Consider the following 61,406-nt stretch of genomic DNA (forward strand, 5'->3'; position numbering starts at 1 on the left):
AAAAGCCCTTCTGTTTCATTTGGTTTAATCCCCCTGCTTAACACTGCATTCTATTTACATAACACTGCATTCTATTTACATAACTGCTGTTAACAAGCACCACCCTCCCTCCAGGGCATTGGTGGTTCAGTGATAGAATTCTTGCCTGCTCCACCCCCTCTCCTTGTCACATCCTGATTTTCACCAGTCACTTTTCTCTCCACCTTCTCTGCGTTGCATCCTGTTCCCACCCTACTGGGCTAGTATATTTATAAGGACAAGATTGTTTGTAGTTTTTAATTTTAGTTTAGCTTAGCTTGGTATAGATTGCGCTGCATCCTGCATGAATAAAGAGATACTGCCTACAACCCAGCCATGAGTCCTCGGTCGTCTGTTACCCGCCCGTAAAACCAGCCCGGTGAAAACAACACCCACCTACACCTCAAGGACATCTTTGATGAATCAAACCCAATTGCAAGGAAGACTGTTGGTATGCATGAGACCCCTTCTATTTCATTGGTTTAATACCCCCTGCTTAACACTGTATTCTATTTACATAACCACTGTATTCAGTTTACATAACCACTGCAGGGCATTGGTTCAATCTCCACTGGTTCATGATATGTTTTTGCCCCGCCCCCTTTCCTTGACACACTCTGATTTTCACCAGTCACTTTTCTCTCCACCCTCTCTATGTCACATCCTGTTTCCACCCTACTTGGCAAGTATATATAAAGACAGCATTGTGAGTTTTACGGTACTTTAGTTTTAGCTTAGCTCAGCTGAGATTGTGCTGCATCCTTCATGAATAAAGAGATGCTGCCTACTACCCAGCCGTGAGTCCCGGGTCGTCTGTTACCCGCCCGTGAAGCCAGCCCGGCGAAAACAACATAGCCTGTCGAAAACAACATAAGACTAAAGCAGAAACAAACCAATGGGACTATATCAAATTGAAAAGCTTCTGCACATCCAAAAGAAACTATTAAACAAACAGAGAGACCCCTCACAGAATGGGAGAAGATCGTCACATGCCATGCATCAGACAAGAAAATAATCACCAAAATATACAAAGAGCTCAGCAAACTTAGCACAAAAAAGCAAATGACCCCATCGAAAAATGGGCAGAGGATATGAACAAAACATTCACCTCAGAGGAGATCCAAAAGGCTAACTAACATATGAAAAACTGCTCTAGGTCACTGATTGTCAGAGAAATGTAAATTAAGACAACACTAAGATACCATCTCACTCCTGTAAGAATGGCATACATCAAAAAGGACAGCAGCAACAAATGCTGGAGAGGTTGTGGGGACAGAGGAACCCTTTTACATTGCTGGTGGGAATGTAAATTGGTCCAGCCTGTGTGGAGAGCAGTCTGGAAAACTCTCAGAAGGCTAGACATGGACCTTCCATATGACCCAGTAATTCCTCTCCTGGCCTTATACCCCAAGGACTCCATAACACCCAACCAAAAAGAGGTGTGTACTCCTATGTACATAGCAGCACAACTCATAATAGCTAAAACCTGGAAGCAACCCAGGTGCCCAACAACAGATGAGTGGCTGAGAAAGCTGTGGTATATATACACAATGGAATACTATGCAGCTATCAAGAACAATGAACCCACCTTCTCTGACCCATCTTGGACAGATCTAGAAGGGATTATGTTAAGTGAGCTAAGTCAGAAAGATAAAGATGAGTATGGGATGATCCCACTCATCAACAGAAGTTGAGTTAGAAGATCTGAAAGGGAAACTAAAAGCAGGACCTGACCAAATTGTAAGTAATGCATGAAAGTAAAAGCCCTGTGGTGAGGGGTAGACATGCAGCTTCCTGGGCCAGTGGGGGGTAGGAGTGGGTGGGAGGGATGGTTCACAGTCTTTAGATGGTAGGAATGGTGTTTATGTACACTCCTAGCAAAATGTAGACATATAAATCACTAGTTAATTAATATGAGAGGGGGAAAATCAATAGTATGTCTCAAAGTTTTTCAAAACACAAACTGAATCTTTTTAATATATAGGCTATGTATTTGATATGCGGACTCTCTCAAAAGCCTAGACCAAGTAGATCAGAAGCAACCAATAGCACAGCTATATACAAGATACTGGGGACTGTACAGCAAACCATAACAAAAGGACTTTCCAAAGTTAACCCAATTACCAAATAATGTGATGATAACATTAACTATCAATTGTCTTTTTGAGGGGAGTCGGGCTGTAGCGCAGCAGGTTAAGCGCAGGTGGCGCAAAGCACAAGGACCGGCATAAGGATCCTGGTTCGAACCCCAGCTCCCTACCTGCAGGGGAGTTGCTTCACAGGCAGTGAAGCAGGTCTGCAGGTGTCTATCTTTCTCTCCTCCTCTCTGTCTGCCCCTCCTCTCTCCATTTCTCTCTGTCCTATCCAACAACGACAACAACAATAGTAACTACAACAATAAAACAACAAGAGCAACAAAAGGGAATAAATAAATAAAAATAAAACATATAAAAAAGAATATTTAAAAAAAAAGAAAAGAAAAATAATTGTCTTTTTGAACCCTAAGACAGCAGGAACCTCACATCTCCACTATAGTGCCCCTACTTCCCCCAGTCCTGGAACCCTTGGATAGGGCCCACTTTCCTGTATGCCTCTCCCAATCCATATCAAATAATATTGCATCTGCCGATTACAACCTAACCAACGCAACGATTGCCACCTCAATATGCTTCACTTCAGACTGTGTCCAGAGACTTCACGTGTGGAATAACAACCCTTCAGCTTCATTACTCGGGTGAGACCTTTCCTTTCATAGTATACTCTAATTCCATCTCAGGTGGTTCACTTTCTAACAAAGTCCCAAAACCTAAATATACACCAGTTTCTGTGAGAGAGAGCATATGTTCACACGTATCCATAAACTACTGCAAAATATATACCTGAAAGCAGAAGTATACTTTAGTTTGAATGAGTACCTCCCTAACACTTCCTCTCCACTATTCCAAGCTTTGGGTCCATGATTGCTCAACAACTTGTTTGGCTTTGTATGTTAACTCTCTTTTCAGTCACCAGGTTCCAGATGCCATCAGGATGCTGGCCAAGCTTCCCTGGACCGAAGACCCCACCAATGCATCCTGCAACCCACAATGTCCCTGGGTCCATGCTCCCAGAGGTATAGAGAATGGGAAAGCTATCAGGAGAGGGTGTGGGATATGGAGAATGGGTGGTGGGAATTGTGTGGAGTTGTACCTCTCCTACCCTATGGTTTTGTTAATTAATCCTTTCTTAAATAAAAAAAAATTTAAAAAAATAAAATGTTTGTTTCTTTGAAAAAGTAAACAAGTTTGGCAAACCCCTAGCAAGACTCATTTAAAAAAAGGGAGAAGACCCAAGTTAATCGAATTTTATTTTTTTATTTTTATTTTATTTTTTTTATTTAAGAAAGGATTAGTACAACTCCACACAATTCCCACCACCCAATCCCCATAACCCACCCCCTCCCATGGTAGCTTTCCCATTCTCTATCCCTCTGGGAGCATGGACCCAGGGTCGTTGAGGGCTGCAGAAGGTAGAAGGTCTGGCTTCTGTAATTGCTTCCCCGCTGAACATGGGCGTTGACTGATCGGTCCATACCCCCAGTCTGCCTCTCTCTTTCCCTAGTAGGGTGTGTCTCTGGGGAAGCTGAGCTCCAGGACATATTGGTGGGGTCTTCAATCCAGGGAAGCCTAGCCAGCATCCTGGTGGCATCTGGAACCTGGTGATTGAAAAGTGAGTTAACATATGAAGCCAAACAATTTGTTGAGTAATCATGGATCCCAAGCTTGGAATAGTGGAGAGGAAGTGTTAGGGAGGTACTCACTGCAAACTCTAGTGTAATCCTGCTTTCAGGTATATATTTTGCAGTAGTTTATGGTTACGTGTGCACATAAGCTCTCTCTCACAGAAACTGGTGTATATCTAGGTTATGGGACTTTGTTAGAAAATGAACTACCTGAGATGAAATTAGAGTATACTATTAAAGGAAAGGTCTCACCCGAGTAATGAAGCTGAAGGGTTGTCATTCCACACGTGAAGTCTCTGGATACAGTCTGAGGTGAAGCATGTTGAGGTGGCAATCATTGCTTTGGTTAGGTTGTGATCAGCAGATGCAATATTATTTGGTTTGGATTGGGAGATGCATACGGGAAAGTGGGCCCTATCCAAGGGTTCCAGGACTGGGGGAAGTAGGGGCTCTATAGTGAAGATGTGAGGTTCCTGCTGTCTTAGGGTTCAAAAAGACAATCAATAGTTAATATTATCATCACATTATTTGTTAATTGGGTTAACTTTGAAAAGTCCCTTTGTTATGGTTTGCTGTACAGTACCCAGTATCTTGTATATAGCTGTGCTATTGGAGTTAATCGAATTTTAAAGGATAGAGGAGATATCACCAGACACCACAGAAATCCAGAAAATCATGTGAAACTTCTATGAAGAACTACACTCCACCAAGCTAGAGAATCTGGAAGAAATGGAAGAATTTCTGGAAACATATACCCTTCCAAAACTGAACCAAGAAGAACTACAAAACCTAAGTGTCACAATCACAGACAAAGAAATCACAACAGTTATTAAGAATCTCCCCATCAACAAAAGTCCTGATCCAGATGGCTTCAGAAACAAATTCTACAAAACTTTCAGGAAACAGTTGATATCTACACTTCTAAAGCTCTTCCACAAGATTGAAGAAACAGGAATACTCCCTTCCACCTTTTATGAAGCCAACAACACCCTGATATCAAAAAGCAGATAGGGACACAACAAAAAAGGAAAACTACAGACCAATATCTCTGATGAACATAGATGCCAAAATATTAAACAAGATCCTGGCTAACTGGATATAGAAGTATATGAAAAAGATTGTTCATCACTACCCAGTGTGATTTATTCCAGGAATGCAAGGCTGGTTCAACATATGTAAGTCAATCAATGTCATTCCCCACATCAATAAAAGCAATACCAAACAACACATGATTATCTCAATAGATGCAGAGAAAGTCTTTGACAAAATCCAGTAATCATTCATGCTCAAAACACTACAAGAAATGGGAATAGATGGGAAATTCCTTAAGATAGTGGAGTCCATATTAGAAAACCTATAGCCAACATCATACTCAATGGACAGAAGCTAATATCTTTCTCCCTCATATCAGGGACTAGACAGGGATGGCCAATATCACCATTAATCTTCAACTTAGTATTGGAAGTTCTTGCCATAGCAATCAGGTAAGAGAACGAAAAAAAAAAATGAATTCAGATTGGAAGGGAAGAAGTCAAGCTGTCACTATTTGCAGATGATATGATAGTATACATAGAAAAACCTAAAGAATCCAGCAGAAAACTACTGGAAGGTATTAGGCAATATAGCAAGGTATCAGGCTACAAAATCAATGTACAAAAATCAGTGGCATTTTATTTATGAAAACACTAAATCTGAAGAAGAATAAGACATCCAGAAATCACTCCATTCACTGTTGCAGAAAAATCAATAAAATACCTAGGAATAATGCTTACCAAAGAAGTGAAAGACTTGTATACTGAAAACTATGAGTCACTATTCAAGGAAATAGAAACTGATACCAAGAAATGGAAAGACATCCCATGCTTATGGATTGGAAGAATATCATCAAAATGAATATTCTTCCAAGAGCCATATACAAATTTAACACAATGACCACCAAAGTTCCACCAAGCTTCTTTAAGAGAATAGAACATAAATTGCAGTCATTTATCTGGAACCATAAAACACCCAGAATTGCCAAAACAATCTTGAGGAAAAGAAATAGAAATGGAGGCTTCACACTCCCAGATATCTAACTATATAAGGCTATCATCATCAAAACAGCCTGGTACTGGAACAAAAATAGGCACAAAGACCAGTGGAACAGAATTGAAAGCCCAGAACTAAACCCCCACACCTATGGACATCTAATCTTTGATAAGGGGGCCCAAAGTATTAAATGGAAAAAGGAGGCTCTCTTCAATAAATGGTGCTGGGAAAACTGGGTTGTAACATGCAGAAGAATGAAACTGAACCACCTTATCTCACCAGAAACATAAATCAACTCCAAGTGGATCAAGGACCTGGATGTTAGACCAGAAACTATCAAATATTTAGAGGAAAACATTGGTGGAACACTTTCCCACCTAAACCTCAAGGCATCTTTGATGATACAAACCCAGTTGCAAGGAAGACTAAAGCAGAAAGAAATCAATGGGACTACATCAAATTGAAAAGCTTCTGCACAGCCAAAGAAACTATCACACCAACAAAGAGACCCCTCACAGAATGGGAGAAGATCTTCACATGCCATACATCAGACAAGAGACTAATCACCAAAATATACAAAGAGCTCAGCAAACTTAGCAGCAAAATAGCAAATGACCACATCCCAAAATGGGCAGAGGATATGAACAGGACATTCACTACAGAAGAGATCCAAAAGGCTAACAAACACGTGAAATATTGCTCCAGGTTGCTGATTGTCAGAGAAAGGCAAATAAAGACAACATTGAGATACCACCTTACCCCTGTCAGAATGACATACACCAAAAAGGAGAACAGCAACAAATGTTAGAGAGGTTGTAGGGACGATGAAACCCTTCTGCACTGTTGGTGGGAATGTAAACCTGTCCAGCCTCTGTGGAGAGTAGTCTGGAGAACTCTCATAAGGCTAGACATGGACCTTCCATATGACCCAGTAATTCCTCTCTTGGGGTATACCCCAAGGACTCCATAACACCCAACCAAAATTATATTTGTACACCTATGTTCATAGCAACACAATTCGTAATAGCTAAATCCTAGAAGCAACCCAGGAGCCCAACAACAGATGAGTGGCTGAGAAAGCTGTGGTATATATACACAATGGAATATTATACCGCTATTAAGAAATATGAACCCACCTTCTCTGGCCCATCTTGGACAGAGCTAGAAGGAATTATGTTAAGTGAGCTTAATCAGAAAGATAAAGATGAGGATAGGATGATCCCACTCATCAACAGAAGCTGAGAAAGAAGAACAGTAATGGAAACTAAAAGCAGGATTTGACTAAATCTGGAGCAGGGCACCAAAGTAAAAACCCTGGGGTGAGGGTGAGTGTGTGTATTCGGCTTCCTGTGTCAGCGGAGGATGGAGGTGGGTGGGTGCGATGGGACACAGTCTTTTGGTAGTGGGAATGGTGTTTATGTATACTCCTATTAATTTGTACTCATAAAAATCACTATTCAGCTAATATGAGGGGGAAAATTGATTGTATATCTCAAACTTTTAAAGGATAGACTGAGTCTTTTTAATGCATGGGCTGAGTCTTTTATATGCTGACTTTCTCAAAAGCCTAGACCAGGGAGAACAGAGGCAACCAGTGGCACAGCTATATACAAGATGCTGGGTATTATACCCCAAACCTTAACAAAGGGACTTTTCAAAGTTAACCCAGTTTCCAAATTATGTGATTATAACAACAACTATCTATTGTCTTCTTGAACCCTAAGACATCAAGAACCTCACATTTCCACTATAGAGCCTATAATTCCCCCAGTCCTAGAACCTTAGTGTGGGGCACAATTTCCTGCTTGTTTCTCTCAATTCATAGCAAATATTATTGCATCCGCAGATCTCAACCTAATCAATACAAGGAATACCACCTCAGCATGCTTCATCTCAGACTGTGTCCAGAGACTTCAGGTCTGGAATGACAATCCTTCAGCTTCATTACTCGGGTGAGACCTTTCCTTTCATAGTATGCTCTAATTCCATTCCTAACAAAGTCCAAAAACCTAGATATAGACCAGGTCCCCTGAGATAAAGCATATGTTCACACGTATCCATAAACTAGGGCAAAATATATACCTGAAAGCAAAAGTACACAATAGTCTGCAGTGAGTACACCCCAACACTCCATCTGCACTATTCCAGCCTTTAGGTCCATGACTGTTCAACAATTTGTTTGGCTTTGTATGTTAACTCTCTTTAGCCACTAAGTTCCAGATGTCAGCATCATGCAGATCAAATTTCCCTGGACAGATGACCATGCCAGTTTGTCCTGGAGCTCTGCTTCCCCAGAGCTCAACCCTACTTGGGAAAGAGAAAGACACACTGGGAGTGTGGATCAACCAGTCATCAACCATGTTCAGTGGGGAAGCAATTACAGAAGCCAGACCTTCCACCTTCTGCATCCCACAATGACCTTGGGTCCATTATCCTAGAGGGATAAAGAATAGGAAAGCTATCAGGGGAGGGGGATGGGATATGGAGTTCTGGTGGTGGGAACTGTGTGGAGTTGTACCCCTCTTACCCTATGGTTTTGTTAATGTCTCCATTTTTAAATAAAATAAATAAATAATTAATTAATTAAAAATAAAGCATCTTTAGCTTTATCTTGATTAGTATTAGCATGGTTTATCTTTCTCTTTTCACTTATTAAATAAATATAGGTTTCTAGTTTTCAAACACTATCTTTGCTATTTTACAAAATCTTTTTTCTAAGATATCACTTATGCACTATAGAAGGTACCCTTTTTATGTGTATAATCCAAGAACCTTAAACATATTACTAGAAGGTTCAGACAAAAACAGTCAGGTTTGTTCATCTCAGAAAAAAATCTTAAATTTCTTAGGTTTCATCTCAATCTCACATTTTACACCTAGTCCTAAGCAGCCAGTAAACAATTCTCTGTCTCATTGGATTTCTCTGAAAGTTCTGTGGATTCAGTAATAAAATACATAGTTTCCTCTGGCTGATATATTTAACATTCTGATGTAGCATGTTTTTGTACTTCAGTCTTTTATGATTGAAGATCACTCCCTTTTCTGGTGTAGTAAGTTAAAAATGACCACGTTCTATTTATGACCATTTGCATGTTGCTTATCCAAAGCTCATAGGCATGAAATTAAAATCTTTCATCACTAACTGTATCCCAAATAAGTACATTATAAGCACATACAGTCTATTTTGTATACTTTACAAAACTACACCCAACTTCCTCAGGCTAAAGGTAAGATAAACCCTGTGCTCTAAAATAATCAAATTCAGCGTTGCCTCTTTCAACTCCATGCTGCTGAAATAGATTATCAGAATATCAAGGCATGCACAACAGGTGTCCGAACTGAAGAAATCAAACAAGTCCAAGATTCTTCAATTTTCTGATTTTTGTTCTATTGAGACACTAAATTGACTGAGGTCAGTAGAAAATCCAAATGCTAATTTCACCTATAAAGACCCACACAAATACATTAAGAAATTTTTAAAGGAGTTATCACCCCACCATTCACTCCAACTGACATAATAACCTTGACCACATTAGATGGTGTGTTTTTATTAACATAAATGATGAAAACACCACAAACCTTTCCAAGTGCATCCATGAGCTTTACTAGTCTCCTGGACAACATTTCCTTTGGCCATCATCACAGTGCTGTGTGTTTATTGGAAATTTAGCTCTGTGGTATTTTTTGGGCAGGTGGAGAGAGTCACTAGTAAATAAAAGTGACTGAAGTTTGCTTCTCCTTTTAAATATCCTTCTTCACTTTATATGAGATATTTCTGCTTTCAGAAACTAAAATGGAGATGTATACTGGTACTGGTATGCTTAGGAGCGTGTAATCCAATGTAGTAGATATGAGAAGGGCAAAATTATGTATTTTGTTGTGTCAACCTCCTCTGTGATTGACCACGTGATGTTCACAATTACTGGACAGCTGGGGAGCCAGAGACCACCCGAACTGCCCCTGCGGCTACAGACAGACTATGACCCACATAGTCAACGACTGCCACCTCTCCAGATTCAAAGGAGGTCTTGAAACTTTACATCAGGCTCAACCTGATGCTGTTGACTGGCTACGGAAGAAGGGCAAATGCTAGAAGAAGAAGAAGAACTGGACAGAGGAGTATGATTTCACTAAGGAGACGTGGCTCAAAAGAGTATTTGTCCACATCCTCATCTTCTTCTTTGTTGCTGTTTGTTTTTAATAAATGTAGAGAATAAATGAGAGAGATGACAACACAGAAACCTCCTTCAATGCAGTGGAGGTCGGGCTCAAACCTGGACAGCTCACATGGTAAAGCAGAAGACTATCCAAGTGAGCTATTTTGCTGGCCCTCACAAAGTATCCTTTACCTTTTATAAAGCTGTGTTCCTTGTGTCCTACTGTTCTCTAAGGTTTCTTTTCAGGGACTTTTATTTTCCTCTGAGGATAGCCTGCTTAGCTCCGATCTCCAGGGACTATTCTAGACCACTAAGAAAGCACTGGAGAGGCATGAGAAGAGCCTATAAGTCGGATAAATTGGTGTTTCTAAACAGTGTTCTGGCCCTTGGCCACTTCTACTTCTTCACTCTGATGTGTGATCCCGTGATCCACTTAGACATTTGCTGGTAAGGTTCCCTGTATCCTGAGCTGCTGCTTCCTCTTGTAGCAGTTTAAGGAAGCATTTCTCTTATTGTCTGACTACGGTCATCTCATAATTGGAATATACACTAGCTGTGCAACCATCTAAGAGGTCCGGCAGTGACTTTAAACGTACAGATGAAAGTTCATGGGCCTGGTAATCTATGTAATTCAGGTAGGTCCTAGGTCAGAATCCTCATCTGAGCACAGATATCAATTCAGAGCTGCGTACATGCAATTGGATCTGGATCGGGGGTGACATATTTGCTGAATATAAAACTACTGCCTCACAATTTAATATTAGGTGTTTCTTGATGCAGATATGCAGGCCCACCGAATTTATAGAAGATGCCAGTCAGAAAACTGAAGGGCAATGATCCTAATTCAGTGTGTTTCTACTAGTGTAATATTGTATTTCTTCTCTTGGTAATCAAGGTAGCAATCTTAATAGCATGATCAAAATATATCTGTGAATGGTGGTGGATTATTGGAGGGTGATTTTATACAAAATCCATTTCATTATTTAATTACACAATTAAGGCTTACACCTTGATGATATACCATTTCTTACATTCAGTACATGCCAGTATATGGGATACAAAATTGGAAGAAATATCTGCATTGTTGACACCAAATGTATGTTGTATAATTACATTATTGCATTGATTATGGCCAAAATTTTATGAAATAAATTGCGTTCACTATGTAGGTAAATTAAGTCCTATATTTTCACATACAATATAATTTTAAAGAACTTCAAAGAACTCACTGCTTTCCATAGGTCACCATCCCAATTTTGGGTATCTATTGAAGTAATAATACCAAAGGAAAGTACATAAATAATGATGTCCGTGTTTAGTGACTAATCAACCTTAATATTAGCAACTGAGTTCTTCAATGGGGAATTTGTTTTTTTATTAGTGATTCAACAATGATTAATAGGATTGTAAGATAACAGGGGTACAGTCCCATACAGTTCCCACCACCAGATTTCCGTGTCCCATTCCTTCCATTGGAAGCTTCTCTAGTTTTTATCCTTCTGGGAGTATGGACCAATATTCTTGATGTGGTGCAGAAAGTGGGAGTTCTGGCTTCCATAACTGCTACTCTGTAGGATGTGGACATTGGTAGGTCAATCTAGGTTTGTTGGTTTGTTTTAAGAAACTAAAGTATATAGAAACTGATAAGCAAAGTTAAACACGACTCCTTACTCTACCTATTATATCTATTTCTTATTTAAATGGCATCATGTATTTTTACCTTTAATCACATTATTTAACTTTGATCACTTTATTAATACAAATATGATGTAAAATCAAATTTGTGGTGGCGACTGAAGTCTATATGAGGCAGTCAGCAACATATAGAAGTTTTCATTACTGTTTTATATTTTTACTTGAATTCCTTTTTCTCTAAGAAAACATATATGTTTTTTAATTTAATTTTATTTATTTATTCCCTTTTGTTGCCCTTGTTGTTTTATTGTTGTAGTCGTTGTTGGATAGGACAGAGAGAAATAGAGAGAGGAGGGGAAGACAGAGAGGAGGAGAGAAAGATAGACACCTGCAGACCTGCTTCACCGCCTGTGAAGCGACTCCCCTGAAGGTGGGGAGCCGGGGTTCGAACCGGGGTCCTTATGCCGGTCCTTGTGCTTTGCGCCACCTGCGCTTAACCCGCTGCGCTACAGCCCGACTCCCAACATATATGTTTTATAATCAAAAGTACCCAAGGATCAAGGTAAAAAAAAAATCAGAGTCCTAAAGGCTACATACTTGATACGTTCAACTCTATTTGTAGTGTGGGCTTCTTGATTTGAACAAATATTCACTTAAACATCATATGAGTTAATAAAATACATTATTCTAACAAAATATGTGCTAGAAAATCAAAGCTGAGGGAATTTCTGGTTCCTTTCTGTGTAAGATTACAGGGAAATAATTTAGAATAATTTTACCTATAGACATATATGTAGGAAAATATGCCTTAGTGATTTTCTTAGTAACCTCCTAAATGTGCTACATTTCATTTGTCAATTTTAGTTCTAAGAATTATGGCAGATGAGCTATAATCAGCTTTTCTCACTAATCAAAGACTAAACTGCACAATTAAGTAAATAAGTGTATGCAATTACAGGAAAGCTCTTCTGAGAATCAAATCCTAACACCCTCACACACAACAATGTCAATTTTTAATTCCACTGATGTGGAAATCTCCACCTTCTTCCTCATTGGGATTCCAGGAATGAAGCATATTCATATTTGGGTCTCCGTCCTCATTTGTTCAATATACCTCATCGCCATCCTAGGGAACTGCACCATTGTCTATTTCATAAAGACAGAGACCTCTCTGCATGAGCCTATGTATTATTTCCTCTCTATACTGGCCTTTTCCGACCTAGGATTGTCCATCTCTTCCCTTCCAACTATGCTGAGGATTTTCTTGTTCAATGCTACCGGAATCTCCAGTGATGCCTGTTTTGCTCAAGAGTTTTTCATTCATGGATTCTCAGCGATGGAATCATCCATTCTTCTTGTCATGTCCATTGATCGCTTAATAGCCATCTATCATCCTCTGAGATACACCTCCATCCTGACCAATGACAGAGTCATTAAAATTGGACTTGTGTTTGTTACAAAAAGTATCTCGTTGGTCTTTCCTTTCCCCTTTATACTAAAAAGACTGAAATACTGTAAGAAGTCTTTTATCCCACTCCTACTGTCTCCACCAGGATGTCATGAAACTGGCCTGTTCCGATAACAGAGTCAATATCATCTATGGAATGTTTGTGGCCCTAACAGGTATGCTAGACTTGCTGTGCATTTCTGTGTCCTACATGCTGATCCTGAAGACTGTTGTTGGCATTGCCTCACACAAGGGCCGTCTCAAAGTCTTTAACACGTGCATCTCCCACCTCTGCGCAGTACTGATCTTCTACGTGCCTGTAATCACGTTGGCTCTCATTTACCGCTTTGCCAAAAGTGTTTCTCTAGTTGTTAAGGTCTTAGTAGCTGATACTTTCCTTCTTGTCCCTCCTCTAATGAATCCCATTGTGTACTGTGTGAAGAATCAGCAGATTCGAAATCTTATCCTGTCCAAATTATGTGTGAAGCAAGGTTGATGGGAAAATTCAGCTGTCCTCTAAGTCTAGTTCACGTGTCTCTTTCTGAGCATCTGTGAGCAAAAGTGACAGTCAGATTCAATTGAGACTGAATGCAAGGAAGTGTTGCATATATCCAGTAAATCCACGAAACATTAATTTATTAGTTTAATTAAGAAGCAATGCCATATTATTGTAAAAACCTTGAGAGGTAGGATTGGTTAGATCACATTTTAATCAATATTTTCCATCTCCTTTCTTGATATTATCTACCCACAAGTTCTGTGAATATACATCTTCAGCATTTCCACAGTCTTTATGGTTATGGAGCATTTTAATGTAATTGATTTTTTAATGTTAACTGTGGAATAAGCATTCATAAGCTCTAATCTACTAACTAGTAACAATGTTGCCAAAATACTCAGTGACTGACTTTGGTATCACCTGTATATTCTTTGTGTATATCTATGTTTCCAGATTTACCAACACTTCAAATAAACTGTTAAAATTGTTTATGCCCTCCAGTACTATCAGGTATATTTGAAGATCTTAGCCTCACATGTATAAGAGAAATGAAACTACATAAAAATGAATTCTTGGTTGCATCTATTCCCAGATTCTGTGGCAGCTTGTCTGTGGGAGAACATCACCTGCCTTCTCCAGAGCTACTGAGACCTAAAAAGTCCTAGTCATGGGAAGCCTGGCCGGCATCCTGGTGGCATCTGGAGCCTGGTGATTGAGGGGAGAGTTAACATGCGAAGCCAAGCAGGTTGTTGAGCAATCATGGACCCAAAGCTTGGAGTGGTAGAGAGGAAGTGTTGGGGAGGTGCTCACTGCAGACTCTGGTGTACTTCTGCTTTCAGGTATATATTTTGCAGTATTTTATGGATACGTGTGAACATAGGCTCTCTCTCACAGAAACCCACCCTACTAGGGAAAGAGAGGCAGACTGGGAGTATGGACCGGCAGGTCAATGCCCATGTTCAGCGGGGAAGCAATTACAGAAGCCAGACCTTCTATCTTCTGCAACCCTCAATGACCCTGGGTCCATGCTCCCAGAGGGATAGAGAATGGGAAAGCTATCAGGGGCGGGGGTGGGTTATGGAGATTGGGTGGTGGGAATTGTGTGGAGTTGTACCCCTCCTACCTTATGGATTTGTTAATTAATCCTTTCTTAAATAAATTTAAAAAAAGAAAAAAAAGAATAAAAAAATAAAAAAAATAAATTTTAAAAAATGAATTCTTATTTAATTTTATTTTCAAATATTGCCAAAATATTTCAGAATATTCATGTGAGATATGCCTATTGGGTTATCTGTTCCTTATTGGGGTTTTCCTACATTTCATATCACTATGGTAGCTCTGTCAGTATTGTGTCTGATATTCCCTAAATTGATGTGCAAGTAACCTTAACAGCTGCTTTTGCTGTTTTGTTAGTTCCCTCAAAGTGGCTAGAACACAGCTATTGTTTATTGTATGGTTTTAAAAACAAAGCAGAGAGCCTATTTAGAAGTTTTGAATAAAATATTTTTTTGTATTTTATTTATTTTTTTATTTAAGAAAGGAGACACTGACAAAACCATAGGATAAGAGGGGTACAGTTCCACACAATTCCCACCTCCCAATCTCCATATCCCATCCCCTCCTCTGATAGCTTTCCCACTCTCCATCCCTCTGGGAGCATGGACCCAGGGTCGTTGTGGGTTGCAGAAGGTGGAAGGTCTGGCTTTTGTAATTGCTTTCCCACTGCTGAACATGGGTGTTAACTGGTCGATCCATACTCCCAGTCTGCCTCTCTCTTTCCTTAGTAGGGTGGGTCTCTGGGGAAGCAGAGCTCCAGGACACATTGGTAGGGTTGTCAGTCCAGGGAAGTCTGGTCAGCATCCTGATGGCATCTGGAACCTGGTGACTGAAAAGAGAGTTAACATACAAAGCCAAACAGATTGTTGAACAACCATGGACCTAAAGACTGGAATAGTGCAGATGAATTGTTGGGGGGTATTCCCTGCAGCTTCTTGTGTACTTCAGCTTTTAGGTATATATTTTTCCCTAGTTTATGGGCACGTGTGAACATATGCTCTATCTTAGGGGACCTGGACTGTATGTAGGTTTGGGGACTTTATTGGGGAGTGGACCACCTGGAATGGAATTAGAGAATGCTATGAAAGGAAAGGTCTCACCCGAGTGATGAAGCTGAAGGGTTGTCATTCCACACCTGAAGTCTCTGGACACATTCTGAGGTGAAGCATGCTGAGGTGGCACTGGTTGCGTTGATTAGGTTGGGATCGGTGGATTCAATATTATTTGCTATGAATTAAGAGAAGCATGCAGGAAAGTGAGCCTCACCCTAAGGTTCTAGCACTGGGGAAATATAGGCTCTAGTGGAAATGTGAGGTTCCTGCTGTTTTAGGGTTCAAGAAGACAATGGATAGTTATTGTTATCATCACATTATTTGGTGATTGGGTTAACTTTGAAAAGTCCCTTTGTTAGGGTTTGGGGTATAATACCCAGCATCTTGTATATAGCTGTGCTACCAGTTGCTTCTGTTCTCCCTGGTCTAGTCTTTTGAGATAGTCAACATATCAAAGACTCAGCCTATGTATTAAAAAGACTCAGTCTGTGTTTTAAGAAGTTCTAGCCCTATGATCAATTTTCCCCTCTCATATTAATTAAATAGTGATTTATATATCTACACTTTAATAGGAGTGTACATAAACACCATTCCCACCACCAAAAGTCTGTGTCCCATCCCAACCACCCACCCCCGCCCTCCCCCACCCCGCTACACCGTGAAACCCAATGGCCACCCTCCCCTTTGCCACAGGGTTTTTATTTTGGTGCCCTGCTCTCGATTTAATCAGATACTGCTTTTAGTTTCCCTTTCTGAACTTCTTTCTCAAATTCTATTGATGAGTGGGGACATCCCATACTCATCTTTATCTTTCTGGCATAGCTGACTTAACATAATTCCTTCTAGCTCTGTCCAAGATATGGTGGGTTCATATTTCTTAATAGCTGCATAGTATTCCATTGTGTATATATACCACAGCTTTCTCAGACACTCATTTGCTGTTGGGCACCTGGGTTCCTTCCAGGTTTTAGCTATTATGAATTGTGCTTCTATGAACATAGATGTACACATATCTTTGGTTGGGCATTATGGAATATTTTCTAACAAGCCAAGAATATTCAGCTTTTCCTCATGAAATATTAATATACAATATATTTGCTCTACAAATTAATTACTTAACACAGAAATCAGAATAAAAGTTAGCAAATACAATATTCAGAAATCATAAAAATGGAAAATGAAGATTCTCTAAGCTTAGACTGAGTTCATGCATGACACTTATGTCATTAACATTCAAGTTTACACAACAAAAATTATATGTAGTGAAAGTAGAACTTGGACTACAGTTGGTGTATTGTACAAATGTAAAGGAATCTTGAGTGGGGTTAGTGTTCAGGTCCTGGGACATGATTCGGAGAAGAACCTAGGTGGAGGGTTAGAGTGTTATGCTGAAAACTTAGAAATGTTACACATGTACAAAATACTGTATTTTATTGTTGAGCATAAACCATTAATCTTCCCAATAAAGGGGAAAAAAATCTGTGTAGTAAAACAGACCTCCACTACAGATGGTGAAAATTAATGATACAATTTTCAGCAAAGACAAGATATTCTGGTACAGAATATTCTGTTTCACAGCTTTGAAACAAATGCTGCAATAATATTGTCACCTTTAATACTCAAAAATGCTTGAGAGTTTCTCTATTTTTAAATTATTTATAAAAAGGAAACATTGACAAAGCCATAGGAAAAGTGGGGTACAACTCTACACATATTCCCACCATCAGAACTCCATATCCTATGCCTTCCTCTGAAAGCTTCCTATTCTTTATCCCTCTGGGAGTATGGACCCAGAGTAATTATGGGGTATAGAAGGTGGAAGGTCTGGCTTCTGTAATTTCTTCCTCCCTGAACATGGGTGTTAACAGTTCCATCCATATTCCCAGCCTGCCTCTCTCTTTCCTTAGTGAGGCGGGGCTCTGGGGAAGTGGGGCTCCAGGACACATTGGTGGGGTTATCTGTCCAGGGAAGTCTGGTTGGTATCATTCTAGCATCTGGAACCTGGTGGCTGAAAAGAGAGTTAACATACAAAGCCAAACATGCTGTTGGCTAATCATGAACATAAAGGCTGGAGTAGATTGAGTTGGGTGGGGGGGTCATCCATTTTCTAGATAGCTAGTAGGCATATTTTAGTTATATTCCAAAGGGCTGGTTACTATACTAGTTTTTTTTTTTTTCCCTGAGCCTGAAATCTGATATGCAGGTGGATCCAAGTTATTGTCAGGGGAGATGATGTCATGGCTGGAGAAAGGACCAGAAAGCTGGATCAGGAAGAGAGTAGCTCCCAAGTATGGGAAAGATATACTAATATTGTGGACTGTAAGCCCTATGGATCTGATGTGGTCTGGGGCCCATATTCAGCTTGGAGCCTATGTGACCTCTGTATTCCTGTAGATCTGAGCTCACATTCTGTGTTCATGAGTAGGAACATTCGAAGCTGCCCGATTTCAGGACCCATCTTCCTCAGGTGTAGCATAGAGTATGTTGTACAACTTCCCTTCAAACGTTGTCCAACTTCCCTTCAAACGTTGTTGATCCAAGTTGATGGCAAGGTCTTATGGGGGCTCTATCCAATAAATAAAAATTTTTTTAAAAAGAAAGAAAACAAACAGTATTTTGGTTATAAAAATTGGAGTTAGACCTCAAAATTCTCTGCCTTATTATACATTCACTAAATCTAGACTCTGCCAATCTACTGATATGGACAAAATAAGCTCCAGTGAGGAACTGGAAAGCTATCTTGGTCTTTTCCCACCCGAGGTAAAGTGTTTGGCTGTTTCAATTCCAGTTCAGAGCTATACCTCACCATGCAGGACTTCTTGAGTTCTGTGAATCTCTTACTTATATCTGTTCTACCTACTGGCACATTCAGTACTCATCAGTGGCTCAGTGAGTTTCTGAAGAAATCCTGGTTGTATTTTATTGAATATTTAGGTAATTTTTTCCCTATTTCATCAGGAGAATCATGTGAAAAGGGTCCTATTCCATAGCCATGCCTCTGTCCCACCAGAAGGGTAGATTTTCTCCTGAGTCACAGCACTTAATAAGTGCCCTTGATGTCAGTAGAGGGTCTCCCTGCTGCTGTTCCAGACTCTGAGGGGCAACAGCCAGGGATACTCAAGAAGTCACAGATGTAATCGGTAAAATTTTATTTGACTTTTTTCCTTTTTAACAGTCTTTCTGTTGCTAAAATCTCAGACTTGGAATTGTCGTGTTTTTGTTGACAGATTAATTTAGTGCCTGCTGTCTGAGCACAGGTTTTTATCCTGGAAATCACTTACACACTCACTCCCTTTCTGTCCACAAGCCAACCATGTCTATACTCATCTGTGGCTTAGGTGAATTTCTTTTCTTCTTTCTTCTTCTTCTCCTCCTCCTCCTTCTTCTTTTTTAAACAAGCATTTCATGAACTTGGACCCAGAAGTGTTGGACCTCAGCTATCAAACTCCCACTGTTCCTGGAGGCTATTTTCCCCCCTTTTGTTGCCCTCACTCTGGGACTGGGAAGCGTGAGGTAGGTAGGGCTTTAAAGATGGGGCAGGAGGGGGTGCTTGTTGGGTGGTAGCATAGCACAGAGGGTTAAGCACACATGGCAGCAAGTACAAGTGCTCCTAAGTGCTAGAAAGGTGGCAGCCTTTCCTAAATACAGCCTTTTAGTCCCAGGAAATGCTCTCTCACTCCCTTTTTGTCAATGAGCCACACGTGTCTGTACTTATATGTCAGTTGTTGAAGAGATACCAGTCCTAGTTTGTTGAGTTTTCAGGTGATTTTCATTGGTTTTCCTAGGCTATCTGGGAAAGCTGCTGCTACTCCTTTTCCACACCTCCGGAAGTGACTTATTTAGAATTCTTATCACTGTTAAAGCCTAGTGTTATTGATTCACTTGGTACTTCCTAAATTTCTATACAGGTAACTTATTATTTTTGTTTTTTTTATTATCTGAATTTATTTATTGTAATAGAAACAACCAGAAATTGAGGGGGAATGGGGAAATAAGAAGAGAGAAAGAGAGACACCTGCAGCATGGCTTCACCACCTGCAAAGCCTTCCTCCTGCAGGTGTGACTGGACACTCACACCCGGTCCTTGCATATTGTAACATGTGCTCAATCAAGTGCAACCCACCACCTGGACCCTGCTGACTTATTTTTAAAGTTTATTTGTTTTGATTTTTTTTTTTCACAGAGCACTGCTCAGATTTGGCTTATGGTGTTGCAGGGCATTGAACCTGGGACTTTGAGCCTCAGGCATGAAAGTCTTTTTACATATCCATTATGCTACCTACCCCTGCCCTGCAAGTAACGAAAAAAGCCAATTTTGCTTTATTTACTTATTTATTTTTAGTGCCCTTCAAACTGGTTAGAACACAACAACTGTTGTGAAGAAAAATTAAAATAATGCATAATTTAATAATAGTTACATTATACATATCTGATTGATTCTAAAATCAGAAAATGAAATATTTAATCATTAGAGAGTTCAGAAGAAAAAAAAATAGAGAATTGGGAATGATTGGCACCAGATGTCTCCTAGGATGAAATTAGTTCCTCATTATGCTTTATTTAAATAATATCTATTAAACTATTTTTGTGAAAAAAAGTTAAAATTAATAATAATTAACTATAATTGACTACTTGCTGTCACACTGTCCTAAGTGACTCTGAGTCTTTAATAATATCATAAATCTATCAAGTGAGCATGCCACTATGTTGACTCCCATTTTATATTTAAAAGACTAAGTCACAGACATGCTATGGCAGTAACCCAAAGCTTCACAGCAGGTATGTGATAAAGGCTGACATTACACACCAAAATTTGACAAAATTGGTATTTAGGCACTTATATTAACAGAACATTTAAAATTTGTATATATTCAACTGAGGTGGTCTGATAGTGAACACATCAATAAAGGCGTATTGAGAAAGTGTCATAGTTTTGTGTTCTTAGTGTTATTAATCAGGGAACCTCAGGGCAGTAACATAACATCAGCTATAGCTGTCAGTGAAGCTGAATAGTGAAGAAAGAAAGCAAAGGTTGACTCTTGTTTTATACAAACAGGTAGATGGTAAATAAATAAACTGAAGAAAAGGGCCACAAAATTACATTCATGTGAGGAGACATATCTTTCTTTCACATTTATAAATTAAATCAACTTTTTGCTTTAAGCAGTTTTAACCAGCTTTTGTTGCTTTATTGTTGTAATTATTAGTGTTGTCTGTCTTCGTTGTTGGATAGGACAGAGAGAAATGGAGAGAGGAGAGGAAGACAGAGAGGAGGAGAGAAAGATTGACACATACAGACCTGCTTCACCACTTGTGAAGTGACTCCCCATGCAGGTGGGGAGCCGGGGGCTCCAACCAGGATCCTTGATCCTGTCCTTGAGCTTTGTGACACTTGCACTTAAGACCCTATTCTAAGGCCCAACTCCCAACTTTAGTTTTTAACGTCTATTTATATGCTCTTGAGTTTGCTCTGCTCTCTCCTGGGGTTTTATGTTTTGTTGTTTTTTTTTGAGAAGTAGTCTGAAAAGCAAGTGGAATGCAGTACACATCAAAAACCTCAAAAGAGACATAATAAATAGACGCATATTTAAACATGACTTTTAAGAGTATACATTTTACTGACAAAAATTCCATAAAATTCCATAAGGATAGTCATTATTATTGCAATTTTCCTTTTTAATTTAAAATATTTTATTTATTTATTGGATAAAGACAGAGAGAAATTGAGAGAGAAGGGGGAGATAGAGAGGGAGAGAATAGAGGGATACCTGCTGAACTGCTTCACCGCTTGTAGGCTTTCTGCCTGGAGATATGAACTGGGGTTTGAACCTGAGTTCTCATACATTGTACCATGTGCACTCAATAAGGTATACCACCACCTGGCCCTTCTTATTCTTTGCTTTTTTTCTTTTCTCTTTTTAGTTCCCTTTTTTTTTTTTTTTTACAAGAGCACTACTCATCTATGACTAGTGGTGGGGTAGGGGATTGAACCTGGAACTTTAGAGCCTTAATCAAGAGTGTATATTTTACAAAAATGTTTTTCTACTCCCCACTAGTTATTCTTTTTCCTTTCCTGTTTTCTTTAATATTTTCTTCACACTGTCATATATCTGCTTGGTTCTCACTCCATATACGACAGGGTTGAGCATTGGAGGCACTACAACATAAAGGTTAGCTAGAAGTATGTGGATGTAACGAGGGACATTTCTGCCAAAGCGGTGTGTCATAAAAGAGAAGAGGGCTGGCATATAGAAGGCAAGGATGACACAGACGTGAGAACCACAGGTGCTCAAGGATTTCTCTCGGGCTTCCCTAGAAGGAAGACGGAAGACAGCACGGAGTATCTGGATATAAGAAAGGGTGATGGCTAGGATGTCAAATACTAGATTACAAATTGCACATAATCCATAAATAATATTTATCTTAATGCTGGCACAGGCCAGGCGAGCAAGACCCATGTGTTCACAGTAGGTATGGGGAATGATATGATTTCCACAGAAAGGCAATCGCAAAATGAGAAATACAAATGGAAGTGTAAAAATAAATGCCCTTACTGACACACCAAGCCCAATCCTATAAACAACTTTGTTGGTGAGGATGGTGTTATATAGAAGTGGATTGCAGATGGCCACATAGCGGTCATAAGCCATTGCCAAGAGGACAGCTGACTCCATTAGTGTAAAACTGTGGATGAAAAACATCTGGGTGAGGCAGGCATCAAAGAGAATCTCTCTGAAGTTGAACCAGAATATCCCCAGCATCTTAGGGATTGTAGCAGTGGAGAGACCCAAGTCGATGGTAGCCAGCATGGCCAGGAAGTAGAACATTGGCTGGTGTAAACTGCTCTCGGTCTTGATTACAAACAGAATCGTGAGGTTCCCAATGAATGCAGTCATGTACACAGCACAGAAGGGAAAGCCAATCCAGATATGAAGTGCTTCCATTCCTGGAATCCCCAGCAATAAGAAGGAGAGGAGATGAAACTGGGTGTTATTGGGGAGAGACATGCTATTTTGCAATGCATCAGTCTTCAGCAATGGATGATCACCCAATCTAAATAGTATCAGGTCACTATCTATAACATTGGAGATCTAAAGATAAAACCAAAAAATATATTCAGTTGGCCATATTGTCACATTATCACCAGCATAATTGACAGAAACCTCTTTCAAACTTAACTAATGTAGAATTCTTATGACTTCAATGCAATTAATTGTAGTAAATTGAATGCCATATAGCAAAATCACACATATTTATGAAAACATACACCTGAATATTAAGAGTTAAAGTGCTAGAAGAACTGCATTTGTATTTTGTTAATTATTACAAAAATTAGGTAAGTATGGAAAATATCTATACAGGGTATCTAGTTGCTTCAGACTTACTATGTAATTCAAAATCTAAAGAATGTTGTACTCAGTAAACTGTCTGTGCCTCTTTAACCAATGATGGAGGCCAAAGAGCAAAAAAGCTCTCATGTAGGTAAAAGCCCAAGATGTGTACATAAACACCATTCCCACCACCAAAAGACTGGTGACCCATCCCTCCCACCCACTCCCACCCCCCACTGGCCCAGGAAGCTGCATGTCTACCCCTCACCACTGAGTTTTTACTTTGGTGCCCTACTTACAATTTGATCAGGTCCTGCTTTTAGTTTCCCTTTCAGATCTTCTTACTTAACTTCTGTTGATGAGTGGGATCATCCCATACTCATCTTTATCTTTCTGACTTAGTTCACTTAACATAATTCCTTCTAGCTCTGTCCAAGATGGGTCAGAGTATGCCATTGTGTATATATACCACAGCTTTCTCAGCCACTCATCTGTTGTTGGGCACCTGGGTTGCTTCCAGGTTTTAGCTATTATGAATTGTGCTGCTATGAACATAGGAGTACTCCTAGCAAAATGTAGACATATAAATCAGTAGTCAATTAATATGAGAGGGGGAAAATCAGTTGTATGTCTCAAAGTTTCTCAAAACACAAACTGAATCTTTTTAATATATAGGCTGTGTATTTGATAGGTGGACTCTCTCAAAAGCCTAGACCAAGTAGATTAGAAGCATCCAATAGCACAGCTATATACAAGATACTGGATACTGTACAGCAAACCATAACAAAAGGACTTTTCAAAGTTAACCCAATTACCAAATAATGTGATGATAACATTAACTATCGATTGTCTTTTTGAACCCTAAGACAGCAGGAACCTCACGTCTCCACTATAGAGCCCCTACTTCCCCCAGTCCTGGAACCCTTGGATAGGGCCCACTTTCCCGTATGCGTCTCCCAATCCAAACCAAATAATATTGCATCCGCCGATCACAACCTAACCAATGCAACGATTGCCACCTCAACATGCTTCACCTCAGACTGTGTCCAGAGACTTCACGTGTGGAATGACAACCCTTCAGCTTCATTACTCGGGTGAGACCTTTCTTTTATAGTACACTCTAATTTCATCTCAGGTAGTTCACTTTCTAACAAAGTCCCATAACCTAGATATACACCAGTTTCTGTGAGAGAGAGCTTATGTTCACACGTATCTATAAACTACTGCAAAATATATACCTGAAAGCAGTAGTACACTAGAGTTTGCAGTGAGTACCTCCCTAACACTTCCTCTCCACTATTCCAAGCTTGGGATCCATGATTGCTCAACAAATTGTTTGGCTTCGTATGTTAACTCTCTTTTCAATCACCAGGTTCCAGATGCCACCAGGATGCTGGCCAGGCTTCCCTGAATTGAAGACCCCACCAATGTGTCCTGGAGCTCAGCTTCCCCAGAGACACACCCTACTAGGGAAAGAGAGAGGCAGAGTGGGAGTATGGACCGACCAGTCAACGCCCATGTTCAGCGGGGAAGCAGTTATAGAAGCCAGACCTTCTACCTTCTGCAATGACCCTCAATGACCCTGGGTCCATGCTCCCAGAGGGCTAGAGAATGGGAAAGCTATCATGGGAGGGGGTGGGTTATGGAGATTGGGTGGTGGGAATTGTGTGGAGTTGTACCCCTCCTACCTTATGTTTTTGTTCATTAATCCTTTCTTAAATAAAAAATTTTTTAAAAAAGCCCAAGATGAAGGTTATTGACTCCCTGATAGGGGAAAGGATTCACTAACATTACTGTGCACAGCAGTCTTAAAGATAGTGAGATTAGATCTGAAATGTATAGAACTGTAATTATCAGTTATCTCCAGCTCAAATTGTTTACATATTTCTCTGTTTTGTTTGTTTTGCTTTCTGCTTAAGTAAACCTTTTGGGATGTGAGGGATTTTAAAACACGTGGATAGAAGACCCAGGGCCTGAGGCTTAGTGCTTTACTACTTGTTCCCACTTTGATAGGGGTGCACATTAGTGAAATTCCTCTGGGCAATCTTAGAAAAAAATATTGTATTGTTGCATAATTTTCTGTATACTCTATCACTGCCAGAAATCCCAATGAACTCATATAATTTCTATAGACATACAAAGGTAGAAAGAATACGAAGGATAACTTTAATACATGCCGATAGTCTGTAGGAATTACAAAAGTTTAAATGGGAAAAAGTTAGTGAGAGGGATTTGCAAAAGGAAAGTTGTTAGTGACTCTGGTTTTTACTTAAATACACATAACTGTTCATCTCCTAACTTGGATGCTTTAGTCGTTGTTTTCTGGGTTGATTATAGCCCAGGGTTCTTCAGTGTTTACAGCCATAAGCTCTTCAATAATACTAAACCTGAAGCAGCTTTAAACATTATTCTAGAGGTGACGGAAAGTAAGTAACAGACACATTATTTCCACTATAGGCTTCAGTTTATTTGTCTAAAAAAATAGAAACTATAAATGGAAATAAATATTTCAAAATTTAATACTGGGATGGGGTGGTAGTGCAGTGGGTTAAGCACATATGGTGCACAGGGCAAGTACCTGCATAAGGATCATGGTTCGAGCCCTGGCTCCCCACCTGCAAGGGTGTTTCTTCACTGGCAGTGAAGCAGGTGTGCAGGAGTCTGTCTTTATTTCCCCCTCTCTGTCTTCCCCTCCTCTCTCCAGTTCTCTCTGTTCTATCCAATAACAACAACAATGACAGCAATAGCAATAATAATAACAACAACAATGATAAACAACAAGGGCAACAACATGGAAAAATTAATATTTAAGCCTAGTGCAGATGACTATTTGAACCATGTTCCAAAGATAAAAGTTATTCATCGGACTTTTTTTCCCCTGAATTAGACACTGAATGGACCCAGACTAAAATCCAAATAATTCTACTACACCTATATAGTACTTCACAAACACAATTCCATTCCTTTCTCTAAAGTTCATCACTGCTCTCCTCTTCTTCAAATATACCCTGTGTGTCTCTGCATCCTCTGTTTTTTGTTCCTCTCCTCTCTCTTTTTTCATCACCATGGGTTAAGGAACCACTGGGAACGGAGAGACAAGACCACTTACCAGACTGAGCAGCAGGATGGAGTCCTGTATGTTTTGTGTCAACCTGTGCTTGTCTTTATAAGAACATCCATGATTGTCTGGAAGTAGCTTTCAATAGAAAATTCTCTAGAGTGAATTTTGTAAATGACCTGTCCATGGGGATGTTTCCTATTATGGAAATGATATATACATAGAATACCATGACCTCTAAGGAAATTAAATGGGGAAAAGTTAGTATCTTTAAACTACCTAGTTAGTCTAGATTAACTTTTCGGTGACTTGTTAGTTGGATCCCACAATGAATGAAGTAACATTTTTTCACCCTACCAGGCCATAGTTTACGGAAACAGTATAGTTTTATATTTAAAAAGAAAGACTTTTTAGTTAGAAATCTTCTGTTTCATTAGCTCACTAAAAATATGGCTAGAGAGGACATCGGACTGGTTGTTGGGCCTTTTATATCATTGTGCTTTTTTTTTTTCCCAGGTGCTTTTTTGACCAACCTATTTCTCATTCATGGTGAACTGCAAATGTAATAATTTATTCAGTTATCTTATTGGCATTTAATATTTTTATTAAACTTTGAATTTTATCCAAAAATAAAAATTTACAAAATTACAATAGAATCCAAGGATATAACCATTAGCCATAAACAAGTGCTAATATTTGTCTCTTAGCAGGTAAACCTACTTATTCTTTAAAAATTTAAAAGAAAGTTTGATTGATACAGATATAGTTCTACCTTGCTCTCTTACCTTCTTTCTTCCTTATGAATAGTAACTAGCCAATAAATCTCAAAACCTGGACTTGAGGCAGTGTGCTGTACTACTCTGGATTACTCTCAAAGGGGGTCCCATTGCTTTGGGTACAAACAGAGGAAGCTGAGAGGTAAAGGATAGATAAAATAGGGGGAAATAAAGAGACATTCAGCACTGTTCCATTGTTTAGAAAAGTTTTCCCTTCTGTAAGTAGGGGTCTTATATCTCTCTTTTTTTTCTTTTGTTTTTCTTTTTATTAAGTTTTATTTATAAAAAGGAAACACTGCCAAAAACCATAGGATAAGAGTGGTACAACTTCACGCAATTCTCACCACCAGAACTCCATATCCCACCCCCTCCCCTGAAAGTTTTCTTATTTTTTAACCCTCTTGAGAGTATGGACCCAGGGTCATTATGGGGTGCAGAAGGTGGAAGGCTTCTGAAATTGCTTCCCTACTGAACATGGGTGTTGGCAGTTTGGTCCATACTCCCAACCTGTCTCTCTTTCCCTGGTGGGGTGGGGCTCTGGGGAAGCAGGGCTCCAGGGTACACTGGTGGGGTCATCTGCCCAGGGAAGTCTGTTTGGCATCATGTTAGCCTCTGGAACCTGGTGGCTGAAAAAGGAATTAACATATAGAGCCAAACAAATTGTTGACTAATCCTGAACCTATAGGTTTTATAGGTAGTAGTCCTATTTAATTAATTTTAGTTATATTCCAAAGGGCCCATGACTATACTAGTTTTTTTTTCTTTCCTGAGCATGACATCTGATATGCAGGTGGATCCAAGTTATTGTCTGAGGAGTTGATATGGTGCTCCATTTTAGTAACTCTTGTAAGACAAGTCTGGTAATGTTAAATTCCTTTAGTTTTTATTTATCTGGTACTGTTTTGAATGTTCCTTCACTTTTGAATGATAGTCTTGCAAGATAAAATTATATGTGACTGGTATTTGTTGTCTTTTAAAATCACTCTATTAAACCACTCTACTCTTTCCTGACCTCCGTGATTCTTGAAGAATAGTCTGACAGAAGCCTGTCTGTACTGCATTTATAAGTCATTGCCTCCTGGGCAACAGTGTCACAGATGCTCTTGGGAATCTGTCATCTATCAGAGCATACATCATCTCATGTGTTCTGTGATGTCAGTCTGTCCTAGTGTTGACTTCTCAAGATCTCTCCATGGGAAGGTTACTAATTTCCCTTTTGTCTATCAATTTTTAAAAGCAAAAATCTAAAATCTTTCAGTTAAACATCAGCCAATGTTGTTACTAGAACTTTAGGAGATACCTTTAGTCCATTAAAGGCAAAATACTTATCCTGAATCCTCCAAACACAATGGCAGCCATCTGTCAGGAAAATCAGTACTGAGAAAGTGGCCACATGGGCAGAAGGGGGAAAGGACTTATGCGTGTTAGTTTTTCTCTCTGATCAGGTTGCAGTGAGAGAGGACACACACCTATGGACTGTGAAAACATTCCCCAGGTACACCCAACTGTCTCACCAAAATGAGGAGTACCATTTCTTAGACTTGACCATAATCAAAATTTTCTGTCAGCTCATGAAAATATAGTTTTCTCGGACCACAAATGTATGATTCAGAGCAAGAGGGTCACTTCACAAGTGGTGAAGCAGGTCTGCAGGTGTCTATATTTTTCTCCTCCACTCTGTCTTCCCCTCCTCTCTCCGTTTCTCTCTGTCCTATTCAACAACAATAACATCAATAACAACAATAATAACTACAACAATAAAACAAGGGCAACAAAAGGGAATAAATAAATAAATAAATATATTTTTTAAATGATATCTTGGGGCTGGATGGTGGTGCACTTGGTTGAGTGCACATGTTTTAATGATTAAGAACCCGGGACTGAGCCCCTGGTCCCGTGGGTAGTGAAGCAGCGCTGCAGGTGTCTCTCTCTCTCTCTCTCTCGCTATCACCTCCTTCTCTCTCGATTTCTGGCTGTCTCTATCCAATGAATAAATAAAGATAATAAAAAGCATTTAATAAATTAATATTCTTGTTTCTTGAGTTGGTTTAGTGTATTGTCTCAAAGCACAGGACACTGGGAAGGAAAACAAGAAGAGGTGATGGGTGGGAGCTTTCATGTCCTGATACATCAGGACAGACTTAATTTGAAGGTGAGAGTATTTTTCAGACATCGTACCCATGTGCCAACATCTGTAATGTAAATCATTAACTTCCAAATTACAAAAAAAAAAGTTTTCATTAAGATTGATGACTGAAAGAAAAAAAAAGATTTTTCTACTGTACATATGATCATCTTAAATATAAGATTCTTGGTCTAGAATCAGAATAAGCTCTATTTGGCTTTGATATCCATTTGCTTGGAAAAAAAAATAATTCAGACCTCAGAGCTTTGCTGCCCCCCAAACCCCGCTGGGTCTTTAAATACAAGCATAGTTCTCACTCTAGAGACTCGTCACAATATAAAATATAGTCCTGCCTAAGCAGAAGGTGTGCTGAAGGCAGTTAAGGAGAAACTTCTAACTTCTTAAGGTGTCTCTACTGGTAAGATTTTAGAATCATTGATCCTTGGGAAAGAATGGTAGGTGATTGGACAAGGAGGAAAGCAGGGACTTCATCGATTAGGGGAGGAGGTAAGAAAGTGTTAGAATAATATTTATATGCATTTGAACTACAGACACCTTCTTTCTAAATCTTGGTGTAAAGTTTATACATCTGTTGGCATACTTATATTTCTTCCTGTGGACATGAACTGTGCACCGGTCTGGATTGTAATTATAGATCGATCAAACTCATTTCTCTTCATGTTTCCTTTCACTTTCTGTTGTCTGTCTTTCAACCTTTTCCAATCTAATTTAAAGTTTGTATAAATTTCACATCCTGAGTTTTTGCTTGACACAGTGAGAGAACAATAACTGAATTTAAACTGTTTAAGGAATATCTGCCACCAATCAGTACCTTGTAAAACACAAACAAATCACTTTTCTTCAAACCAGGACTTCGTCCTAATCAATTTGGAATGGTTCAGTTTCCAAGTGTGCAATACAAGTGTTTAATAATAGGGTAATAAGATTTACTTAAATGTGACCACTATAAAATTTCTCAAATAATCACATAAAATGAGTTTCCTTTGGCATATTGCACCAAAGCAAAAGACTCAGGTGGAGGGAGGGTTCAAGTTCTGGAAGACAGAGGAGGACCTAGTGGGGTTTGAATTGTTATGCAGAAAACTGAGAAATGATAGACATGTTAAAACTATTATATTTTATTTTACTGTTGACTGTAAACCAGTATTCCCCAGTAAAAAAAATAAAATGAGATTCATGATTTGAATTTATCTGACTCCTAATGCAAGGATTAACCTGTGAGTTGAGCTGTATCAGAGAAAATCTCCTAGAAATCTCCATTTTTTATCCTCTTATAATTATAATTGGCTACCTGTAGCTAAACTCTTTTGATGATCCATTTACGTCATGTAAATCTTGCCATATTCTTACTGTGTATATAGTCATTTTAGCCCTGAACTATAAGTAAAGAAATTCAAAGTTCAATATATCTTGGAGGAATCATGTTAAGTGAAATAAGTCAGAAGGAGAAGGATGAATATGGGATGGTCTCACTCATTGAGAAAAAAAGAAAATAATGGGGAAATACAAAGCAGAACTTTGACTGAGTTTGATATATTTCAAGGAAGCAAAGGATTCTGGGTGGGTGTGTAGGTGGTGGGGGTTCAATTCTTGGTGCATGATGGTGAAGGAGGACCTAGGCTAGGCTTGAGAATGAGAGTGTTTTGCAAAAAAAAAAAAAAAAGAGAGAAAATCTACACAAATATCAAAACTGTATTAAGTAAACCTTTAACCCCCAATAAAAATAAATAACAAAAAAGAAATTCAACGATAAAGGGAAATTACTTCATCAAAACCACATGGCAATGAGCAACCAGTCATATTAAATGGCTTTAAACCCTAATTATAAATATTATGTGATTTATTACATAGTAAACTCATAAAACAATCTTCCTAAAATCATAAGTGGTAAATATAATTATAGAATTTTATTTCATACCTCCCCCAACTCCCTTGACTTAATTCATTGTTTGTAATCATGAAGCCATGTCTAGTTTATATACAGTTCTTTTCTCTTTGAAATTACTCTTCTCATTTTTTCAAACAATTTGTATAATCATAGCAACTGAATTTTGTTGTTTCATTATTGTATTTGTAAACTAACTTTCCTATCCTGGATTTCTTCAGATATTTGTTTAAGCCTTAAACCACAAGGCACACCACCTCCCATCACCACACACACATGAGCTTCAGAAATACAATTCTAATGTCATTTATTTGTCTAATTCACCTTTTTTTCTGCTTTGGATAATACTTTGGGGTCTTAGAGATTTCAAGGAGGAACAAAGAAAAAACCTGATTCTATAATGAGGAGCTGTATATAAACAGTGGTCTATAACCTGATTCTATAATGAGGAGATGTATATAAACAGTGGTTTATAACCTGATTCTATAATGAGGAGATGTATATAAACAAACAGTGGTCTATAACCTGAATAAACAGTGGTCTATTACACTAGCAATTTGCACTTAGTTCAGCGTTCCCTTTTGGCCCCTCCAGTCTTATCAAGTTGGATGAAGATAGATTGCTGTTACTATACAATAGATTTGCTTTGTTAATTGAGGTAAGTCTGATAAAAATGATAACTAAATTATTTCTGAAAACTTCTTGGTGACAAACTTTTTTTTTAAATCTTTAAATCTATCATTCATCTATCGCCTATCCTTATCTATTATTTATCCATCCATCCCTTTGTCTGCTGATATGTCAATGTCTAAGTGTAAGTATAAACATACCTGTAAATATATATTTCTATATGTAGTTACAAATTAACATAAATTCATATATAAATTCTCCTGTATATATCTGTCTGATCTTTTTCTATCAGTGTATCAATAGAGATAGAAGAATATATGTGTGCTAGGCAGCTCTTGATCATAGTGTGATTAGTGTTATTAATGTAATATATATATATATATGTCACAACTTATTTAGTAAGATAAATGATGACTATGCTTCAAGAACTAGAGTATATAAGTTAACTCAATTTGCCTGACAACTGACCATTCATCTCTACATGCATATTTATAAATCTGGTTTATTTTTGATCAGTTACCTTTAGGAAGTCATTTACATGGCAAATCTCTTCAGACCCCAAAATGAAGAAGGATGTGTGTATTTCACTCTAAGCAATCCCACCATGAGAAGATTATCCAGAAATAAAGTTGTCTATGACCACTATTAAAACCCTCAGTTATATTTATTCTCTAATATTGGCATCAGCAAAAAGAATCCGAGAGATAACTATGGTTTGTGGAATGTTTTGTCTTAGTGTTGAACAGTGGGTGTCCTTCACAGGTATAAATTGTTTCAGGTCATATGATTTTCTTCATTTATTGCCTTTCTGGAGAGTTGATTATAATGCTTAACACAGAACGTGGTGTATTCAGGAACATGATGACTGTTCTCATGTTTAAGCTACTTTCCTCCTGTCCTTTGTACATAGTGTATGTAGTAATATGAGTTATTTTCCTATAAAATAATCGTAAGTTATTCTAGGAAATATTTTGTGTACCCAAATAGCAAGGGGGTATATTTATATTACCCATAATTTTTTCCATGTAAATAACCTATTTATGCAACTATACAACTAGGAAGGAAATAATCACATAACTCATCTTTTGCAGTGAATATTAGCAAAGAATTTAGAACATACATGATAAATTCTCCACCAGTGTTGGTTAGATAAAATTAATTGAGTTGAATTAACCTGATGAAGTATATATGTAGTTCACTTTGAAGTCATTATAGTGTATCAAAATGAATACACAGCAGATAATGATTTCTTTATTTTTTTTTCTGTGCATCAAGCAAGAGCGGAACATTCTCAATAAATGAGAGATAACTGGTCTATGATATATTGCATGATAACTATATCAAAGAAGCATGACTTCAATAAATACAACCCAATTTCATCCCTATTCTTTTTTCCTTCTGGGGATCCCTGGCTTAGAATATACACATATATGGATTGGCTTCCCTTTTTTTGCTGTGTACCTGACAGCCTTACTTGGCAATATTAGCATTCTCTCTGTGATTTATACAGAAAGTAGCCTTCATCAACCTATGTTCTACTTCCTGGCCATTTTGTCATCGATTGACCTGGGCCTATCCACATCCACCATTCCAAAGATGCTTGGTATCTTCTGGTTTAATCTGCGAGAAATTTCCTTTGAGGGATGTCTTATCCAGATGTTCTTCATCCACCTCTGCACTGGCATGGAGTCAGCTGTGCTTGTGGCCATGGCCTATGATCGATATGTGGCTATCTGTAATCCTCTTCATTACACACTGGTGCTGACAAACAAGGTGGTCTGCCTCATAGCACTGGTAATCCTACTGAGACCTTTAGCCTTTGCCATACCCTTTGTTATGTTGATTCTCCGGTTACCATTTTGTGGACATCAAATTATCCCTCATACTTATTGTGAACACATGGGTATTGCCCGGTTGTCCTGTGCCAGCATCAAGGTCAACATTATCTATGGCTTATGTGCAATATCTATCCTGGTATTTGACATCATAGCTATCATCATTTCCTACGTCAAGATCCTCAGTGCTGTTTTTCGTCTCCCCTCCCATGAAGCCCGACTCAAAGCCCTCAGTACCTGTGGTTCTCATGTGTGTGTCATGTTAGCTTTCTACACTCCTGCATTTTTTTCATTCATGACCCACAGGTTTGGCAAGAATATTCCACGCTACATTCACATCCTTCTGGCTAATTTGTATGTTGTTGTCCCCCCTGCTCTCAACCCTGTGATATATGGTGTAAGGACTAAACAGATTAGAGAACAGGTGCTCAAAGTGTTTTCCAAGAAAAAAGTATAGTACTCTATTTTTTTTAAAATTATTTATATAAAGGAAACACTAACAAAACTATAGTATAAGAGTGGTACAACTCCACACAATTCCCACCACCAGAACTCCATGTCTCAAACCCTCCACTGATAGATTCCCTATTCTTTATCCCTCTGGGAGTATGGACCCAGGGTCATTATGGGGTGCAGAAAGTGGAAGTTCTGGCTTCTGCAGTTGCTTCCCCAGTGAACATGAGCGTTGACAGGTTGATCCATACTCTCGGCCTGTCTCTCTCTTTCCCTGGTGGGACAGAGCTCTGGGGAAGCAGGGCTCCAGGACACATTACGGGGGTCATCTGCCCAGGGAAGTGCTGTTGGCATCATGCTGGCCTCTGGAACCTGGTGACTGAAAAAAGAGTTAATATATAAAGCCAAACAAATTGTTGGCTAGTCCTGAACCTAAAGGCTGGAATATTGCAGATGACAATTTGGTGTTTCCATTTTGAAGATAGCTAGTAGGCCTATTTAAGTCATACTAGAAAGGGCCCATGACTATACCAGTTTTTTTCTGAGCCTGAAATCTGATATGCAGGTGAATCCAAGTTATTGTTGGGGGAGATGATGTCATGGCTGGAAAAAAGGGCTAGAATGTTGCATCAGGGAAGAGAGAGCTCACATTCTGTGGTCATGAATAGGAACTTTCCAAGCTGCCCTAATTTTCAGGACCCATCTTCCACAGGTGGTAGATAGACTATGTTATCCAGCCTCCCTTCGGAGGATGGAACATTCTCTACCATTGTTCATCCACATTGAGGACAAGGTCCTATGGGAGCCCACAATGGGGTCTTTTGTGTTGTTCTTGATGGAGATGACCGGTAACAATGGAGAGAGGGATCTATTCTAGGTCTAGGTCCATCATGTCTGTATGGGGACCTCAGGAATCCCTGACTAGGGCCCCAGTCACTATCCGGGGTGGCCTGATAGTGACTAAAGACTTTTAAAGTATAGTACTCTTTTTTTCTTTCTTTCTTTCTTTCTTTCTTTCTTTCTTTCTTTCTTTCTTTCTTTCTTTCTTTCTTTCTTTCTTTTTTTGATTTTTACCAGAGCACTGCTCAGCTCTGGCTTATGGTAGTGTGCGGGATTGAACCTGGGACTTGAGAGCCTCAGGCATGAACATCTCTTTGCAGAACCATTATGCTATACCCCCACCCACAAAAGTATAGTACTCTTAAGTGCAAACTAAGAAGAGTGTAAGACGTGGTGGTAGTGCACTAGGTTGAGCTCAAATATTATCAAGAGCAAGGATCCAGGTTTGAGCCCCAGCTCCCCAACTGTACAGAGGAAGCTTCACAAATGGTGATGCAGGTCTGCAGGTGCCTGTTTTTTCTCTACTTGTCGCTCTCCTTTCCCCTCTAAATTTCTCTCTGCTCTATCAAATAAATCAAGTAATAAAAAAAAGAAAAGAAAAAAGGAAAAATGGCCACCAAGAGTGGTGAATTCTAAGTGTTAACATTGAGCCTAGCAATCATCCTGGTGGCAATAAAAATAACAACAATAATTAAAAAAGAAGAGAGTGACAATAATTCTATGTGTGTTAAATGGAAAACAAGAACATCTGTTGGGTGTTACTGTATTTTTCAAAGAATTGCCGGCTGTCTAACTTCTTCTAGAAACCTGAAATGGATAGTTAGTTGCATTTGAGATGAAGAAATAAGATTGCTATCTAATTAGATTTGTTCTGATTTTATTATCACTATAATCATTACATTCCACAACCATAGTGAGCTTAATACAAACTATGGCCAGGAAAGAAAGAAGACCTTTACATATTGATCTTTGAAAAATTATTGCTGTTTATTTATAGTGAATTCTATTATTGATTATCCATATACTCAGGATTACTTAACAAGCAGATTATTAATATTCATTTGCTGTCTTAATATTACAGAGATGAAATTGACACTAACAATATAAAGTTTTTAGAGGAAATGTCATTATCGTTCAACAGGAATAGAAATACAAAAAAAATGCCAACTTCAATACCTGCATATAGTTTTAAATTTTTTATTTATAAAAAGGAAACATTGACTAAGCCATGGTATAAGAGGGGTACAACTCCACACAATTCCCACCACCAGAACTCCATATCCCATCCCCTCTCCTGATAGCGTTCCTATTCTTTAACCCTCTGGGAGTATAGACCCAAGGTCATTGTGGGATGCAGAAGGTTGAAGGTCTGGCTTCTGTAATTGCTTCCCTCCTGAACATGGGCATTGACTGGTTGATCCATACTTCCAGCCTATCTTTCTCTTTCCCTAGTGGGGAAGGACTCTGGGGAAGCAGAGCTTCAGGACATATTGGTAGGGTTGTCTTTCCAGGAAAGTCTGGACGACATCATGCTAGCATCTGGAACCTGGTGGTTGAAAAGAGTTAACATACAAAGCCAAACAATTTGTTGACCAATCATGGACCCAAAGGCAGAAATATTGCAGATGAAGAGTTGGGGGTCCTCCATTTTGTAGATAGCTAGTAGGCATATTATAGTTATATTCCAAAGGGCCTGTGGCTATACTAGTGTTTTTTTTTTTTTCCCTGAGCCTGAAATCTGATATGTATGTGGATCAAAGTTATTGTCTGGGGAGGTGATGTCATGGCTGGAAAAAGCACTGCATGTTTTTGACAATTTATTGCATTTATTATTAAGAGAGAGAACTATAAGATCACACAGGAACTTCCAATGTTAGATATCAAACTCATGATCCCAAGCCTTTAAGTCCAATGTTCTAAACCATTGTGTAACCTTCCAGATCACCTGTGATATGTGTAGGTATATGCGCATGTATATATGTGCATATTGTGTATTTAAAGATACTGTTTTGTTAAAGACTTACTGAATTACTGATGTCTTTTAAAGAAAATTCATCTTCTTAGAGTTTCATCTTTGTGTCCTCTTTTGTCACTACATAGATTTTTTTCCCCTTTATGGAATGTTGGACGATGTATTGTTCCAGATCCAGCACTACCCAAGTTCTTTTAAAGACAGAACTGTTGTTCTATGTGGTAACAGTACTCTCCAGCCCAATATGACATCATTCACAGTATGTATAGATAAGATTCAGGGTAAAATATGTTGTAAATCCTGACAAGTAAAATTAAAACATGACTGTTTTTTTTTAATTTATAAAAAGGAAACATTGACTAAACCATAGTATAAGAGAGGTACAACTCCACACAATTCCTACCACCAGAACTCCATATCCCATCCCCTCCCTTGAGAGCTTTCCTATTCTTTAACCCTGTAGGAGTATGGACCCAAGGTTATTGTGAGGTGCAGAAGGTAGAAGGTCTGGTTTCTGTAATTGCTTCCCCACTAAACATGTGCATTGGCAGCTCAATCCATACTCCTAGCCTGTTTTTCTCTTTCCCTAGTGGGGTGGGGTTCTGGGGAAATGGAGCTCCAGGGCACATTGGTGGGGTTATCTGTCCAGGGATGTCTATGTTCCAGAAGCTAGCATGATGACTATGTTTTTTTAACAGACATTCTCAATTTTTAATTAAATAATGCACTGAAACTTCAAGATGAACACTGAAGGCCACAGAGACATCTGACTGGGGTCTGGGGAGACAGCATAATGTTTATGCAAAAGCCTTTCAAGCCTGAGGCTCTGAGGTCACAGGTTCAATCCCTAGAACCACCATCAACCTGAACTGGACAGTGTTCCGTTCTCTCTCTCTTGGTATCTTTCCCTCTGTATCTACTCTTTCTCATTAAAATAAAATAAATAAAAATATTGAAAAAAATTAAACAATTTTAAAAAAGAGATGTCTGACTGGGTTTGGCATAAGCTGTGCTGTGCTTCTGGCCCTGATTTGAAGCCCTGGCTTTACATGGAAGTTGTCACGGCGTACAGGGAAATTCTCTTTTCTCTAGTGTCTTTCCTCTCAGCCAGATGGTTTCAGTCATATGTGGAATATAGAGAATAGAAACACATGAACTTCCAAAAAATATACAGCAAACCTGTCTTTAAGACCTTGGGAGAGCTCTGGTTGTTATCCTTGGGTGCCTGGAGACACAGAACTTCAGTGGTGGTAGTGATGTGGAACTATACCTCTATTATCTCAAAGTCTTATAAATCACTAATGACATTTTTAATGACATAAATATGGGCCCATTGGTGGTACACCTAGGTGAGTGCACATGTTACAATGTGCAAAGATCAGGGTCTTGAACCTGCAAGGGGAAAGAACATTGTGAGTGGTGAAGCAGGACTGCAGGTGTTTCTCCATCTTTCTCCCTCTCTAGTTCCCCTTAGCTTCTCGATTTCTGGCTGCTTCTATCCAATAAGTGAAGGTAATATAAAAATTAAATTAAGAAAAAAAGAAAATGGCATAAATATACAATATTTTAAATTTTATGAACAATTCTACCTGCATCAATGTAAGAATTGTTCGTACACAAGTGTGTCTTTAGGCTCGGGAAGGTAATTCAGTAACAGAGAGTAGAGCTTAAATGACTCATGTCTCAGTTTTGATCCTGATAATGAGTCGGCCTGAGCTGAATGGTACTTTGGTCTCTTTCTCTCACTTTTTCTAGCGCAGTGCATGAAAATAAATCTTCGTGAAGAGATAAAATAAGTTTTTGAATTAGTTACTTCACACAGGTGCAAAAATCCCATTCCTGACTATTATAATGGGTATTAAGGAAGCAATCACACATTCTATAATAGATCATATTAAGATTCTTTATGTTTTACTTATCAGCTAAAAGACTATTTCGGAGTCTTTGAGAAAATGAAAATTTTAAGGAACCTTCCCCGTATCTTCTTGGTCTTTACCCCATATATAATTGGATTTACCATAGGTGGCACCAGAAGGTAGATGTTAGCCACAAATATGTGGACATGGGGAGCCACATGGTGACCAAACCTGTGTGTGAGAAAAGAGAAAAAGGCAGGAGTATAGGACACTAAAATGACACAGACATGGGAGCCACAGGTGCCCAAGGTCTTCAGTCGGGCCTCCTTGGATGGCAGCTGGAAGACAGTGTGAAGTATGAGGACATAGGAACAGATGATCAGTATGAAGTCCACTCCTCCTGTTAGGAAGGCAACAATGAGGCTGTAGGCTCTGCGAATCCGTGTCTCAGCACAGGCAATTTTGATGAGGGCCATGAATTCACAATAGGTGTGAGAAATGATATTGGACCTACAATAGGGAAGCCAACGTAGCAGAAAAGGATGAGGAGTGAGGAGAACTGTGCCTCGGATAACGATGGCTACACCTATCCCCCCAATTACCGAATGTGTCAGGATAGCTGAGTGTCTTAATGGGTTACAGATAGCTACATAACGATCAAAAGCCATGGCCAAGAAGAAGCCGGACTCCATAGTAGAGCAAGAGTGAATTAGAAACACTTGTGTAAGACAAGCTTCAAAGTGGATCTTTCTATCTTGGAACCAGAAGAGGCTGAGAAGTTTAGGCACCGCGGTAGTACACACAATGAGGTCAGCCACCGCCAGCATGCAGAGGAAAAGATACATTGGCTCATGGAGGCTGGAGTCAGTCTTGATGATAAACAGAAGAGAGCAATTTCCCAGTAAGGCCAAAAGGTAGACCACACAAAAGGGAATGGAGATCCAGATGTGGGCAGCCTCCAGCCCAGGAATGCCAATGAGAATGAAGGTTGATGGGTGAACATCAGTCTTATTGTATGCTGACATAACACGAGTTAGATATTTTAGATCGATTTCTTCTTAAACTTTCCTCTAAAGCAACAGATAACAACAGAAATTGTAACTTCCTATTAGTTCAGTAATCTGAAATTCAAGAATTGCAGGGTATGGATTACTACAATGTTGATAATTATTTAAATTATTCAACTATTTGATTTATCATCAGATTTTTTTCATTAGTAATATGGCATGTAGCTAATCTATCATGTTATATCGAGAAAAATACCTAGCTACTAAAAATTAAGATACATGTATAAAATGTCACAATCTGTCATTGAAGAGAAAGAGATACTAATTAGAAGTTGAAGAATTATAAGAATTTTTTTAGTTTGATGTGAGAATGATCCAAATGTCAAATCCAAATACAGTGATATCAGACTTATGAGAGGAGGTTTTTACTAGGACATAGATGTAAAAAAATAGATTCTAATCAAGATAATTTGGGGCACTCCAAATTATAGGCTAGTCTAGTTTTGAGTTGAAACTATCAAAATTTGTTAAGATGTGTTAACTGTTGGAATCTTATTCTCATGAGCTTGGGACACATTCAAAACGAGTATGTGATTAGGTTTGATAACAGTATGTCAGAAATGATCCTTTTATTACTCTGCTTATGACTTTTCACTGATACCAACATTTGTGTTTACTTCTCATCCAATCAAGCACAAACAGAAGCGATATGGTTATAACCCTTATTCTGATTTTTCTGCACTCATATTCCCCCAACTAGTAAAAAAGAAAAGTTTTATAATTTTCTTTAGTTTTTCCTAAAGTCATTTTGCTTCATCTAAATTTTCCTTCACAACAACTCTTTTGTTATAGAAATTTCTGCATTGGTCAACACCCCCCCACCACCACACATACACCTGACTATAATTTGCTAGTTCTACTCTACTTGTGCACACTTCAGCTATTTCTTAAGACTGCTAGAGCAACATTGAAATGCTCTTCCGGGAGTTTGTTAACCTTTTTCTGCTTTTTAGGAACAGAACCAACATCATGTCCAAAACACTAAATTTACTTTGCCCACAATAATAGATTCTGGCAGACTATGGAGTATTTGTGACTAGGGAAACAATTCAAAACCATGCTTACTGAATTGGGAAAATGATATATATTACGGATTGATTGTCAGTATTTTTTTTTTATCTCTTATTCAGTTGTAGCTTGAAGCCCAAAATTTTCTTTTATTCCTTGTTTGTTGAAGCTCCAGGGATGAATGTTGTTTTTATCACATGGAAACAGGTGAATCTATTGGTCAAGAAGCTTTGAAAATCTATGTTTGGTACTTCTGTTGGACAGCAGTATTCATCAGGACAGAAGAGGAATATATGCAACCCAGATCATTAAGAAGTTTTGCGGTAGTTAAAAAAAATTTTCTGAATGTTTAACATGACTTAATTGACTTCCTGAAAATATTTCGTGTGCTACCTTATAATATTTGTTCCCACTTCAAATTAAAATATTTCTATTGATTAAAACAAATGATAAGTGATAGACTTTTTTGTTTTAACCTGTCGTCAATGATTCAAAAGTGCTTATTCTTTTTTTTTATTTTTTATTTTTTTGCTTATTCTTTTTTTTCTTTATTCCCTTTTATTGTCCTTGTTTTATTGTTGTAGTTATTGATGTTGTTGTTGTTGGATAGGACAGAGAGAAATGGAGAGAGGAGGGGAAGACAGAGATGGAGAGAGAAAGATAGACACCTGCAGACCTGCTTCACGACTTGTGAAGCGACTCTCCTATAGGTGGGGAGCCAGGGGCTCGAACCGGGATCCTTAAGGCAGTGGCTGTGCTTCGCACCACTTGCGCTTAACCCTCTGCGCTACCGCCCGACTCCTCAAAAGTGCTTATTCTTAAATACAGCGACAAATTGCCCTTAAAATATGACACTGTATTTTCATTCGTGCATTTATTAAATAGGCTGAGGATTGTCTAGTAACTAGCTGTTGAACATGCATAACCATGGATATGAATTATGAAAACTGGTTCTAAAGTTCCCTATATTTGAATTTTATAAATGGACAAGTGAAAATCTTACCTGTTTGTCTTCCTAAAGAACCATTCTTCCATTAACTTACTCTTAACAGATGTGGTCTACCTCTTAGAAAAAACTAACGCTTTTCCCAGATGATAGGTCTCTCAGTCTAAACTCTGTTCTGCCACTTACTCATAGAGCTAGTGTTTTTTTATATACTTTCTTTTAATGCTCTAAAATGAATCCTTATATCCCTTTACATTTACAGACCCATTAATACTATCATATTTCTCATGAACTTTACTATATATACTTAGTCTGTCCCAGTTCACAATTTCCCAAAATAAAATATTTGGGTAGATTGTCGAGAAAAACTAGATATCAGGGGTGAGTTCAGTTGTCTAAACATGTAAAACAGATCTTATCCTTATCCTTAATTTGGTTATTAGAAGTTAAAATAACCATACTAAAATCTTTTCTTTATATGTTTCCTCACAAGTATGTCAAGATTAATGCAAACAAATAATGAGTTTTATATTAAAAATTTTTTTCTTAAGCAGAGACATAGTATAATGGTTATGCAAGAAACTTTCATAACTGAGACTACCAGATTCTAAGTTCCATTCCCAGAGCTGAGAAGTGTGCTGTTTTTTTTTCTTTTTAAGTTATTATTTTTTATTTATTTGTTTATTTATTTATTTTCCCTTTTGTTGCCCTTGTTGTTTTTTATTGTTGTTGTAGTTATTATAGTTGTTATTGATGTCGTCATTGTTGGATAGGACAGAGAGAAATGGAGAGAGGAGGGGAAGACAGAGCGGGGGAAAGAAAGACACCTGCAGACCTGCTTCACCGCCTGCGAAGTGACTCCCCTGCAGGTGAGGAGTCAGGTCTCAAACCAGGATCCTTATGCCAGTCCTTGTGCTTCGCACCGTGTGTGCTTAAGCCCACTGCGCTACCGCCTGACTCCCTTTAAGTTATTCTTATGAACACCTGGCCAAAGAAAATCTCAACTTTTGGAGAAAAATTGCATAGTAATCATTATTATTAAAAATAAAATATTCTTAAAAACAAAAATTTGGTGGAGTAATTTAAAGACTTTCCGTCCTAGGGAGTACTACATATTACATATACACATGTATTTCACATATATGCCAAAGTATATATGTGATCATCATTATAAAAGTGCCAATAGGAAAAGTGATACATTCAGAGATGGCAAAGTAGCTGACCTGGATAGTGCTGTGGTTTCATTCACCCCCTGTCTCTCTTTCTCTCTCTGTTTCATATTTTTCCCTGTCTGAAAAAGTCATCCCTGAGTTATAAAGACCAGATGGTGATGACAAAAAAGAAAGGAAGATAGAATGAAAGAGCAAAAAAAAAAAAGAAAGAAAGAAAGATTCAAATTGCCTATCAAGAGAGAAATGGTTAGTAAAAAAATAAATCAGTCATCTAATTGCATATATATGTATACATGTATGCATGAATATGAATACCCAGGAGCATATAACAGAAATTACATTCCTATAAGTGAACATCACCAACAACCACATGAAAAAAATGAACAGAAAACTGATTTTTCTTGTCATTGAAAAGTACACAAATACTAAATGTATTTGCCTATGTTTGAATGTGAAGATGAGTGACAGAGGACAGACATGTTTTTAATGACACAGCATATTTTACAGTGAGACACCCTTTATAACCTAGGGGAGGTCTAAAATGTGGAGGAGATGAAAGGGGAAGTGCTGTGTCATTATTATTTTATTTTTAATAGTATCAGTACAGTCTGCATATTCGTCATCTGAATAGTTTATGGCAGCTAGATGAATGATTGTAGCCTTATATTACATTAACATCACCAGAAAAAATGCAAACCATATAATTACACATGAAATGCTATACAAAACATTGAGAATTTGTATAATGTCTTAAAGCAATTCTCTTATGTTTTGCATAGACACTGTTTACCTTAGTTTCTTTGTTTTTCATAATTTTATCATACATAGATCCCCTCAGTAACTTGACTAGAATTCAAGCATCTACTCCTCTACCATCTCCTCTGAGATTATTTTTCTAGTTTCTTTGAATCATCGTAGATGGCCTTGGTTAGTATTCCTATTATAACATGTACACTTACTTACTTGTTTCCTATCGCTTGTCATACTGTGTTTTGTATTTCTGAGTATTTCCTTCTTTATTGTGTTGCAGATTCTTATCAAATTCTTACTTGCACAGGCCATGCATATTCATACATTTATTTGCTGTTTCAATAAAAGGAGAGTGAGAGCGAAAGAGAGAGAGAGAGAGAGATATGAAAGAGGGCAAATACTTTCTGTTAAATGATTTCAATAGAAATTGAATACTTAGTGGAATCACAGTATATTTATTATGGTCTATACTATATCAAAAACTCATGCATTATTAATAGTTTCCTGAGTATAACACTAAATTCTTTTTTTTTTTTTTTTGCCTCCAGGGTTATTGCTGGGGCTCAGTTCAAGCACTACTAATCCATGGCTCCTAGAGGCTACTTTTCCCATTTTATTGCCCTTGTTGTTGCCCTTGTTGTAGTTGTTAAAGCTGTTGTTGTTGTTGGATAGGACAGAGAGAAATTGAGAGAGGAGGGAAAGAGGGGGGAGAGAAAGATAGACAACTGCAGACCTGCTTCACTGCTTGTGAAGCGACTCCCCTGCAGGTGGGGAACCCTGGGCAAATCAAGATCCTAAAGCCATTTGCACTTAACCCTCTGTGCTACTGCCCAGCCCCCAAACACTAAATTCTTAAGGCTTACTCAAAGATCAGTCTCTACCACACCTGAAATCTATCTATGTTCTGTTTCTTGTCTGACTAAAGGATAGAAAAACTGATAAAATGGAGGGGGGAAATTTCCTTGTCTAGTCTTGGTGAGAAAGAAAGTGAGACAATCTATTATATCTTTGGCTAAATTCCACATCTCTATCTCTCTACAAACAAGGATATATGTCTCACAATTTGTGACTTATTAGACAGTTAATTCATCATCTATTAGATACTGGGCATTTATTAGATATTACATTGCTTACATTCTGAGATTTATCTCACTTAATCCATAAGAGTTGTGTGGGTAGTCATACTTATCACAGATAAAAGAATTAAATATAAGGATATTTATTTACTTTCCAAAAGTTTTATTGTGAAGTCAAGGGTCTATAATTTGAAACCGAATGTAACTGAAAAGTGTTTAAATTTTACATTAACTTATGACAATGAATGCTCCACATATAACTTTCTCACTCTAAAACACCCTTAAAATGCACTTAATGGACTCGAGTCATATGAAATATTCAAATATCATAAATTCACTCCAAACATAGATCTGAAACAGGTATAGTTGAATCTTTTTTCTTGATCAATCTTCTTTTGATAAAGTAGACTGAGAACTGTATGCATAATTTACTCTCAGAGAAAGTTGAAGTCTAATTTCAGTGCATAGTAGAGTGAAACAGAGCTCAATAGCAAATAAACCTACACCACCCTTCTTTTCAGTTATGAAAACTTCTCCTCCTCCTCCTTCCACGTCCTCTTCCTCTTCTCCCTCCTCCTCCCTTTTTCAAAGATGCAGACAGACTGGCATAAGACTGGAAAAAGATCACAGCAGCAAAGCTTTTATCACTGTGGTTGTGGTTGGGCTCAAACCTGGGTCATATACATGGCAAAGCAACACACTATCAGTGAACTATTTCACTAGCTGGCAGGAAACCTTCTTCCTAGATACCCTCCACCTATTCAGTAACACAAGTGTCTGTGACTACATCCTGTCTTACCTCAACAAGCCTTCTGTGGAAATGGGGATGAGCACCAGCTGGACTAAGGGAGCTGTAGATCTCCCAAGGCTTATGACTTTTCCAAATGAGTTTGGTGATACACGTTTCTCAGTTTCTGAGACTCCCATGGGCCTGGATTAGGGATACTCTCCCAGTGATGTCAAGGAAGGGAACATCTGAGAATTGGAGATTTGAATTCATTACTCAGGTTATAAGTCTTTCGAGATAACACAACAATAACAGAAAATTTCAATAGATGGAGGAAGTTAAATTTTAGTCAATTATATCTGGAACCAGTCTCAGTAGAATTTCTTGAATTTCAGAATTGTTTGTCCTTAAAAGGTATTATCTGAATTAATTAAAAAAGTATATAATTCTTTTTAAATGGTATCTTTTTTACTTTTAATATAGAAACTATTTTTAAAAGATGGAATCAATTGTAACATTATATCAACATATGAAACTTCATTACATGATTCTATAGTCTTTTTTAAAAATATTTATTTTATTTATTCCCTTTTGTTGCCCTTGTTGTCTTATTGTTGTAGTTATTATTGTTGTTGTCGTTGTTGGATAGGACAGAGAGAAATGGAGAGAGGAGGGGAAGACAGAGAGGAGGAGAGAAAGATAGACACCTGCAGACCTGCTTCACCGCCTGTGAAGCGACTCCCCTGCAGGTGGGGAGCCGGGGTTCGAACCGGGGTCCTTATGCCGGTCCTAGTGCTTTGTGCCACCTGCGCTTAACCCATTGCGCTACAGCCCGACTCCCGATTCTATAGTCTTATTATTTCATTTTCTTTTTTCTTTTTTAATATTATTGCTACCAGGGTTATTGCTGGGGCTCAGTGCCTGTAGAACAAATCCACCTCTCCTAGAAGATTTTTTTTTTTGATAGATACATAGAGAAATAGAGAGGGAAGAGGGAGAGAGAAGTAGAGAGAGGCAAAGACATCTGCAGCACTGCTTCACTGCTTCACTGCTTGTAAAGCATTCCCTTTGTAGATGGTCTTAAATATGGACCCTCCCTTGAACATGGGAACATGTGCACTCTAGTGGGTGCATCATGACCTATCCCTATAATCTTACAATGTTGAATATTAGATTTTATTTCATAACTTGGCTTTATGTTGTTATATAACAACTGTATTTCATAATCAGTATAAAATTCACAGGAAATTCATTTTAATTCATTTTGATTATATACAATAAACCAAATGGATTTGTATTCAAACTAAATTACACTTAAACATTGAGAAGAAAAATCTGGAATATTTAAGCTGCGATCCTTTCAGCCATCTATATTGATTGTGTTTTTTATAAATACTCTCGCCTTCCTGAACAGACAAGATTGAGTTCCTCTGGGAAGGCATCTGAACTTGTATGTTTGGAACAGCATTGCTCACAAAAGCCAAAATATAGAACCAAATCAAATACACGTCAGCACCTGACTGAATAAAGCAACTGCTGCATGTTTACTCACTGAAATACTACTCTGCCATTAAAAACAAAAGTGTGCTTTTCAATATAAAATTTGAGATGAGTATGGTAAATGAAGTAAATAGGAAGTCAAAGACAATGAACAGATGGTGACAATAATGTGTGAAATATAATATATAAAACAAAATGACTGGCTAAATAACCCTGCAAAACTGATTTTTACATTTGGCAAAATATATATACACAGAGATCACTTTAGGGAAAGGAAGAAGCACGTGAGGAGACTGGGCATGGACCTTTGGTGGAGAGCTATACTCCTGAATTTTTATCAGTGTATAAATAGATGTTGAATCAAAATCCATTTACAGGGCTTACGTAAAGAATTTTAAGTCAGATTTGAGTCAATCTCACCAATTTTAGAAATATGTGGAACTTGGGATCTTATGTCATTTTTATGTTTATATACATTATGTGTCTCAAGTCACACTATTTGTAGGCATGCCAACAAGTTTGCCTACTACACTGAATTCATTTATACTCTCAAGTAACTCTACATTGCATTATCATAGTCATTGTCAGACATGCAAAGAACAGTGAATAATCTGAGATACTTGAAGAACACATACTCATCTAGGTTTAAGAAATCAAGGTGCTGATTTCTTGTTTCAACTGTGTAAGTTTTCAGTTTTCATATTTTATTTAGTGACATAATTTTGTGATTTTTAATTTTTTAATTTGTTTTTATTATCTTTATTTATTGGCTAAGACAGCCGAAAGTTGAGAGGAAAGGGGTGATAGAGAGGGAGATAGACAGAGAGACACCGGCAGCCTTGTTTCACTACCCACAAAGCTTTCCCCCTGCAAGTGAGGACCAGGGGCTCAAACCTGGGTCCTTGCACACTGTAACATGTGTGCTCAACCAGGTACACCACCACTGGGTCCAATTTTGTGATTTTATTTATTTATTTACCAGTGATGCTACTAACTAAATAGGTCCCAAAGTGTATCATCACCAAAGTACACCTGAACAAATTAACTACTGTGTATGCATTTATGAAGTATACTGAATTAATTAAAATATGGCATTTCTAGTTTTTATAGTTCCAAGAACATTGTGATGTGGCTGACAGAAAAAAATAGCATGTTTTGGTAATTATCATTCAGAGATAAGTGATACTATTTTGGTTGTAAAGTCAAAAGTAATGAATCAGAAATGTGGTACATCCAACAAACGAAGAGGAAATTTGTCTGTGATTTAGTTTACTTAATAAAGTCTTGGAAAATATGAAAAAAAGAAACTAAATATGTGGATTCAGAGATTACATTGGTTTTTGAAACTATTATATTCATTTTATCTTAATGAGTGAGAGAAACAGAGATAGAGACAGGGACAGAGAAAGAGAACAGAGCACTTCTTAGCTCTGGTTTATGGTGGTGCTGGGATAGAGCCTGCAACTCTCAGGCAGGTAGTTGCATAACTACCATGCTGTCTCTCTACCCCTATAGCTAATCTAAGAATGCATAGAATTGTTGTGAAGGAAGTTATATTCACAGTCACATCTGTCTAGGTTCAGAAAAATATAGATCTCTTCTCAGCGTTGATCTACTAATATATTTCAAAGGACAAAAAGGCAGGAATGGGGCAAATATATCATTGAGACAAGATATATCTCTTGCAAAGCTGTGTTCAGAGCCTGGTGGGTGTTCAGGAAAAGAATCCTATAGATGAGCGATCTTTGGGGCTGGTGAGCCAGCTTTACAGTTCAAGTAAGCTGGCAAATGGACATAAATAACACAAGCGAGTCTCAAGGGCCTGGTTTATGACATTAAGGAGGTAATGAAATTAGGAGCACTGGGACACGACTTGCTGGTAGAATTCATAATTTAGTGTCCATGAAGACCCAGGTCTAAGCCCAGGACCACATATGAGAGCCATGCAGAGAAAATTCTATGAGCAGTGGAATAAACTCTGGCGTCTTTTTTCCCTCTTTCTAATCTCTCTGCGTCTCTGTCCCTCAGAACTATCTGGAAAATAAAAGTCCCAACCGGAGTAATGGAATAAAACAGGGAAGTAGTACAGACAAATATAGGGTGGAGACAAAACAAAAACAAACAAATAAACTACTGCAAGTAATTATTTATAGGAAAAGTATATTAAATGAGATGACATGGGCCAAAAAGGACATAAGCCAAATTATGAATTGATCAATTGACAATATTTTGTGACAAGATGTTTATGCAAATCTAACTACGTTTTCCTTTTTTTTTTTTAATTGGTGATGTAATATTTATTTACAAAATTATGGAACAAAAGGGGTATAATTCCACACCATTTCCCCTGCCAGACTTCTACTATTGGAAACTGCAGTAGTTCTCCCAAGGTCACAGCAGGGGGTTGATTATCATTTCTATGACTGTCAGGCTATATATTTGCCCATTATCCACAGCCCTGCCTACTCTTCCCTCTGAAGTCACACTCACACCCACTACAACTGCATTTTCTTTAGGAACAATGGATCCATAATTTGTGATTCAGCATTATTGATGGGTGTCTAGAACATGTGACATATGTGTGCATGTGAACAAATATGTGTCTTGGAGTTGTTTTATTCCCCCTATCAGGAAAATCCATGTGTTAAGGAAACTAAATGGAACATACAGTGTTAGGTTGAGGTAACCCTGATGCATAAAGAACCTTCTCTTCTTATTATTTCCACTGTGTCTTATCTCCCCATATGCTTCACCAGGGTCCTGGAACAGCTCCTCTGGACCTGGAAAATCTTGTCGTCATTGATTGATTGTAAAAAACTCAGTATTTCTTTGGAAGAAGGAATGCTAGAATCTTATTCTCTGGTGTTTTGATAATCTAAACCTTGCTTTTATTTCCTTATAAACTGAAACTACCTAATTATTCCCCAGAGTCAGAACCAGATTACAATCTACAGTCTTTAGAGACTTAATGCCCTTTTCAACTGGCTCTGTGGAGAATCCCTTGAAAGTTCCTGCCAGGCAAACAGTTGGGTCTTTATAAATATTGTCCAGGTTGATGCTAAACATAGACAGGATTCCATCCTGGTGTCCCGTCTGGTGAGTGTGCCTTGTCGTTTAGCTCCCAGAGCTTCTCTACTGCATAGTGATGGGCAAAGGGACAGAGGAATCAGAGAGGCAGTGGAAGAGAATATACATGTTGGGAAACAAAGACTATTAAAAAAAGTTTAGGGAATAAATGGGATCATGTTCAGGGCAACCAACAAGCTCTAATAAAATATTAAATGTGGGCTGGGCAGTGGCACACCCAGTTGAATGTTCAAATTACCATGGGCAAGACCCTGAATTCAAGCCCCCACGCAAGTACCCGAGTTCAAGCCTCCACTCAGGATCCTTTACTTTGGTGCAACACACCAATCCCGGTCCAAGTTCTATTTTATGTTTCCCCTTTCTGTTATTACTCAACTTCTGTCCATGATTCCTGATTGTATTTTAGGATATAGATATTTCCTTTACACTCATTTTAACAACTTTTTTAAGGCAACTGAATACTTATTTTACTTTGATTACATTGTATATGTGAGGTACTTAAATATCTATAGAAATCAGCACAACTTGATGAAAGGTGGTATAAGAAATCCAGCAAATGAAAACTGGCATTAACTAACTATTTGTGTGGATGGTGTATTAAACGAGGCGTCTTTGTCAGAAACAAATAAGACAGTGTTATGTACTGATTGACAAAATGAGTGTTTGCTTGATAAGAGGTATATACAAATCTAACTTTGCACTTTCATTAGGGAAACAATGATTTCATATTACTTATTTCAGCATTTGTGGGGAGTTGTAGAACATAACTACTTAGAAGTAGGATAATTGTCCATACTTGTGGGTCTCTGTATATAAATGTCACATGTGTGCATATGTAAACCACACATATATGTCTGGAAGTAGTTTTATTGCTCTCAGAAGGGATTCTCATGTGTTGAAGTATCTCCCTGGAACTGGGCAGTGCTAGGCTGGCGAAGCCCTGACATGCATAAATAACCCACGTTCTTTTAAAAAAATATTTTTTAATATTTATTTATTTATTATTGAATAGAGACAGAGAGAAATTGAAAGGGCAGTGAGGGAAAGAGGAGAGAGAAGAGATCCAGGTGGTGGTGCCCCTGGTCAAGCACACACATTACAGTGTGCAAGGACTCAGGTTCAAGCCCCTTCATGGGGGAAAATCTTCATGACTGCTGACACAGTGCTACAGGTGTGTCTGTCTCTTTCCCTATCTTCCCTTCTCCTTTCAATTTCTCTCTGAATCTATGCAAGAATAAAATAAAATAAGATAAATATTAAAAAAGAGAGAGAAGGCAGACCACCCTGCTTCACCCCTCATGAAGCTTTCTCCTTGCAGGTGGGAATCAGTGGCTTGAACCTGGATCCTTGCCCATTGCAGTGTGTGAGCTTAACCAGGTGTGCCACCTCCTGACCCCACGAACCCTTATTTTTTACCCTCTCTCTTCTTTCTTTCTCAGCTGCTCCACCAGGATTTTCCAAATCACAGCTCATCTGGATTTGGGAAATCTTGTTCTGGTTCATCAAGCAATATTAATAGTGTTTCTCTGTGAGGGATGTTGTAGTCTCCCTCTCTGGCATATTGCTAACCTAAACCTAGCTTTTATTTCTTTAGAAGTACAGCTACCGACTACAAATTCTCTAGATTCAGAAGAAGATTAGAAAGTGCAGCCTTTTGTGTCCTTTGGATACAGGCTCTGTTGGAATAGGTTCAAAGCTCCTCTCAGACAAACAACATTGCTCTCATAAACACAGCATAAGCTGATGCAGAACATGGACAGGACTCCAGGCTGGTACCCAGTCTGGTGAGTGTGCCCTGTCTCTCAGCAAATAGAGCCTCCTAAGTTCACTGTGATGGGCAAAGGGACAGAAGGATCAGAGAGGCGGTGCAAGAGAAATAGGGCACCTTTGAAGAAAAGAAGCCTAATAGTGGAGTTTGGGGGAGAGAATGCTGCCATGTTTATGAAGAGTCAAATAGTTCTAATAAGAACATTTGGGTTTTAGTGCTCTGGGAGTGACCCAGTAGAATACATGCATGAAGCCTAAGAGGTTTGACCCCAGGAATAAGCTGTACCACAGCCAGTGTGGTGATTCATCTCTCTCTGATTCATTTTCCCACTTGTTCTTTCTCTCATAAAGCAGATCTCAGTCTTTGCTTAACATATAAACCATGCATCTCAAACACTTAAATCTATGATTCCTTCAGATTTAAAGTGAACATACTAAAAAAAATTTAAAAATGAAGTGAACATACTAATATTTTCTACTTACATGGACATCAATTTAAGACTCTCTGTGTGTATGGAAGTGTGTGGAGTATTGAGTGATAGTCTCTGTATTAGCTACCTTTCCATTAGATGTCCATATGTGTTGTAAAGAGTTTCAATGTTATTTGCCTAGGTTTTGACAGCACTGGAAGTAGTAGGTTTTACATAACAATTGGCACTTGATGTTGCTTGTGCACTGCATTGTTCTTCTTTGTAATAATAGATAACATTTAAATTAGATATTTTTAATCCTTGATATTATGTAAATGACTTAGGTAATAGCTTAATGAATCTATGTGTTAATTACCACTTGTTAAACTGGTGTACTAACAAGTGCCTATTAGTTATAGACATGAGAAAAATAGAAATAATTATTTGGTTAGTAAAACCCTATATATGTAAAAGTTATATCATATTGGAAAAATGATAATAGGTTATTAAGAGTATACACTCAATGCTACATGTTTGCATAATACAGTGACAAACGATTGAAAATTAATAGAAGATGTGTTATAGACATAAGTATACTAAGTACATTTTTAATTTAATTTTTTTATTGTTTTTATTTATTTGATGGAGACAGCCAGTATTAAGAGGGGAGGGGAAAATAGAGAGGAAGAGAGATAGAGCGACACCTGTAGACCTGCTTCAACACTTGTGAAACTTTCTCCTTGCAAGTGGGGACTATGGGGCTTGAACTCAGGTCCTTGCACATTGTAGCAGGTACACTTTATCAAGTGTGCCACTACATGGTCCCAAGTAGATTTTTTAAATATACAATATTTTTAAAAAATATATTTTATTTATTTTTTCAATGAGAAAGATAGGAAGAGAGAGAGAAATAACAAGACATCACTCTATTACATGTGCTGCTGGGAATTGAACTCAGAACCTCAAGCTTGAGAGTCCAATGCTCTATCCATTGTGCCACCTCCTGATAATTAATTAATTAATTAATTAATAATTAATTTTAATGCGAGTACTGATTAACTTTGGTTTATAGTGGTATGGGGGACTGAAACTGGGACTTCTACATAGATTTTTTAAAGGTTTTATAAAATTTATTGGAATAAATGAGTTAAGAGATAGTCACTAAGAGAGAGTTGACAGTAAAAAAGGTGAGGTAAGACAGAGGGAGGCCTGTCAGCAGGGAGAAAGCTAATTGCCCCTTAAATAGAATTTTTACTCTTAATTTTGTATAACATAGCAGCTTCTGAAATCTCACCAGAATTCATTTTTGTATATATGTATATAAAAAATAGCTTCCAGGGTTATCTCTGCACCCTGATGCCTACACCACGAACCCACTGCTCCTGGAGGCTATTTTTTCCCCTTTTGTTGCCATTGTTGTTTTATCATTGTTGTGGTTATTATTATTTTTATTGAGGTCATTGTTATTGGATAAGACAGAGAGAAGTAGAGAGAGGAAGGGAAGACAGAGATGTTGAGAGAAAGAAATGACATCTGCAGACCTGGTTCACCGCTTGTGAAGAACCCCCCGCCACATTAAGTGGGGAGCCCAGGGATCAAACTAGGTTCATTACGTTGGACCTTGCACTTCACACCATGTATGTTTAACCTGCTGCAATACCTTCTGACCCCCCATTTTTATTTTTAAATATAACAACTTTCTAATTGTGCTAATGAACTGAGGAAGAGAATGTACACAGTTGTATGAGTTATTATTTTTCTTTAGGTCTAAAGCATTGCAGAATTTCCCATGATGTTCTTTAGACTGGCAAACACACATTTGTAAGGAACATGGACATATGCTTCACCAAGCAGGATGTCTCTTCCTAATAGCACCCAATTTCACCCAACATCCTTCTTGTTGCTGGGAATTCCAGGACTAGAAACATACCACATCTGGATCGGTTTTCCCTTCTGTGCTGTGTACATGACTGCACTCATTGGGAACCTCACGATTCTGTTTGTAATCAAGACCGAGAGCAGTCTACACCAGCCAATGTTCTACTTCCTGGCCATGCTGGCTACCATCGACTTGGGTCTCTCCACTGCTACAATCCCTAAGATGCTGGGGATATTCTGGTTCAACTTCAGAGAGATTCTCTTTGATGCCTGCCTCACCCAGATGTTTTTCACCCACAACTTCACTGGCATGGAGTCAGCTGTCCTCTTGGCAATGGCTTATGACCGCTATGTGGCCATCTGCAATCCACTTCGCTATAGCACCATCCTCACTAGCAAAGTTGTTTCTTGGATTGGGTTTGGTGTATTAATTAGGTCCATTATTTCTATTATTCCATTTGTATTTCTCATTTTGCGATTGCCTTTCTGTGGGAATCATGTCATTCCTCATACCTACTGTGAACACATGGGTCTTGCTCGCCTGGCTTGTGCCAGCATCAAGGTCAATATTATATATGGCTTGGGTGCCATTTCTATTCTTGTGTTTGACATTATAGCCATTGCACTTTCATACGTCCAGATACTCCGTGCTGTCTTCCGTCTTCCTTCTAGGGAAGCCCGAGAGAAATCCTTGAGCACCTGTGGTTCTCACGTCTGTGTCATCCTTGCCTTCTATATGCCAGCCCTCTTCTCTTTTATGACACACCGCTTTGGCAGAAATGTCCCTCGTTACATCCACATACTTCTAGCTAACCTTTATGTTGTAGTGCCTCCAATGCTCAACCCTGTCGTATATGGAGTGAGAACCAAGCAGATACATGACAGTGTGAAGAAAATCCTAATCCATAAATAGTGAATTCTAAAGTACTAATATAGTCTATATTTCAAAGATGTGGATATAGAATGAGGCTATAAATTATTTTTAGTGGGGCTGGCTGGTGGTGCACCTGGTTGAGCCCACATGTTGCAATGCTCAAGGACCTGGGTTCAAGCTTCCAATCCCCACTTGCAGGGGATAAGCTTTGCAAGTAGTGAAGAAAGGCTGCCTTCAAGAGGTCTCTCTGGCTCTCTCCCTCTCTATCACCCACTTCCCAATTGATTTCTGGCAGTCTCTATCCAATAAGTAAATAAAGTTAAATAAATTTTAAAGACATATAAAGTTTATGTCCTATATATCTGTATTGTTATAAACTCTAATAAATTGAGGAAACAGAATTCACTCAATCAGGGATTCTGTTCAGTCATGTATGTTTGGGTAGTATTTGTTTTGTTTCTATCACTTCCTATTGACATTATGTGTTTGTGGGGTGGGAATGAAAGTGGAGGGAGGTAACTTCCACTTCATCAGTCCATCTATCCAGCAGTAAATGATGGATTTCTTCTCAGAAAACTTTGGTATCACTCATGATTCACATAGGGAATTCAAGTTGCTTTTTCTTTTTTTTTTACACAAGCCCCCAAGGGTCTTAAGCACAGGTAGTATAAAACACTTTTCCCTTTGCTAGATGTGCACAAGCTCTCTATCTCTAGTCTTGTCAGAGGTAAGTTTCTTCTTAATTGTGTAGTGGTGTAGGACTATGTGAAAGCTTGGTAGAGCTGAGGGAAGTTTCCCCATCCTCGGATGGAGGTCTGGAAAGACGCCCCACTTGTTAGCCTCTCTCCTTATAGAGATGATTCAAGAGGGAAAAGTCCTCCAGACTCAGTTTATCCTTGTTAGTCTCTCAAGCTCACAAAAATTCTACAGGCCCCGTACACTTATTTTCTCCCTGCTAGTAGGCCACATGGTTGCCTGCTTTAAGGTTCACTCAGAGTTCACATAGTCACTCAAAGTTCACACATCCACTTCACCTTTTGATCACTAAGGAGAACACACTCTGTCATACACCTCCCCAACACCAGAGAGTGAAGCCCCAAAATGTTGTTTCCTTATGACCTTGATATCTATGATTTACATCAATTCCTGTTTATCTTCTCTCTATCTCACCTATTGGTTTAACCTCTATGCATCTCTCAAATGCCTTTGGGTAATTATCCTGCCTGCATCATAGAGAATAATTGTCTTGACCTTTATGTATTGCATCAATTCTTGTCATACCAGCGCCCTACCATAGGGGCAAGCTGACCTTTAAGAAACCTGTAATTTCTGACATATTTGAAAAATGTTCTTTGTAGAGGGTCGGTGGTAGCACAGCAGGTTAAGCACACATGGCACAAAGCTCAAAGACCAGCAGAAGGATCCCGGTTTGAGCCCCTGGCTCCCCACCTGTAGGGGAGTCACTTCACAGATGGTGAAGCAGGTCTGCAGGTGTTTCTCTTTCTCTCCCCCTCTTTGTCTTCCCTCCTCTCTCCATTTATCTCTGTCCTATCCAACAATGAATAAATAAATAAATATTTTTTTAAAAGTTCTTTGTTTAAATCTCTATGTAAACCCAAGCCCATCCCCAAATAAAATGAGTGTTTGTACCAGAATGCTCCCTGAATCTTCCTTTCTGAAACTTTGGGCCCCTTAGAGCCAGAGAGGGAAGATAGGAGGCTTACCTCCTGGCTGAAGCCACCCCACATGAGACCCAGCATAGACGAAATATATAGGGATTAGCATCCAGTCTAACACTTATGGGACAGGCTACAGCCTACTTTATTATAGTAATCAAATTTTATCACTGTGCTGAAAGACGTCTCCACTGTGTCTTGCTGAGACAGCTTGATAATTAAAAATAAATAAGTAACCACCTGTTGAGACAATGTAAAATTGTGGTAAAATGGTCTCTACTCCTAGTGCTAGTCATGTATTAGAGTGTGATTTTTCACAATAGCAATTTAAAATAAAATCATCAGAGACCTAAACTTGTGTAGATTTGCAAAGCAGACTGAGAAGAGGCACACAAGCGTATGAAGCTGGGGTTGGGAGGTGGCACACCTGGTTGAGTGCACATATTACAATGCACAAGGACCAGGGTTAGAGGCCCAGTCCCCACCTGCAGGGGAAATGTTCTGCAAGTGATGAAGCAGTGCTTTTGGTGTATCTTGGTTTGTCTCCCATTCTATCTCCCCTCCCTTCTTCATTTCTGACAGTCATTATTGAATAAGTAAATAAATATGATAAACAAACAAATAAAATATGAAGTTTAGATTTGGACACAGTCTTATTGGATTTACTAGCAGAGGAGTCTCTCTCTCACATATACACACAGACACATACAAAGAACATTCTTTCTTTCTCTTTAAATAATTATTGATGGATTGACTGAATGAGAGATCAGAGCACTGCGTCTGCTTATGCTGATTCAGAGATGTCACCCAGGTCTCTATGTATACAAAGAAGTTCACTACGGGTAGAACCACCTTTTTCACCTCCCCAGTCATATAGTCAAAATTTGGAAATATTACGCTCATTTTATCATTGAACCGAGTCTCAAGTGCCTGGCTTGTAACATTAAGAAGGTAATGAAATTTGGGGCACCCGGACACAACTTGCTGGTAGAATACATACTTTACTGTCCATGAAGACCCAGGTGGAAGCACAGGACCACATATGGGAGCCATGCAGAGAGAAAAGTCTATGAGCAGTGAAATATTCTGTGGCATCTTTTTCCCTCTTCCTAATCTCTCTGTGTCTCTGTCCCTCAGAACTATCTGGAAAATAAATACCCACCCGGAGCAATGGAACTGAACAGGCAAGTAGCCGAGACAAATACAGAAGGAAGCAAAACAAAAACAAATAAACTACTGCAAGTAATTATTTATAGGAAAAGTATATTAAATGAGATGACATGGGCCAAAAAGGACATAAGCCAAATTATGAATTGATCAATTGACAATATTTTGTGACAAGATGTTTATGCAAATCTAACTACGTTTTCCTTTTTTTTTTAATTGGTGATGTAATATTTATTTACAAAATTATGGAACAAAAGGGGTATAATTCCACACCATTTCCCCTGCCAGACTTCTACTATTGGAAACTGCAGTAGTTCTCCCAAGGTCACAGCAGGGGGTTGATTATCATTTCTATGACTGTCAGGCTATATATTTGCCCATTATCCACAGCCCTGCCTACTCTTCCCTCTGAAGTCACACTCACACCCACTACAACTGCATTTTCTTTAGGAACAATGGATCCATAATTTGTGATTCAGCATTATTGATGGGTGTCTAGAACATGTGACATATGTGTGCATGTGAACAAATATGTGTCTTGGAGTTGTTTTATTCCCCCTATCAGGAAAATCCATGTGTTAAGGAAACTAAATGGAACATACAGTGTTAGGTTGAGGTAACCCTGATGCATAAAGAACCTTCTCTTCTTATTATTTCCACTGTGTCTTATCTCCCCATATGCTTCACCAGGGTCCTGGAACAGCTCCTCTGGACCTGGAAAATCTTGTCGTCATTGATTGATTGTAAAAAACTCAGTATTTCTTTGGAAGAAGGAATGCTAGAATCTTATTCTCTGGTGTTTTGATAATCTAAACCTTGCTTTTATTTCCTTATAAACTGAAACTACCTAATTATTCCCCAGAGTCAGAACCAGATTACAATCTACAGTCTTTAGAGACTTAATGCCCTTTTCAATTGGCTCTGTGGAGAATCCCTTGAAAGTTCCTGCCAGGCAAGCAGTTGGGTCTTTATAAATATTGTCCAGGTTGATGCTAAACATAGACAGGATTCCATCCTGGTGTCCCGTCTGGTGAGTGTGCCTTGTCGTTTAGCTCCCAGAGCTTCTCTACTGCATAGTGATGGGCAAAGGGACAGAGGAATCAGAGAGGCAGTGGAAGAGAAGATACATGTTGGGAAACAAAGACTATTAAAAAAAGTTTAGGGAATAAATGGGATCATGTTCAGGGCAACCAACAAGCTCTAATAAAATATTAAATGTGGGCTGGGCAGTGGCACACCCAGTTGAATGTTCAAATTACCATGGGCAAGACCCTGAATTCAAGCCCCCACGCAAGTACCCGAGTTCAAGCCTCCACTCAGGATCCTTTACTTTGGTGCAACACACCAATCCCGGTCCAAGTTCTATTTTATGTTTCCCCTTTCTGTTATTACTCAACTTCTGTCCATGATTCCTGATTGTATTTTAGGATATAGATATTTCCTTTACACTCATTTTAACAACTTTTTGAAGGCAACTGAATACTTATTTTACTTTGATTACATTGTATATGTGAGGTACTTAAATATCTATAGAAATCAGCACAACTTGATGAAAGGTGATATAAGAAATCCAGCAAATGAAAACTGGCATTAACTAACTATTTGTGTGGATGGTGTATTAAACGAGGCGTCTTTGTCAGAGACAAATAAGACAGTGTTAAGTACTGATTGACAAAATGAGTGTTTGCTTGATAAGAGGTATATACAAATCTAACTTTGCACTTTCATTAGGGAAACAATGATTTCATATTACTTATTTCAGCATTTGTGGGGAGTTGTAGAACATAACTACTTAGAAGTAGGATAATTGTCCATACTTGTGGGTCTCTGTATATAAATGTCACATGTGTGCATATGTAAACCACACATATATGTCTGGAAGTAGTTTTATCACTCTCAGAAGGGATTCTCATGTGTTGAAGTATCTCCCTGGAACTGGGCAGTGCTAGGTTGGTGAAGCCCTGACATGCATAAATAACCCACGTTCTTTTAAAAAAATATTTTTAAAAATATTTATTTATTTATTATTGAATAGATACAGAGAGGAGTTGAAAGGGCAGTGAGAGATAGAGGAGAGAGTGAGATTCAGGTCGTGGTGCAACTGGTTAAGCACTCACATCACAGTGTGCAAGGACTCTGGTTCAAGCCCCTTCAGGTCCTACCTGCACAAGGAAATCTTCATGACTGCTGACACAGTGCTACAGGTGTGTCTGTCTCTTTCCCTATCTCCCCTTCTCCTTTCAATTTCTCTCTGAATCTATGCAAGAATAAAATAAAATAAGATAAATATTAAAAAAGAGAGAGAAGGCAGACCACCCTGCTTCACCCCTCATGAAGCTTTCTCCTTGCAGGTGGGAATCAGTGGCTTGAACCTGGATCCTTGCCCATTGCAGTGTGTGAGCTTAACCAGGTGTGCCACCTCCTGACCCCACGAACCCTTATTTTTTACCCTCTCTCTTCTTTCTTTCTCAGCTGCTCCACCAGGATTTTCCAAATCACAGCTCATCTGGATTTGGGAAATCTTGTTCTGGTTCATCAAGCAATATTAATAGTGTTTCTCTGTGAGGGATGTTGTAGTCTCCCTCTCTGGCATATTGCTAACCTAAACCTAGCTTTTATTTCTTTAGAAGTACAGCTACCGACTACAAATTCTCTAGATTCAGAAGAAGATTAGAAAGTGCAGCCTTTTGTGTCCTTTGGATACAGGCTCTGTTGGAATAGGTTCAAAGCTCCTCTCAGACAAACAACATTGCTCTCATAAACACAGCATAAGCTGATGCAGAACATGGACAGGACTCCAGGCTGGTACCCAGTCTGGTGAGTGTGCCCTGTCTCTCAGCAAATAGAGCCTCCTAAGTTCACTGTGATGGGCAAAGGGACAGAAGGATCAGAGAGGCGGTGCAAGAGAAATAGGGCACCTTTGAAGAAAAGAAGCCTAATAGTGGAGTTTGGGGGAGAGAATGCTGCCATGTTTATGAAGAGTCAAATAGTTCTAATAAGAACATTTGGGTTTTAGTGCTCTGGGAGTGACCCAGTAGAATACATGCATGAAGCCTAAGAGGTTTGACCCCAGGAATAAGCTGTACCACAGCCAGTGTGGTGATTCATCTCTCTCTGATTCATTTTCCCACTTGTTCTTTCTCTCATAAAGCAGATCTTAGTCTTTGCTTAACATATAAACCATGCATCTCAAACACTTAAATCTATGATTCCTTCAGATTTAAAGTGAACATACTAAAAAAAATTTAAAAATGAAGTGAACATACTAATATTTTCTACTTACATGGACATCAATTTAAGACTCTCTGTGTGTATGGAAGTGTGTGGAGTATTGAGTGATAGTCTCTGTATTAGCTACCTTTCCATTAGATGTCCATATGTGTTGTAAAGAGTTTCAATGTTATTTGCCTAGGTTTTGACAGCACTGGAAGTAGTAGGTTTTACATAACAATTGGCACTTGATGTTGCTTGTGCACTGCATTGTTCTTCTTTGTAATAATAGATAACATTTAAATTAGATATTTTTAATCCTTGATATTATGTAAATGACTTAGGTAATAGCTTAATGAATCTATGTGTTAATTACCACTTGTTAAACTGGTGTACTAACAAGTGCCTATTAGTTATAGACATGAGAAAAATAGAAATAATTATTTGGTTAGTAAAACCCTATATATGTAAAAGTTATATCATATTGGAAAAATGATAATAGGTTATTAAGAGTATACACTCAATGCTACATGTTTGCATAATACAGTGACAAACGATTGAAAATTAATAGAAGATGTGTTATAGACATAAGTATACTAAGTACATTTTTAATTTAATTTTTATTGCTTTTATTTATTTGATAGAGACAGCCAGTATTAAGAGGGAGGGGAAAATAGAGAGGAAGAGAGATGGAGA

General features: G+C 38.4%; 5 protein-coding genes across 5 annotated transcripts; 3 read left to right on the top strand and 2 right to left on the bottom strand.

Moving 5' to 3' along the window:
- The first annotated feature begins 12,559 nt into the window (after positions 1-12,559).
- LOC103122844 (olfactory receptor 51A4-like) lies at positions 12,560-13,502 on the top strand. Its single transcript, XM_007533464.3, is given in 2 exon segments — positions 12,560-13,080; positions 13,082-13,502. Coding segments are annotated over 2 exon segments (939 nt in total). The 5' UTR covers positions 12,560-12,562.
- A 7,393-nt stretch (positions 13,503-20,895) lies between these two features.
- Positions 20,896-22,626, bottom strand: LOC103122791 (olfactory receptor 52E2). The gene has a single exon (XM_007533410.3). It carries the CDS (start codon positions 22,618-22,620, stop codon positions 21,670-21,672), a length of 951 nt encoding a protein of 316 aa, XP_007533472.1. The 5' UTR covers positions 22,621-22,626; the 3' UTR covers positions 20,896-21,669.
- A 10,163-nt stretch (positions 22,627-32,789) lies between these two features.
- On the top strand, positions 32,790-33,731 carry LOC103122845 (olfactory receptor 52E1-like). The gene has a single exon (XM_007533465.1). The coding sequence runs from the start codon at positions 32,790-32,792 to the stop codon at positions 33,729-33,731; it is 942 nt and encodes a 313-aa protein (XP_007533527.1).
- Positions 33,732-38,469: 4,738 nt separating this feature from the next.
- LOC103122847 (olfactory receptor 52K2-like) lies at positions 38,470-39,435 on the bottom strand. The gene has a single exon (XM_007533467.3). It carries the CDS (start codon positions 39,418-39,420, stop codon positions 38,470-38,472), a length of 951 nt encoding a protein of 316 aa, XP_007533529.2. The 5' UTR covers positions 39,421-39,435.
- Positions 39,436-53,760: 14,325 nt separating this feature from the next.
- LOC132534075 (olfactory receptor 52E2-like) lies at positions 53,761-54,696 on the top strand. Its single transcript, XM_060177499.1, has one exon. It carries the CDS (start codon positions 53,761-53,763, stop codon positions 54,694-54,696), a length of 936 nt encoding a protein of 311 aa, XP_060033482.1.
- Positions 54,697-61,406: the final 6,710 nt, after the last annotated feature.

This window comes from Erinaceus europaeus, chromosome 17 (assembly GCF_950295315.1).
Source record: "Erinaceus europaeus chromosome 17, mEriEur2.1, whole genome shotgun sequence".
Taxonomy (NCBI): Eukaryota; Metazoa; Chordata; class Mammalia; order Eulipotyphla; family Erinaceidae; genus Erinaceus; species Erinaceus europaeus.

Excerpts from the sequence above, each read along its gene's own strand:
- LOC132534075 (XM_060177499.1), top strand. The coding sequence starts at position 53,761 with ATGTCTCTTCCTAATAGCACCCAATTTCACCCAACATCCTTCTTGTTG.
- LOC103122847 (XM_007533467.3), bottom strand. The coding sequence starts at position 39,420 with ATGTCAGCATACAATAAGACTGATGTTCACCCATCAACCTTCATTCTC.
- LOC103122845 (XM_007533465.1), top strand. The coding sequence starts at position 32,790 with ATGACTTCAATAAATACAACCCAATTTCATCCCTATTCTTTTTTCCTT.
- LOC103122791 (XM_007533410.3), bottom strand. The coding sequence starts at position 22,620 with ATGTCTCTCCCCAATAACACCCAGTTTCATCTCCTCTCCTTCTTATTG.